The 72,089-nt window shown below is 44.8% G+C and overlaps 1 protein-coding gene, 1 long non-coding RNA gene, 1 other non-coding gene and 1 pseudogene across 3 annotated transcripts; 2 read left to right on the top strand and 2 right to left on the bottom strand.

Moving 5' to 3' along the window:
- Window positions 1-20,081: 20,081 nt before the first annotated feature.
- On the top strand, window positions 20,082-22,778 carry LOC127340630 (uncharacterized). The gene is made up of 3 exons (XR_007874614.1): window positions 20,082-20,336; window positions 21,373-21,587; window positions 22,463-22,778. It is a non-coding gene; the product is annotated as an uncharacterized lncRNA (long non-coding RNA).
- A 4,346-nt stretch (window positions 22,779-27,124) lies between these two features.
- Window positions 27,125-28,722, top strand: LOC139837456 (zinc finger BED domain-containing protein DAYSLEEPER-like; annotated as a pseudogene).
- Window positions 28,723-36,324: 7,602 nt separating this feature from the next.
- LOC127346263 (small nucleolar RNA R71) lies at window positions 36,325-36,431 on the bottom strand. The gene has a single exon (XR_007879433.1). It is a non-coding gene; the product is annotated as a small nucleolar RNA R71 (small nucleolar RNA).
- A 13,434-nt stretch (window positions 36,432-49,865) lies between these two features.
- LOC127337992 (uncharacterized) lies at window positions 49,866-52,290 on the bottom strand. The gene is made up of 4 exons (XM_071826900.1): window positions 51,879-52,290; window positions 51,578-51,792; window positions 50,176-50,682; window positions 49,866-50,066 (listed from the first exon to the last, which is right to left on the bottom strand). Exons 1-4 carry the CDS (start codon window positions 52,288-52,290, stop codon window positions 49,866-49,868), a joined length of 1,335 nt encoding a protein of 444 aa, XP_071683001.1.
- Between the last annotated feature and the right edge of the window lie 19,799 nt (window positions 52,291-72,089).

The following is a 72,089-nucleotide window of genomic DNA, read 5'->3' on the forward strand; positions in this document are numbered from 1 at the left end:
TAGTTTCCCAATTTTATTTACATCTTGCCACCTTTAAAACCTTTGGATCAACATCCAACCATCCAAATCGCCACCTCAATCCATATATAACTTACAAAATAAAAATTACACTAACTTTTTACTAAAGTTGCACACTCTCAATACTACAATGTTTGGCATGTGGCACCTCCTTCACGATCACTTCGGTTTACGGCCCTAGCTTGGATTAAGATAAGTAGCACTTCCTTTCTAAAATCCCTGTTTCAACCTCATCAATCAGGATGCCGACAAGAACAACTCAAACCTCAACCTCCATCTCATGGGTCAATTTTGGAATGCACTCTCCACCTGCCAGCTCAAAGAAATCAAGTTGCAGAACAGAAAGTTCACGTGGAGTAATGAGCACGAAAACCCTACTTGGTTAAGCTGGATCGCGCTTTGTGCTATGCTAGCTGGCACCTCGCCTTTGACAACCATGTGTTGCTCGCCCTATCGTCCTCACTCTCCAACCAATGTCCACTTCTACTATCCAACTAGAGTGGCACACACAAGCATCCTTCTTTCAAATTTGAGAAATTTTGGACAAAGATGTCGGGTTTTGCTGAGGTTATCCAACTGGCCTGGGCCGAACCTACCACCCATACCTAGCCAGTCCATGTTTTCAACCATAAGCTTCACATCACTGCTAAGCGTCTTCACACATGGAGTAATGGTCTGTTTTCCAACTCGAAGCTGCATCTCATCATGGCCCTCGATGACATCCTTCAGCTGGACAAAGCACAAAATATTCACAACTTATCCATGGAAGAGCGGAACTTAAGTGGTCGGTCATGGGTTTAGCGGTCCTTGAGCGGTCACGCAAATGTCAGGCCTCATGCATCATTTATCTGCATGAGCATAATGCTAACACAAAACTCTACCATCTCTGGCTCAACTCCTGTAGGTGCAAGAATCACATCCATAGGCTTTGGTGTGGGGGAGGGGGGGGAGGGGTGTGGAAGTGTGGTTGGGCCACCTCCCATGAGGACAAGGGGTTGCTCATTGTGGAACATTTCTTGTAGGCCCTCGGAAGACCGCCTACCAGACTTCTCGACTTCAATTGGGCCGCTACAAAACTTTCTTCGGAGGATCTCTACGATTTCGCTTTGCCCTTCTCCTGTTGGAAATCATGAACACCCTTGCGGATATGCCTCTTGATAAGGCTCCTAGGTCGTTGGATTTTTGGTTGTCTTTTTCTGCTCCTGCGGGGACATCGGCAAGGCGGACTGCTTGAAGGTCATTAATGCCTTCTCAGAGCTTGTCGTGACAAACTTCCACATCATTAACATGGCCAACATTGCTCTCTTACCAAAGAAGGAGGGGGACAATTCCATCTCTGACTTCTGGCCTATTAGCTTGATTCACATGGTGCCAAAGGTCATCGCCAAGGCCCCAAGATGAATGACATCATTTCCAGCTGCCAAAGTGCCTTCATCAAATCCAGCAGCATCCACGACAATTTCATGTACGTGCGCAATGTGGCCCGCCGGCTGCATTGTAACCGATCCCTAGCCCTACTCATTAAGCTGGACGTCGCCAAAGCTTCCTACACCGTGAGATGGGACTATATTCTGGACATCATGCATCATCGTGTAATTCTGCCCCGCTGGCATGGTAGGGCTTCTGCCCTCTTCAAGTCCTCCTCCTCTCGGGTTATGCTGGCATGGGCATTCTTCATGGTAGAGGTCTCCGCCAGGGGGACCCTCTTTTGCCGCTGCTTTTCGTCATTGACATTGATCCTTTGCAGTGGCTTCTTGAGCTCGCCATTGACTTCGCCCTTCTCCGTGCCCTTCCTGGCAGGTTTGCTGGGCTTTGTATCTCCATGTATGCTGACGATGCCGCCATCTTCCTAGCCCCTGATTCCTAGGAGTTGTCTAACCTCGCCACAATCCTCCATAACTTCGGTGATGTCACCGGCATCATCACTAGTATCGCCAATAGATCTATTGCCCCAATTCGTTGCGCCTATCTGGATCTCCATGGGATTCTTACGGACTTTCCTACGACCATTTCTCCGTTCCCTATCAAGTACCTTGGACTTCCTCTCTAGGTAGACTTCGCCGGGCTGACATCCAGCCTTGCATCAACAAAACCGCTAATCATCTTAATCCTTGGAAAGGTAAATTCATCTCGCACGTGGGCTGCATCTCCCTGATCATGTCCATCCTCACGACTCTACCGGTCTTCGTACTCACTGCCAGCAAGGTCGACAAGTATACCTTGTGTACTTTTGACAAGCTTAGGAGAAGTATGTTGTGGGCTGGAAGTGACACTATCAGCAGAGGCAAATGCGAAGATCGACCAAAGGAAAAAGGTGTGCAGACCTGTTGACGTCAGAAACCCACCGACGGGCAGCGACGGGTCAACACCGTAGAGCCGGGAACAACCTAGAGCTGCGGCTGGCTGAGGTCCCTCCGAACGACGGCCCGCAAAGCACTTCTGGTCACACGTCCGATGCTGGTTGCAAGGGCGTGCCACCTGACCTATACCTGGTCAGGAAGGTGATGGAGATGCCTCGCTTAGTTTCCTGCATGGCATACACGTAAACATTAAATACGAGCCTCGATCGGCTCTCAGGTTATCCTGTGAATCGGCTCAAGGAGCCGATCCACCCATGATTCGTACGGGGTGCACGAATATATGGTGGTCCTGCTTGATCAAGATAAAGCTAATTAGATCTACGACGATTTAGGGTTTTCACCGCATAATCGGATCATCCTACTCCAGGTTGGGCCTCGCGGCCACGCACGGTGATCGTAAGCCGATCCTAAACAAGGCCTAAAAACCAACACGAAGTCGATCCCCGGAACATCCTGTTTAGGACTTGCGAACGACACCCTACGTGCCGCTGGATCCTCCCCCCCTTTGTAAGGCCTAACTATTGCAGATATTAAACTAATCCTTGTAGAACAAGGAGCAATCGTAACGGATCAGATCTACTAAATGATGATCAAGCGGGGTGCCGCCCCCACACCTAAGATAGGCGTGAGGGCGGCTAGATATGCAAGGGTTGCACTACGCTAGCATGTTACGCGAAGAACTATGCTAACCCTAACACATCTATGATAACTACGTTGCTCGCCATCAACAAGGCTTCAGTACGAGCAACGCATGAACAACGTGGGGCTTGTGCTGCCTAGATCGCAAGATGCGATCTAGGCAGCATGTCGCTTACCGGATAGAAACCCTCGAGACGAAGGAGTTGGCGATGCGCCGAGATTGGTTTGTTTGGTTGAACGTTGTGTTGTTGTTTATTCCATAAACCCTAGATACATATTTATAGTCCAGGGGACTTTCTAACGTGGGAATAATCCCCATCGTGCACGATACAAACTCTAACTTTTAATCTAAGATACAATCTACCATAACTAAAGATACACGGGCAATTCAGCCCAAACTCCTCATACAAGGCCGCTTCAGAGATCTTCCACGTGTAATCTTCCAAACCCATCTCTCTTACGGCCCACTTCCTGATTTGGCCAAAATCTGGTGATAACACATGCCCCCCTGGTTTTGGCAATGATAATTCCAAAACCACTCTGTTTTTTCTCTGAAGGGTCATGTCGTGGCAGAGCAGAGCTGTTGCAGTATCCGTTATCATTATGCCCTGTCTTCTCAGCTTCTCTGCAAAATTCGATAGCTCTGGCGTCATCTCCTTGGAAACTATAATGGCATTAAATTTCCACCAGGCTTCTCATTATTTAACTGTGCCGATTGATTAGCTCTCTTCATCCCCTTCCTCTGTCCCAGCCATCGGCACCCAAAAAACCCTCTTCTCCCTCAGCCATGTCTTCCTCTTCCTCCTCTGCCTCAGGCCTCTCCCTCCAATCGTCGCCGAAGAACAAGAAAGAGGGCAACCTCCACTCCGGGGCAAACCCCATCTCCTCTGACCAGGGGAAGACAGAAGAAGAAGCAGAGAAGACCAAGGCCTCCCCCTCTGCCAAGCTCCCGTCGAAGAAGCGCTCCCGCATGTGGGCGGACAGCGAAGACGACGACGATGACGAGGAAGGAGAAGAGGAGGAGGAGGAAGATGACTCCTCCTCCTCTGCTGGATACCCGCCAACGAAACGCTTCCGCTCTTGGGCGGACAGCGAGGATGATGATGATGACGAGGAAGACGAGGCTCCGGTCAAGGGCTGGGGCAGCAGCGACGAGGAGCTCCCGGGAAGCAGCGCCGACGACATCGACGGCGGTGATGACGAGGACAGCGACGACTAGTAGAATAGGGCTAGTAGTAGCAGTGCACTAGGCACCAGATCCCTCTTTTGAGAGCCATCGGCTCTTTCTTGTAAAGCCGCTCCTTTGAATTAATGAAATTGTTCTTCCAAATCATCTTTCAATTAATCCAATTTCATTCCTTCCGCCTGTCTCGCCAAGACCGATAGCAACGTATCGGATTTCTTTTCTTTTGGACGCCCATGAAGCCGGACTCTCATGTCGATTAGCCCGTCGGTCAAGCACTTCTCAATTTCAGACTGCGATTTGATATCTGACCATAATTTTTCGCAATCCCTTAGCCGATGAACTACTCATCGGCTATTTTGAGAATCCAGTCCCTTTCCTTCTCTTGCATCGACTGGACGGTCCAAAACCTGTCAAAGCTGACGGCCTCCTTTCCCGACTCCTCTCCATAGCTTCAGCAATCTTCTTTCGCAACTTGAACTGCTTCGGAGAAGATCATAATGCAGGGCCAATAGATGTGACTCCAATCGGTTTCTTAAGAACCAAATATCTATGTAGTCAGTTGCCCCCCGAGCCTTCATCAAGGCGAGAACCAGTAGTGAACCAACCACATGTGCCACTATCGGCTTCCGAATCGTAATGCAGAACCAGCCGATTTCATCAAAATCGGCTCTCTAAAGATATTTTGGGGCGAGCTGCCCCCCGAGCGTCAATCAAGGCAAGAATACCGGCGAGGGTGCATAGGTCGCTGATCAGCTCTCTTCTACTGAACGTCGACATTGATGTAAACCTTGAGCACATAGCCAGTAGGTCTTGGTCTTGTGTAACTGTACTAGAGTCGATGGCTGCGCATCGGTTTCGCTTCTTGCGAATTTTTTTTTATTTGGCCGATTTTTCTTAATCGGCCCCCAATGTTTCACTGCACGCATGTCTACACACATTTATTTGGCCGATTTTTCTTAATCGGCCCCCAATGTTTCACTGCACGCATGTCTACACACATTTATCTGCACATGTTCATCTGACTGTATGCCCCCCGAGCCGAATCTGCCAAATGACTGCAGATATCGGCTTCTATGGTTAGTCAGGGCACTGCACTTGCACGTCGGCTCCGTAAGGATTCATGCTGACTTTCATCAGCCGACGTGGCCGCTGCCCAGTGGATCGTTGCTGAACACAAGCAGAATATGTGCTGAATATGGGGTGAACATAATTTTGGCCGATTGCTGGAATCGGCCTCCATATCCATTGGAGTGCTGACTGAAGGTTCTGTAATGCTCCTTCATAATTTATGGGGCCGATCACAAGGATCAGCCTCGCCTTGTTTGCTCATTGGGGTGTTCTTGCTACTCGGTCAGGCTGGATAAAACCAACCCAACCTCTGACTTGATGCGCCTGCTGTCGCCCACCTTGAGTGCATCGTAGACTCGTGGAGCACTAAGCTCCGTCGGAAGGACGAGCACCATATTTGTGCCAGCCGATGTTTCATCATCGGCTTTCCTTTGCTTGGGACGCCACTCCATTTTCCGTGGACGACCCTCTTCATCCAGGGTTCGCTGAACTTTCGCAGCCAGATCAGGCCGTGCCTTCCTTAGCGTATGCAGGTATAACCTTTCGGCTTCCTCCAGGCCGCGCAATCGCTGAACCTTGCGCTTTTGTGAATGGCTGAGTCCGTCAGGGCACCACCTCGGACGGTGGCACCTGTCTTCTTCTTCTTCTTGTCCCTCGTCTTCGGAATCCTCGAGATCTGCCCACCGAGGGGACTCAGCACGTTTGCTTTGTGGCGGGAGAGGCCCTAGGCTTTTGAACACAGACACGTTGGCTGCCTCCTTCTTCTTCTGGTTGCATTCTGGGCAATTGCCGATTGTGGGCAATCGGCTCATTCCTGAATCCCAGCAGTGTCTGAAGAAGGGGCAGTCCCAGTGTCTGGCGTTGTCATCTTGCTCCCTTGATCCTTCCGTGGCACGGCGCTCGTGCTCCTCCTCATCGCGATCGTGCCGACGATGTCTTCTGGCTTCTCTAGCCAGACGATCTCCTTCATCATCATAGCTGGACCGTCGGCGTTGGTCATACTGACTCACATATTTGTTGAGGAGGTGATCAGAGAGGGGTCGCTGATATCTCATGTTCTTCACCTCTCCCTCTGTGACGTAGCGCTTGCCATCATGACGGAGCCGATCGCGTGGAGCGGCCTCCTCTGTGTCCTTGCTACGAGAGCAGCTGCCCTCGTCTCCATCTTTGCCAGAGTGGTTCCCAGGTCCTACCATGTTGATGCTGAACGAGGATCCTGGCTGGCAACCTTCAGGGTAAGTGCACTCCACCATGTTAACGGCGGGAAAGGGCTGGGTGTCGACCTTCATGGCGTACTGGTTGAAAATTAGTCGCCCTTTTTCTATCACCGCTTGGACGTGCTGACGCCATACCCTGCAGTCGTTGGTGGCATGGGAGAGCGAGTTGTGCCATTTGCAGTATGGCTTTCCGTTCAGCTCTTGCACCGTGGGGAATTTGAGACCTTCAGGAATCGTCAACTGTTTCTCCTTGAGCAGGAGGTCGAAGATTTGCTCAGTCTTGGTCACGTCAAAATCATATCCCCTGGGTGGGCCTGGTGGCTTTACCCATTTGCAGGGCACGGGGGTTCCTCCCCGAGTCCATTCAGCCACTGCTACCTCTTGGTCTCCCGCAGGAACTTCGTCTTCCTCTGCATCGACCAGGACTACTGCACGTTTGAACTTGTCTTGGTACAGGTCCGGGTGGCGCTGTTCATATGCTGACAGTTTCTGAACCATATGCGCCAGTGAGGGATAATCTGCTTGGGAGGCCATGTCCTTGAGCTGCGTTGCAAGGCCTGCTACTGCCAACTCGACTGCTTCTTTTTCAGTTATACGAACCGAATAACATCGGTTCCTAAGATTCCTGAAGCGCTGGATGTATTCTGCCACAGTTTCTCCACGCTTCTGACGTAGTTGTGCTAGATCGGCAATGCCAGACTTGGAAGCCTCTGAATGGTACTGCATATGGAACTGCTCTTCCAACTGCTTCCAAGTCTGGATGGAGTTTGGTGGCAAAGAGGTATACCATTGATGTCTACGTTCCCCCTCCTTTCCTGTAGACAGTGTTGGGCCTCCAAGAGCAGAGGTTTGTAGAACAGCAGCAAGTTTTCCCTTAAGTGGATCACCCAAGGTTTATCGAACTCAGGGAGGAAGAGGTCAAAGATATCCCTCTCATGCAACCCTGCAACCACAAAGCAAGAAGTCTCTTGTGTCCCCAACACACCTAATAGGTGCACTAGTTCGGCGAAGAGATAGTGAAATACAGGTGGTATGAATAAGTATGAGCAGTAGCAACGGTGCCAGAAAATAGCTTGTTGGCGTGTAGTTGATGGTGGTAGTATTGCAGCAGTAGTAACACAGTAAAACAGTAAACAAGCAGCGATAGCAGTATTTAGGAACAAGGCCTAGGGATTACACTTTCACTAGTGGACACTCTCAACATTGATCACATAACAGAATAGATAAATGCATACTCTACACTTTTGTTGGATGATGAACGCATTGCGTAGGATTACACGAACCCTCAATGCCGGAGTTAACAAGCTCCACAATTTGTTCATATTTAGTAACCTTATAGTGTAAGATAGATCAAAAGACTAAACCAAGTACTAACATAGCATGCACACTATCGCCTTCATGCATATGTAGGAGGAATAGATCACATCAATACCATCATAGTAATAATTAACTCCACAATCTACAAGAGATCATGATCATAGCCTACGACAAGAACCACACGGTGCACACACTAGTCACCTTTACACACGTGCAGGAGGAATAGAACTACTTTAATAACATCACTAGAGTAGCACATAGATGAATTGTGATACAAAACTCATATGAATCTCAATCATGTAAAGCAGCTCATGAGATCATTGTATTGAAGTACATGGAGAGAGATTAACCACATAGCTACCGGTACAGCCCCGAGCCTCGATGGAGAACTACTCCCTCCTCATGGGAGCAGCAGCGGTGATGAAGATGGCGGTGGAGATGGCAGCGGTGTCGATGGAGAAGCCTTCCGGGGGCACTTCCCCGTTCCGGCAGCGTGCCGGAACAGAGATCCTGTCCCCCAGATCTTGGCCTCGCGATGGCGGCGGCTCTGGAAGGTTTCTGTGGTTTTCGTCGAACGCATCAGGGTTTCTGATCCAGGGGCTTTATATAGGCGAAGAGGCGGCGCAGGAGGGCTTCTGGGGGGCCCACACCATAGGGCGGCGCGGCCCCCCCTCTGGCCGCGCCAGGGTGTGGTGTGGGGCCCCCAGGGCTCCCCTCTGGCGGCTCTCGGGTGTTCTGGATGGTTCCGGGAAAAATAGGAACCTGGGCGTTGATTTCGTCCGATTCCGAGAATATTTCGTTACTAGGATTTCTGAAACCAAAAACAGCAAAACAGGAACTGGCACTTCGGCATCTTGTTAATAGGTTAGTTCCAGAAAATGCACGAATATGACATAAAGTGTGCATAAAACATGTAGATAAGATCAACAATGTGGCATGGAACATAAGAAATTATCGATACGTTGGAGACGTATCAGCATCCCCAAGCTTAGTTCTGCTCGTCCCGAGCAGGTAAAACGATAACACAGATAATTTCTGGAGTGACATGCCATCATAACCTTGATCATACTATTTGTAAAGCATATGTAGTGAATGCAGCGATCAAAACAATGTATATGACATGAGTAAACAAGTAAATCATATAGCAAAGACTTTTCATGAATAGCACTTCAAGACAAGCATCAATAAGTCTTGCATAAGAGTTAACTCATAAAGCAATAATTCAAAGTAAAGGTATTGAAGCAACACAAAAGAAGATTAAGTTTCAGCGGTTGCTTTCAACTTGTAACATGTATATCTCATGGATAGTTGTCAACATAGAGTAATATAACAAATGCAATAAGCAAGTATATAAGAATCAATGCACAGTTCACACAAATGTTTGCTTCTTGAGGTGGAGAAAGATAGGTGAACTGACTCAACAATAAAAGTAAAAGAATGGTCCTTCAAAGAGGAAAGCATCGATTGCTATATTTGTGCTAGAGCTTTTATTTTGAAAACATGAAACAATTTTGTCAACGGTAGTAATAAAGCATATGTATCATGTAAATTATATCTTACAAGTTGCAAGCCTCATGCATAGTATACTAATAGTGCCCGCACCTTGTCCTAATTAGCTTGGACTACCGGATCATCACAATGCACTGTTTTTACCAAGTGTCACAAAGGGGTACCTCTATGCCGCCTGTACAAAGGTCTAAGGAGAAAGCTCGCATTGGATTTCTCGCTATTGATTATTCTTCAACTTAGACATCCATACCGGGACAACATAGACAACAGATAATGGACTCCTCTTTTATGCATAAGCATGTAACAACAATTAATAATTTTCTCATTTGAGATTGAGGATATATGTCCAAAACTGAAACTTCCACCATGGATCATGGCTTTAGTTAGCGGCCCAATGTTCTTCTCTAACATATGCATGCTTAACCATAAGGTGGTAGATCGCTCTTACTTCAGACAAGACGAACATGCATAGCAACTCACATGATATTCAACAAAGAGTAGTTGATGGCGTCCCCAGTAAACATGGTTATCGCACAACAAGCAACTTAATAAGAGATAAAGTGCATAATTACATATTCAATACCACAATAGTTTTTAAGCTATTTGTCCCATGAGCTATACATTGTAAAGGCGAATGATGGAATTTTAAAGGTAGCACTCAAGCAATTTACTTTGGAATGGCGGAGAAATACCATGTAGTAGGTAGGTATGGTGGACACAAATGGCATAGTGGTTGGCTCAAGTATTTTGGATGCATGAGAAGTATTCCCTCTCGATACAAGGTTTAGGCTAGCAAGGTTTATTTGAAACAAACACAAGGATGAACCGGTGCAGCAAAACTCACATAAAAGACATATTGAAAACATTATAAGACTCTACACCGTCTTCCTTGTTGTTCAAACTCAATACTAGAAATTATCTAGACCTTAGAGAAACCAAATATGCAAACCAAATTTTAGCATGCTCTATGTATTTCTTCATTAATGGGTGCAAAGCATATGATGCAAGAGCTTAATCATGAGCACAACAATTGCCAAGTATCACATTACCCAAAACATTTATAGCAATTACTACATGTATCATTTTCCAATTCCAACCATATAACAATTTAACGAAGGAGAAACTTCGCCATGAATACTACGAGTAGAAACCAAGGACATACTTGTCCATATGCTACAGCGGAGCGTGTCTCTCTCCCACACAAGCATGATGTAATCCAATTTATTCAAACACAAATAAAAACAAAAACAAACAGACGCTCCAAGTAAAGTACATAAGATGTGACGGAATAAAAATATAGTTTCAGGGGAGGAACCTGATAATGTTTTCGATGAAGAAGGGGATGCCTTGGGCATCCCCAAGCTTAGACGCTTGAGTCTTCTTGATATATGCAGGGGTGAACCACCGGGTGCATCCCCAAGCTTAGAGCTTTCACTCTCCTTGATCATGTTGCATCATACTCCTCTCTTGATCCTTGAAAACTTCCTCCACACCAAACTCGAAACAACTCATTAGAGGGTTAGTGCACAATATAAATTGACATATTCAGAGGTGACACAATCATTCTTAACACTTCTGGACATTGCATAATGCTACTGGACATTAATGGATCAAAGAAATTCATCCAACATAGCGAAAGAGGCAATGCGAAATAAAAGGCAGAATCTGTCAAAACAGAACAGTTCGTATTGACGAATTTTAAAATGGCACCAGACTTGCTCAAATGAAAATGCTCAAATTGAATGAAAGTTGCGTACATATCTGAGGATCATGCACGTAAATTGGCTTAATTTTCTGAGCTACCTACAGGGAGGTAGACCCAGATTCGTGACAGCAAAGAAATCTGGAACTGCGCAGTAATCCAAATCTAGTACTTACTTTACTATCAAAGACTTTACTTGGCACAACAAAACACAAAACTAAGATAAGGAGAGGTTGCTACAGTAGTAAACAACTTCCAAGACACAAATATAAAACAAAGTACTGTAGCAAAATAACACATGGGTTATCTCCCAAGAAGTTCTTTCTTTATAGCCATTAAGATGGGCTCAGCAGTTTTAATGATGCACTCATAAGAAATAGTATTTGAAGCAAAAGAGAGCATCAAGAGGCAAATTCAAAACACATTTAAGTCTAACATGCTTCCTATGCAAAGGAATCTTGTAAATAAACAAGTTCATGAAGAGCAAAGTAACAAGCATAGGAAGATAAAACAAGTGTAGCTTCAAAAATTTCAGCACATAGAGAGGTATTTTAGTAACATGAAAATTTCTACAACCATATTTTCCTCTCTCATAATAACTTTCAGTAGCAACATGAGCAAACTCAACAATATAACTATCACATAAAGCATTCTTATCATGAGTCTCATGCATAAAATTATTACTCTCCACATAAGCATAATCAATTTTATTAGTAATAGTGGGAGCAAATTCAACAAAGTAGCTATCATTATTATTCTCATCAAGTGTTGGAGGCATAGTATAATCACAACAAAATTTACTCTCCATAGTAGGTGGTACCAAAAGACTGCTATCATTATAATCATCATAAATAGGAGGCAAAGTATCATCAAAGAAAATTTTCTCCTCAATGCTTGGGGGACTAAAAATATCATGCTCATCAAAGCCAGCTTCCCCAAGCTTAGAATTTTCCATATCATTAGCAACAATGGTGTTCAAAGCGTTCATACTAATATCATTGCTACTAGCATGCAAATAAGATTCCATGGGTTTTTTAATTTTCGCATTAAACCATTCATGTCTTGACTCAGGAAATAGAATAAAAAGCTCACAGATGTTGTCCATTATGCCTTACTAGTGTAAACAAGAAACAAAAAGATGCAATTGCAGGATCTAAAGGAAATAGCTTCGAGCACAAACACAATGGCGCCAGAAAAGTACTTTACCTGGAACCGGAGTATGAGTGCCTTTTACCTTTCCTCCCCGGCAACGGCGCCAGAAAAGTGCTTGATGTCTACGTTCCCCCTCCTTTCCTGTAGACAGTGTTGGGCCTCCAAGAGCAGAGGTTTGTAGAACAGCAGCAAGTTTTCCCTTAAGTGGATCACCCAAGGTTTATCGAACTCAGGGAGGAAGAGGTCAAAGATATCCCTCTAATGCAACCCTGCAACCACAAAGCAAGAAGTCTCTTGTGTCCCCAACACACCTAATAGGTGCACTAGTTCGGCGAAGAGATAGTGAAATACAGGTGGTATGAATAAGTATGAGCAGTAGCAACGGTGCCAGAAAATAGCTTGTTGGCGTGTAGTTGATGGTGGTAGTATTGCAGCAGTAGTAACACAGTAAAACAGTAAACAAGCAGCGATAGCAGTATTTAGGAACAAGGCCTAGGGATTACACTTTCACTAGTGGACACTCTCAACATTGATCACATAACAGAATAGATAAATGCATACTCTACACTTTTGTTGGATGATAAACGCATTGCGTAGGATTACACGAACCCTCAATGCCGGAGTTAACAAGCTCCACAATTTGTTCATATTTAGTAACCTTATAGTGTAAGATAGATCAAAAGACTAAACCAAGTACTAACATAGCATGCACACTATCGCCTTCATGCATATGTAGGAGGAATAGATCACATCAATACCATCATAGTAATAATTAACTCCACAATCTACAAGAGATCATGATCATAGCCTACGACAAGAACCACACGGTGCACACACTAGTCACCTTTACACACGTGCAGGAGGAATAGAACTACTTTAATAACATCACTAGAGTAGCACATAGATGAATTGTGATACAAAACTCATATGAATCTCAATCATGTAAAGCAGCTCATGAGATCATTGTATTGAAGTACATGGAGAGAGATTAACCACATAGCTACCGGTACAGCCCCGAGCCTCGATGGAGAACTACTCCCTCCTCATGGGAGCAGCAGCGGTGATGAAGATGGCGGTGGAGATGGCAGCGGTGTCGATGGAGAAGCCTTCCGGGGGCACTTCCCCGTTCCGGCAGCGTGCCGGAACAGAGATCCTGTCCCCCAGATCTTGGCCTCGCGATGGCGGCGGCTCTGGAAGGTTTCTGTGGTTTTCGTCGAACGCATCAGGGTTTCTGATCCAGGGGCTTTATATAGGCGAAGAGGCGGCGCAGGAGGGCTTCTGGGGGGCCCACACCATAGGGCGGCGCGGCCCCCCCTCTGGCCGCGCCAGGGTGTGGTGTGGGGCCCCCAGGGCTCCCCTCTGGCGGCTCTCGGGTGTTCTGGATGGTTCCGGGAAAAATAGGAACCTGGGCGTTGATTTCGTCCGATTCCGAGAATATTTCGTTACTAGGATTTCTGAAACCAAAAACAGCAGAAAACAGGAACTGGCACTTCGGCATCTTGTTAATAGGTTAGTTCCAGAAAATGCACAAATATGACATAAAGTGTGCATAAAACATGTAGATAACATCAACAATGTGGCATGGAACATAAGAAATTATCGATACGTTGGAGACGTATCAACCATCCGAAAGCCGATCCCGTGAGGGACTGTGAGAAGAGCCTCACGCGTAGCTGATCCGACACTGAAGCCGGTCCTAGTTGTGCCAAATATCGGCCGACGTGCTCGATGGAGCTGGAACCATCTGATCCACTGAATTTGGAGAAGTCGGGGAGTCGATATTTAGGTGGCAGCGGGATCATCTCGTAGTCGTCGGGGTACGGCTTGGAATAGCCGATTGCCCTCCTTTTCGGCACCATGCCAAACTGGTCTCTCAATATGGTACTGATCTGATCCGCTGTGCTGGCTGCAGGAGTTGAATTCTGAAGATTCGCCGGGGTGGCGTACTTAGCCAGCCATGCTTGCTTTTCCAGCTCTGAGCCAACTGCAGGAGCTGAGCTCTGGAGGTTCGTCGGGGTGGCGTACTTAGTTAGCCACGTCTGCTTCTCAAGCTACGTCGGCGACGTTCCTCCTGTTTTCCCAGAAGTCCCTGATGTTGTGGCCTGGTTTGTGAGTGCCCAGTTACCACAATCTGGCACATACGTGCACGCGTATCCGTGAGGGATCTCCTTAGGCGCCTCGGTCAAGAACTGGTAGTCACTAGGGTCACCACCGATCTTGTAGACGACGAATGCCGGTGTAGCCGGCACTTCTGGTGCTGCCAACGCATATGGCAGCGGTGGACGGGACTGGAGTGGCAACTCTCCTTGATGTGTCCCGAGAGCTGGTCCTGACGGCGAGTACTGGTGCCTCATGATCTCCTGGATCACGCGAAGAGCGATACGCTCCAACGTGTTGACCTGGTTCTCAGAGTGGCGGTGTAGCGAGTGAGCCACCAAGTAGTTGATCTCCTGCCGTAGGCCCCTGGTGCGTTCCTCCGACGGGGCAGAGAGGTCTATCCCATCGAGTGCACCTTCCGGTGAGAACCCCTTCCATCTGATGCCATGGGAACGGGTTCTCTGAAAAGAGCCGATGAGGTCGGCTTCGAGGGTGACTTTGATCTCGTCATACCTCTTCTTGAGCTCGTCGGGCAGCTCCTCGTAGGTGACTGGCGTGCCGTCCGCCATCTCAGATGTAGATGGCGATGTGGTTGATGTAGAAGATCGTCCCACCGGGCGTGCCAGAATGTGTTGACGTCAGAAACCCACCGACGGGCAGCGACGGGTCAACACCGTAGAGCCGGGAACAACCTAGAGCTGCGGCTGGCTGAGGTCCCTCCGAGCGACGGCCCGCAAAGCACTTCTGGTCACATGTCCGATGCTGGTTGCAAGGGCGTGCCACCTGACCTATACCTGGTCAGGAAGGTGATGGAGATGCCTCGCTTAGTTTCCTGCATGGCATACACGTAAACATTAAATACGAGCCTCGATCGGCTCTCAGGTTATCCTGTGAATCGGCTCAAGGAGCCGATCCACCCATGATTCGTACGGGGTGCACGAATATATGGTGGTCCTGCTTGATCAAGATAAAGCTAATTAGATCTACGACGATTTAGGGTTTTCACCGCATAATCGGATCATCCTACTCCAGGTTGGGCCTTGCGGCCACGCACGGTGATCGTAAGCCGATCCTAAACAAGGCCTAAAAACCAACACGAAGTCGATCCCCGGAACATCCTGTTTAGGACTTGCGAACGACACCCTACGTGCCGCTGGATCCTCCCCCCCTTTGTAAGGCCTAACTATTGCAGATATTAAACTAATCCTTGTAGAACAATGAGCAATCGTAACGGATCAGATCTACTAAATGATGATCAAGCGGGGTGCCGCCCCCACACCTAAGATAGGCGTGAGGGCGGCTAGATATGCAAGGGTTGCACTACGCTAGCATGTTACGCGAAGAACTATGCTAACCCTAACACATCTATGATAACTACGTTGCTCGCCATCAACAAGGCTTCAGTACGAGCAACGCATGAACAACGTGGGGCTTGTGCTGCCTAGATCGCAAGATGCGATCTAGGCAGCATGTCGCTTACCGGATAGAAACCCTCGAGACGAAGGAGTTGGCGATGCGCCGAGATTGGTTTGTTTGGTTGAACGTTGTGTTGTTGTTTATTCCATAAACCCTAGATACATATTTATAGTCCAGGGGACTTTCTAACGTGGGAATAATCCCCATCGTGCACGATACAAACTCTAACTTTTAATCTAAGATACAATCTACCATAACTAAAGATACACGGGCAATTCAGCCCAAACTCCTCATACAAGGCCGCTTCAGAGATCTTCCACGTGTAATCTTCCAAACCCATCTCTCTTACGGCCCACTTCCTGATTTGGCCAAAATCTGGTGATAACAAGACCAAAGGCTCTTGCAGCCTCGAAATCCTAGACTTGGACAAGTTTGTGTGGGCGCTTCGGCTGCGGTAGTTATGGATGGCGTGGACGGCCCTGACAAAGCCCTGGGTTTGCATGGAAACCCCGAACAACGAGACGGACCATCAACTATTCAACATTGTGACTAAGCTTTCTATGGGAAATGGTAAGAAGGCCTCCTTCTGTTCGTCCTCGTGGCATCAGGGCAGTCAACCCTAGGGGATTTCTCCTGTGCTCTTCGAGTTCTCCAAGAGAAAGAAGAAATATGTTCATGAGACGCTCACCGATCATAGTTGGATCACTGACCTTAAGTGGAGGCATTCTCCGCGGTGCACATTGCTCAGTTCGTCCATCTTTGGGGTCTTCTTCAAGACATTCATTTATCCCCTGAAGTCGATGACTCAATCTTCTGGACTCTCTTAGCCAACGGCTCTTACTCGGTGTCTTCGACCTATAAGGCTCAAGTCTTGGGGTCCTCATCTTGCTCCTTCGAGAAGATCGTTTGGAAGGTCCTCCCAAATGTCGTTTTTTCACATTGCTAACAGTTTAGAACAGGCTTTGGACATCCAATCGCCTTGCCATTCGTGGGTGGCCCCATCAACCGGTGTGTTAACATTGCAAGTGCCACCCCAAAACAGCTAGGCATATCATTTTGAATGTGGTTACTCCAAACGCATCTGGACGACCGTGGCCGACTGGCTCTCCTGCCCATCCCTCGTTCAGGACCTTGGCTCGGGACTATCTATGATCCTGCAATACTGGCAAGCCATTTCCAAACACCCCAACGGCACACCCGAGAGGGCTTCGCTCAGCCATCACTCTCATTGCGTGGCAAATCTAGAAGGAGAGGAATGCGTGGGTGTTCAATAATAATTCTTCCCTGCTTATTCAGAAAATTAAGGACGAGGGGAGGGAGTGGATTCTGGCCGGTGCGAAGCACCATGCGGAGACTATCTCTTAGCTGTTTACCAGCCTTGCCAGGTCTTTTTTTCTTTTTGGCCTCAACCTTGCTCTGTTTTGCTCCTCCTATATCAATATAAAAGGCAAAACTTTTGCCTCATTTAAAAATAAAAGTAATGTGCAATTTTAGTTGACTGAGATTTACAAGAATTTCAGGCAACTGAGAATAAAAAATATGAAATAAAAAACATAAAGAAAACGAAGTCTAATCCGATTAACATCTAAGCACTTGACTATCCTAGCGACAGTGTAAAGAACAAAAGAAACAGATATGCAGATGACGGAGAGAAGAGAAAAGCCACACCAGTTTATCTCTTTTGAAATAAAGATAGATTTGGCTTTTCTTAGAGAGGGAGGCAATCTACATGGACTTGTACTAGGATTGATGGACCTCGAAAACAAAGAACGAACATGCATGCACTACGATGCCACTTTGACAAAGAAAAGAGTTACTTTAACAAAGGCGAGGTAGGTAGTAATTCAGCTTTGCACAAAGTTGTACAGAGAAAATAGTACTTGGTGAAAGTACAGCCCTTTCATCACATTCTAACTAGAAGTAAATTTTCAAACTTACGAATTAAGCACAACTCATATGTGATAAGTTTTGCCAGTACGGGATACATAAGTTGAAAACACGGTGTTGAAGACGGTGTGACTCATATCCTAAAACTATTACGATTCAAACATGTGTGCTACAAGGAAACTAGAGGAAACCTACTAGGATTCGAAGTCCTTATAGCATCTCCACCGGCGACCCCTAAATAGTCGCCGGCAGGGGCGCCGGCACTGCCGTGTGGGGGGCGCCGGCAGAGCATCCTCTATTTAGGGATGCTGCTCCCACACCGGCGTCCCCCATACGCCAGCCCCGATAGAATTTGAAACATAAAATGAAAATTTTAAAACGATATTCATACGAAATTCGAACGAAATTTATACTAACGTAACTCAAATTTAAACTAAAAAACTATAAAAAAAAATCTAGTGGCGCGCCGTGAGTCAAAGGCGCTGAAGTCCAGGTTGTTGCCGTCGTCGCCGCCGTCGCTGGATGGCCCGAAGGACCAGTCGTCATCGTCGTCGGCCTTCTCCTCCTTTGGCGCCGGCAGCTTGGAAGGCCCGGTGAGGTCGACGAAGTTGGCGCCGTGGTCCCTGGCGGACCACACCGCCACCTGCCGCGGGTCCATCGTGATCTGCCGGTAGTCCTTGTCGACGGAGCGGCCGGCGATGAAGTTCTGGCCGGGGAACTCCTCCGGGTCGTCGCCGCCACGGATGGCCGCCTGTGCCTCTGCCTCCATCTCCCACCATTACTTCTTCTTCGCCGGCGGAAGTGGTGGCGAGGCCGCGGCGTCCTCCTCCTTGAGGCGGCGGCGGTGGCCCGACCCCGTCGTCCGACGGGCCGGAGCAGAGGACGCGCGCCTCGCCCCTTCGCGGATGACGATGCCTCCGGAAGGAGGCGCGGGCGCGGCCGAGAGCGTGCGGTCGCCGGATGCTGACAATCCGGTGCGTGAGCTCCCGGACGCCGCGGTCCTTTCCGGTGCACTCTGCAGAGTCAGCGCCGCCGGTGCCATGCCCGCCTCCTGCGGGAAGTCGTGTGCCGCAGCGTGGCGTCGACGTCGCGGCCGTGCTACCAGGCACGGCGGCCGACGGTGTTGAAGCGGCCGCTCGCGCGTCCGGCCGCCCGCGTGAGCTCGATGGCGCGCTCATCTTCAAATCGCCGCGCCCAAGCCGGGCTGTCGAGCGCGTTGGCCGGCAGGTTCCTCTCCACCGGCGTCATCAGGTTCCGCCGTTCCCTAGCGAGGGCCCGCGTCTGTGGTCCTGCCGGTGGCGACGGTGGCACGGCGAAGCCGGCGTTGGAGACGTGCCAGCCGTACGGCAGCTTGTACTGTACTGGCATGGGGATGCGCTGCCAGTACAGTACATCGGCCTCGTCGAGGCTAAGCTGCAATGAGCGGAGCACGCCGCCGCTGCCGCCAGCCTCGTCATTGTGCGCCATCGTCGGTGGGTGCGTGGGAGGTTTGCACGGCGGTTGCGACGGTGGCGTCTAGGGTTGGAAGGCGGGGAAGAAGAGAAGTGCGCGCCGGTGGGGTTTTGAGGCGGCGGACGCGCATTGAAGGCGCGTGGGGAAGGTGGATGGACGCCGCGTGGCTAGTCACCGCCCTCCTCGCCGCTTGGGTTTCCGCGCGGGAGGCCATTAACGCCGATGACCAACCTTCCCGCGTCGCTTCCGATGTGAACCGTCGCGTCCTCTCGCTGACAAGGCGCCCCCACCCGCGAAAACCGTCGTGGCGCGAGGCGCCGGCGTGCCCGATTCGCGCCCTTCGCGAAGGGGCCGGCACGGGGTTGCCGGCGCTTCTATTGGGCTCGAAAAAGCGCCGGTGCCATTTGGGGCGCGCCGGTGCGAGCCCATTTTCAACACCGGCCCCCCAAACTCTATCGGGGCCGCTATCGGGGCCGCCGGTGGAGATGCTGTTACTTTGGAAGAGGCTACGTGGGAACCTATACAAATATATCAGGCGGTGCAAGGAAGAGAGGTAGAGGTAAGCACTATATTCTTGTATCCAAATGTTCCAAAAGGTCGTGCTTAAAAAAATCGTGCCCTGTTTGTGCCCATTATTTTGGTACCCTCTATGGGGTTCATCGACTTCGTCATGATACCCTCCTGCTATATCTCACAAACTCTGATCGGATCCAGTGACTGCTGTGCATAAGGAGGGGTATCAGAGCCAATGCCAAATTAATCAGATTTGTGAAAAGGTCGGCAAGGCATCGTAATCAGGAACGATGTGGAATCAAGTAGAGAAATTTGATGGCAGTGGAAATTTCAGATCAAGGGCTAATTGACACTCTTGAGGCCTCGTTTGGTACGAGGGTATTTGCAGGGATGGGAGAGTATTATACCGGCCCTTTCCCGAAACCCCGCTAATCCCCGGAAGCCCATTTGGTAGAGGAGTTTTGGGCCAAAAAATCCCCACCCATCCCCGATTATCCCCGTCCCCGACCCATTTTTTGACTTGGGCCGAATCCCGGACCTGGACCTCGCGTATTATCCCCGTCCTCGCTCGTCCCCTTCCGAAACCCTACCGCAAGCGACGGCGGCGAGCGAGCAAAGCGGCAGCGAGCAGCGAGCGGAGCGGCGGCTAGAACTGCAGGAGGGGCGGGAGAGGCGGAGAACCTTGCCGGCGCACACAAGGATGGATCCCGCCTAGCGCTCCACATCAGATGGCCACCGTTCTTGGTATCTGACCGGCGACGCCACCTCCCACCGGTCTTGTACTCGAGTCTGCATCCTCTCAGGTAACCCCCTTCTCTTTCTCCCTCTCCGGTGCTAGGTCTGGACGAGCTCTGGGAGGCAGTAGAAATCGCGCTAGGATCGCAGCGTCCGACTGATCGGAGGCGGGAGAGGAATAGGGGCGGGCGGTCGGGCTGTTGCGCTCCATTTCACCATCTACGGCCCGTATCTCCCTTTCCTGGACTCTTTTGAGATGCATGTGCACCATCTACAGCCCATTGCGCACGTAATCCCCATCCATAGCTTCACCTGATATGGGCAATGTATGGCCTTGGTTGAATAAATGTGGTACCTTGCTGCACAGTTGTGAGGAATTCATGCTATGATTTATCTCTTTTTGTATGATTGCGTGAGAATTTGGTTCTGAAATTTGGTCCTTTGTAACTGACTTGGGACTGGGGATTCGTTGTGTTGAAATGGATTTTGATATTTTGAGATTAGGAAGTGTTTAAGTTAATAGAGTATCTAGATAGCTGTTGTATGGGAGTTACTGGTGTGTTAAGCTGTTATTATGGGCCAGATGTGGGTTTTGAATTCAGTGCACTTGCATCTCGAAAGAAACTGAGATAGTTAAGCTAGACAGTAGGTTTTGGGACAGCACCCATTGCGCACGTAATCCTCATCCATGCTTACTGCCCCAAGAATAATTAAGTCATGGTGCCAAATAAGTTTGTCCTTATGGTGATAATGATATTATAATGAATCCGTCTGTGAAATTTGGGAATTGTCATGTTATTAGAATTGATTTTAGCTACCAGAATTCAGTTATAAACTACATATGCAGATGTTTGCATTTGTACCTTCATGCTCTTGTGTTGACTGCTATGTGAGTAGTATTTCCTCGCTGGTTCCGGCGGCAACTAATTATCATCATCATGGTTAATATGTATAAACTCTTGTTTTGCATGTTCTGTATATATACTCTCATGGTTAATTAACCTGGTACTAGTTGTATAACAGATAAGAGTTCAAACCTCATTTTTCTACCAAAGCTTTTCTCTTATCTATTTCTTATGTTTTTCTCAAACTTCCCATATGCAGAATTGCATTGGTGCTATCGATGGGTCCCATGTGCCAGTTACAAGAACACCTAGCCGTGCTTCTCCATGGAGAAATAGAAAAGGCACCCTCAGCCAGAATGTAATGTTCACATGTGACTTTGACCTCAATGTAACCTACATTTCTCAGCTCCGTCGAGGACAATGATGGCAGTGCACTAGCTTGGCTTCGCAGCGAGATGTCCAAGTTACCATGAGGTAATATTTTGTCTTTTGCTTTCCTGGAAGCTATAGTACAACCACTAGTACTAGACCATTGAATATACGTTCCAGTACAAGTTACAACCTTCCATTATGATTATCATTTTCTAGTAGTACCATTAGTCCAGCACCACTATTTCCTGACATCTAGTACCGTTACTACAACTTACAGCTAGCACACACAATGTACTCTTGGTTTTTTTAGTTGATAGTTATGCTCGCAGTTGCTTATGTGCAGGAAGAGTTAGTTTGCCAATTACAGTAGTAGCAGGCTGTGTGACCTGAGTTCTTTATCACCATGTTGCTTTCGCTGTCATTCCTGACATCAAGGATCAAAACTATGTATCTTATTGTATTTTCCACCTGCCGTTTCTAATCTTTCCTGATAGTTACCTCAGTTAGTAAATCTAGCTACAATATGTCAAGAAAATGAACTTGACTGGCAGGTGACCATGGTGCACAGCTTAGGTATAAATTGCTTTTGTTTCTTACCATGCTCAACTAGTCAAAGAAATTGTAAACTAAGGATATATGGTCACGGAAGAAGTGAGGTATTCTGAGCATCATCCTCACCAGCTTGAATAAATTCCACGAGTAGTACATTGGAGTGTGCATTTGTAGCCTGTAAGTTGCTATGTGTAAACAGCCACTGCCTGTAAACAGCCACTGCCCAGTATTTTCATGTAAAACAATACACGTGCTGCAATATATTATAGGACAATAGTATATAGACCCGAAGTGGTTTGTACCATGCTTTCATGAGTCATGGCTTTTTTTCTCAGTTGTTGCTTATTTTTGTACCATCTTCCAGCATTGCCTTCAGATAGAATATGATTATCCTTTATTTCTAATTTGTTAGTTGCATATTTCAGATCTGATGATGCATGTTCTACAGGCTGCTTCAGGCTATAATTTGACTTCAGATCTGCTGATGCCTGTTATACTGATCGGCTTCTATGAGTAATTTTGTAATTTAAGATTCAGGCAGCTTCAGAGTTTGTTAGTGTGTGACTTGTCAATTTTAATGTATGATGAACATCAAGTATGTTGCCATGTCGAGAGTTCAAGTCCAGAGTGGCCTATGATTTATTTGAAGACTGTTTATCACTTGATCTAGCTGATGTACTCCTTCAGGCCGTACTAGTGTTAATTTTAACATATACTGAAACTCAAGTATGTCTAAGTTTAGAGGTGCCGTGTGGGCCTATGACACAAAAACTGCATCCATCTTTCCTTATGTTTGTTTATTTAATTGACATTGCCGTTGTGCACAAATCCCTGCCAACAAAATCCAAATGGCAGTTTTTAGAAGTGGGGATTGGGGATCAGTGGAAATGGGGTTTTGTGGGGATAGGGTGATGGGTGGGGATTCACCCAATCCGCTAGCGGATTATCCCCACTAATCCCCACTAATACTCCACTACCAAACAAGCCCTGAAGGGGACAAACCGTCTAATACATCTGATGAAGCCTGCAAGGTGATGTTGAAGGCTGCCAGTACAATCCGTCTATGTCTATCTCATGAGGTAAAGTAGTACTCGGTGAACAAGGAGAATTCGCCGAAGAAATCATGGAATGACCTAAACAAAATTGGGCATATCTATACCAATCACGCTGCTAGTCTCTCTGAAAAGAACTCGCGCCAACAGTTTCCTAATATCTAAATCGACGGAAAAACATAGCGCCGCCTCTGCCATCCCCCGCCATCGCGCTGCCCATTGTCACACGCTACATTCCGTCCCCGCAAACCGCCCTCGCCGCTCGCGCAGTCTCGACTCTTGCCAATGCGGCTGCCGCAGTGTGACGACTCGATCTAGTAGGGAACTAGGAATCGAAATCGCACAAAGAGGAGAGCCACCCCCGCTGAGGCGATCCTTGCCCCATCGTCCGCGACCCTGCCCATCATCTACCGCGTCCTCGCCTCGCCACCAGCAGCCCGCTTTGTCCGCTCGCGTAACTCTCATCGAGGATGACGACGGGGACCTTGGTCATGCCCACCTTTCTCACCCCGTCGTCGTGCGCCCCCACCCGTCATCCATCCCCCTCCGCCAGAGAGCCTCTCCGCCCGTCATCACAATTGTGCTTCTCCGCTGGCTGCATTCGTACAGACATCTTGCAGGTACGCGGCGTTCAATTCGATTACTGGGTTTTCAGTTGCTTTCTTACCATGGTATCTTGTACCGTATTGTTTCACAATTACAGATTAGTGTAATGCACAGTTACTTAGGCATGCGTCAGACACTCTAAATAAGAAACGTTCTTACAGGATATCATATTATAATATCCAGTGTATATGTCAAACAGGTCATGCACTTTATAACATAAAAATCTCAAATATTTTCATCAGCTGTGACTACAAGGCAGATAAGTTTTTACAGCAAGGGAGAACTGATAGCTAACAACATACATGCAAGCATCTGCCAGTTCGAGCCATATTCAACATCTCTAATTTTGATCCACTCAGTCAGGTAAGGATTTGCAGAGTGTCCAATGGAGGTTCGAGTTTGCTTGCATCCGACAGTTAAGTGCTCCAAGATTAGGCAACCAAAACTGAACTTACGACTATATTCATGTATGGAAAAACAATTTCACTTGTTTAACTAATCTCCGGATCGGCTGGAGATGTGATTCTCTTGTTTTGCGGATGGCTATACATTTTATAGGTTATTTTTTTGCGGAAGAGGTGGTGCCCAGGTGTTGCGGATGGAAGCGGACTCGGACATTGGCGTGTTGCGATTAGCCCTGGTGTGTATCTTCTACCAGCATCAGAAGGCCAGGTACTGCTACCTCCACATAAGGGGCACACAAACTGTAAAATTTTGAAATACAGTAAAATTAACCTGTAGTACCAAACATATGGTGATATTTCGATTGATTTTTTGGCAAACATGCAGAAGTCCTCATTTTGTAGTGACTGTAGGTTTGTGTGAATTTGTTCCAGCAGAGTGATTCAAGTTGCTAATTATGCAGGTTTTGTGTAGAACCCAGCGTGGGCTTAGTGGTGAGCATCAGTTAATTAGTCCTAACACATTCAGAAGTACTATTGAGTGGTAATGTACTCTAACTCAGTTCACATTCATATCTGAAAGTTTGATGCCATACAGATACAGGGATGACAAAGGCACACTTCCTCGAGCAAGTGTAACAACTATAGCATTGGAAATGAAGATTGTTGACGTATCTATCACCCTCTTTTGATTAGCCCTTTTGAATGCCAATGCCAACTTTACACAGTTACGATTTGTGGTTCGGTTGATCATGGCATTGGTGTCAGTCCAAGAGCACCATGGATTTTTTTACTTTTATTTGCTGACAAACTGCCTAATAAAATGAAGAGTTTGGTGCTTTTTCAGTCTTAACAATACAAATGATATTCTTTCGAGGCGAGGAATGCACATAGATTGAATTCCATCCTTGCTTCTATAGCCTTCCTCTGGCCAGAGTGCTAATAAAGTGAAGAATTTGGTGATTTTCAGTCCAAACAATACATATCATGTTCTTTCGGGTGAGGACAGAATCGCAAAGAGTTGGAGATGGGATTGTACGTGTTTATGGATAGAGCGGGAGGCTCTTTTGTAGAAGTATTTAGGTATGCAACAGCTTGAGAGCGCTAACTGTATACCACTTTGAGCATGTACCGGAAAGGGCCCGATCTAAAGTACATGGGTGGTGTGAGAAGAAATTGTCTTGTGCAGCAAACAATTTATTCTTAAATCAAGATATCAAGACTTGCTGACTTATTCTATGAGTTCTTTTTTAACTCGCAACAAGTGTGTTCAAGAAGATACCGACAATAAAGTCCAAGTATTGGTGGGTGGGATCACATATCGCAGAGAAATGCATTTACAGTCATATGGGAGAACCTTAGAGTTCCAAATGGCACTGGAGGGCTGGCTTTCTTGAGTTGCAGATGTTGGATGATGCTATATTGGCAAAATAAGCATGGAGATTATTGATCACTCCGGATAGCCTTTATGCGAGAGTACTGAGAGGATGGTACTACCCCAATGGCAACATTTTGTCGGCAGCCTATCCTCGAAGTGCATTGCGAACTTGGTGCCATTGTGAAAGGAAGGGATGTGCTAAATTTGGGTTTGATTCCTAAGGTTGGTAATGGTCAAACTACTGAAGTATAGAAGGCTAAATGGATGATTGAGATCTATGTCAGTCAGCTGTTCAGCTTTGACTGGATAGTCAGGAACAACTATCAGCGGGTGCTCGCTAATTCGTGAGTTCTAGAGCTATAGGTATTCATTTCTAGGTTTTTGGAGCTTCTCCTTGCAAAGCGAGAGGGGACTGAAGAAGCGTAAGAGAGGCATTTAGTATTTAGACTTTGATGTAATCCATTTTCTGGTCGACATTCTCGGAACTTGTTTCGTCTTAATAAAACCATAGACTTTATTTCAAAATGAATGTTAAATAATTAACTAAACAAGAGATATTACCAAAGTGAGCCATTACACTTTGTTACCAATGTCCTCAATTGTGACGAAAAGATCATGTTTTTTGTTTCCTAAAACAGGTCTAGCCAAATTCTATGATCAAGACGTGCATTGCACGTGCCACTTTACTAGTATAGCAAAGTTGCTGACAAACCGGTGGTATTAATTAGGCTACGCATGGAGGTAAGGTACACGGTTCGTCGACCGTGTTCAGCAAGCTTGTCATGCAGCTAACTAGTGTGGATGAGCAGATCAAGCAGAATTATGAGATTGTGTTATTGTATACCACCTTCATGGGTAAGCCTGGAGATTTGGACCGAGCTTTCTTGGGCTCGCACTGAGCTTGGCTTGGCCCGCTGGACCTCTGGACCGAGTCGAGTTCATTTTGTTGGACCGCAGCAAGCTCAGGCTGAGCCAGGCTTGGCTCGGTCCAGCTCGTTTGGCTCGCCTTTTTTTTTGGAATTGACTCAGTGCAGCTTGGGCCCGTTCGCCTGTGCATCCTGGCCCAGCCCATCCTAGAGCTGAACTCACGCACGATGACTCGAAGCAGAGCTAGGTCACGACTCACGACTAATGGGCGCAGGTATTTTTGGTGCACTTAGCCAGAGCTTTTTTCCTTTCTCCATTTCTCATGGCACAAACTAAACTAGGTTACAATGCTTTCAATAGGCAAACATGCACACACACGCACGGTCAAGCCAGACCTGCTTGATCCGATTTTCACTCTCCAACTAGCTGCATGCATACACGTTCAGCATTAACAGCTGAAGCTCACGCAACAGCCACATGACTTAGCCATCTTGATCCATGCATGTAGCCTGCCACTAACAAACACTAGACTAATCCCTAGCAACATGTGCATGCACAAACTCGACTATGGCTTGCAATCCGCTCGCTGCACTGCAGTCTCTCTATCGCTACGTGGTGTGCTCTCTCCTGATCTTGCCTCTGCCATAGTTACATGCATACAACTAGCTATAACTTAGACAACACTAATGCAACTCAAAACCTAGCAAAATAAGCATGAGGTAATCATCTACATCTAGCACTAATAATAAGATTAGTTCCAACAGTCGTCCCGCAAGCACCGCCATGGAGCCCAAGGTGCCGAAGAAGCACAAGCCGCTCTCCTCTCTTTATGGAGATCCGGCACCGGCTAAAGGGAAGAAGGCCAATGCGAGTGGCAAGCCCCGCTCGAAGGAAAACCCAAGCATCGTGCTAATCGACCCGAAGAACAAGGCAGAGCTACCAGCTCCCGTGAAACGACAACACCCTCCGCCGCGCTGTCTCCCTGCCCACATAGCCGCCGGCGGGAACGCGGTCGGCTGTGTTGCATCTGGTGTTGCCTCGTCCTCGGTGGCTTTTTCAAGGCCATCGACACCGGTGGAGAGTGGTTTTTTTGTATGCTTATTTTTTGGTGTACGCAAATGTGGTGAATCCAAATTTATGATTATGCAAATATAGTTGTATTATTTATTTGGTTTATGCAAATGTAGTGGTATTATTATTTTGGTCTATGCAATTGTAATGATATTAATTTTTATGGTGTATGCAAATGTAGTGATGTTCTTTTTTAATTGTTCGGATAGGAAGAGGAGATGGATGATGATGAGGAAGAGAACCATCAACTTGATGAGGAGGATAAATAAGAAATGTATGTGCCCAATGATGATGATGGCAATGGCGAAGATGACGACGACATCTCTTTTGACCATGATGATGACATGTCCGAGGATGATGTTCTAGGTCTTGCTCGAACCGATGAAGTAGAGCAACCACTGGATGTTAGTTCAGGAGAAGATGGAGGAGTCAAAGGAAGGAAAAAAGAAAGAAGGTTACAACTACAAGATGCTCCGAGAATTCAAAGGCTTGGAAATATCTTGAGAAGGTGATTCTAGTTGATGAAAATAATCCAGATGGGCCTAAGTTGTTGAAGGCAAAGTGTCTCCATTGCCCTAAGATATATGCATATGCTCAAGGTTCAAGCACCACAACTCTTAATAGGCATTGGAAAGGAAAATGCTAAAACCTCAACGCAAAGCTTGCTAGTGCATTGATCCAAAGCCGTCTCGGGTACAAGCCAGTCAATGCTAATGCAAATGTTCCTGGATCACCAACTCCGGGACATGTTGGGTTTGACCAAGCTGTCATTATGGAGCTCATTGCTAAGATGATAATGGCCCATGAGTACTCATTCAGAATGGTTGAACATGAGTGGTTCAACATTGTCTTGAAGTACTTGAATCCACTCTATCAGTCCATGGGCAGGAAGGCAATCCGAGCCGAGTGCATGAGGGTTTACAAGAAAAAAAGGAGAGGCCTAAAGTAGCACTCAAGGATGTGGACTACATTAGTCTCACTACAAATTTGTGAAGACCATAGCTTACATGTGTGTGGTGGCACACTATATAGATACAAATTGGAAGATACAGACTTGTGTGCTTGCTTTCATGGAGTTGGACCCGCCACACTCTGCACATGTGATTGCGGATGCTGTTTGGGATTGTGTGACTAAATGGAAGATACATAACAAGGTAATAGCCATCACACTCGACAATGCTTCAAACAATGACGTTGATGTAAAAGATTTGAAGGAAAAGTTCATTTCCCGCGATGCAAAAAAATTTAGGAGAAGGAGGAAGATGAGGAGGAAAATGTGGAGTCCATCAAGTTGCCTAAGAGTGGGGTGAATAACAACAATTGTTAAGTAGATATTTACTACATGTTCATTTGTCATATGTGCAAAAATTTAACTAACCTATTGTTACTTGTAGACTTTCATGTCATGTGGATGTAGTTATTTTCGTTCATGGAGAATGGAGTTGGTGATTGGAGATGGATGATGATCTTGCTACAATTTAAACTTGTGTTATTGAGTTGGAACTGCTTGTCAACCTTGCAAGACGATATTACTTTATTTTGATTTGTGTTGGAACTTGGAACCTAAGTTGTAACCATGTCAATGTCGACGTGTTGTGATTGTCGATTATGATCTATTAAACTATTATCTATCATTGTCAATGTGCATTGTGTATTTGTGGACTTTTTTTGTTGCTATTTTTAGGAATTTGAATTGAGAAAGAATGGACAAGATGTATGAGATTGCTTCCAATTTTGAGGTAAACCTCTATACTCTCTTATCATAAAAATGTGCTCTAATTATCTACCTTTTTCATGAAAATGGATTCATCCCTATTTGAATTGATATAGTGTGCATTTTTATGGGCAAATTTGAATGTCCAAAAGATCCAAAAAAATTCTACCGTAATAGGACAGACAGTGTCTTTCCTTGTACATGAGTTTTGCTCTATTTCTCGGTTCTGTCTGTCCTCCGAGTCCGTTTTCTCAGCTCGACAGCCCAGCGAGCCAGACCAAGCTGAGCCAAAAAAAGGGACGAGCTGAAGCGCGGCTCGGCCCAAGCCTGCACCGAGCCAGCTCGTTTCTAGGCTTGGTCATGGGAGCAATTGGTGATGAATATTCTCCTCGAAAAACCACTCTCAAATTCAATGAGGCAGTTGCATATCAATTGGAGGCGGAGTCCCTGAAAGGCTTCTTTTACGGTACCTTTTACCACTTCAAGAAAGAAGAGAGGTATTATTTGAGCAACGATCGGGATTAACCGATTTAGATTAGGCCCAACAGCCTAGCAAGATATAGATAATAGAAAAAACAATTAAAAATAGTAGTATTTGGCCCGGCCCAACAATTGGAAGAGAGAGCTCCAAGGACGAGCATGCGAGTCAGAAACGCAGTCTGCATCGAGGGCGACCGCCGCTGCCGCCACCTGATCGGCCCGATCCTGCATCGCCGGCCAGCGACGCAGCCACCAGGTCCGCCCCGTCCTGCATCGCGGGCGATCGCCGCCGCCAGTAGATTGGGATTGTCCTGCATCGCCGGCACCAGGTCGACGCTGCCGCAATATCGAGAGACGCCGAGTCTAGGTAGCGTATTGCTCTATTCCTTGGTGATCTGAAGTAAATAATCCACACTCTCTTCTCTAATCAGCCAGCCCATTGAATACGGTTTTGTTTTTTTAATCGATGTAGCACACTCGAGTCAGCCAAACTTTGAGTTCTTTAATTTATTCGGTTGCTCTGGTACGAGTACTACTAAGTGTATTTTTGTTGTTTGATGCAAGTATTAGAAAACATAGGTCTGATAATTTCCTAACTGAAAATATTAGTGGAGATGGTCTAGCTGCACCCCGAAGCATCCTAGGAGAAGGTATCTATTGCTGTGGGCTAATCTAGATCATAGTAGCCGGAAATGGGGAACGGTGCCACGTCCCCTGAATCGGGATCGCCGTCCCAAATCCGGAGTCGGGGACGAGGTGCGGAACGGCACGATTCGGTCATGGGAACGCGTCCCGGATTGTAGCAGGAACAGTTTCCAGGAGAGCTGGTTTCTTGAGGTAAGAGAATGGTAGGGAAGCGACGGCCTTTCCTACGACGGCCGGCAGTAGTTTGGGCGGCCGACGGCGAGCAGAGCATGGTCGCGAGGAAGTTTTGGATTAGGTGCGTGGGGCGGCGGCATCGGTAAGACTCTGTATTGGCAGTTTGGTCCAGGGTAGGAGACGACTAGATATGGGCTTTCTTTAGGTTTTTAGGTGAGGGAGTCACGCTAGCTGTGTGGGCAGGCAAAGGAATGAGTGGGCTTTCGATTACCATCGGTATTACAGTATAAGACGTGGCCCATCTGCCTCGATTATGTGTATCGTCCCGGGTTCACTGTACCCAAATTGTGCGATTCGCGTTCCCCTTGTCGAACCATACGTTCTACAGATGTATACCCTAGCCGTTTCCTACATTTTAGCAGCCACGAATCCCGTTCCTCGTTTCCGTCCCTCGACCCGGCCGTCCCAGAAACATGGCTACTATGATCCAGATAATCCAAAAAAATGTACTGATTGTTTTATTTGTTGTTATTGATCATGCCTAATTAACTTAGATTTCACTGATTGTTTTTGCGGCCGCTTGTTTAATGGTCTCTCAGCAATTTTCCAGTTCTGAGATTATCCTCAGGTACCAACATAGTTCGATCATATTTCTGCACTTTGTGAAGCTATCAGTAGAACTAAATTTTTTAGAATGTTGAGATAGAGAACAACAACAAATGAACTTGATCAGTTAGTACTCATGTTTCAGGAATTGACAGCATCATCAAGATGATCAATATAAACATACACAGTAAACGCAGATCATGAGAAAGGAAAAACGACAAAAGAGAAAACAAATCTGGTAGTTAACCAAGATGTGTGAAACAATAGCTTTTTTTTTCTTAAAAGTTGAGCTTTAGTGTGTCAGTGGTGTGTGCCCAGGATCAACCATAATGCTTTACAAAGGATCAGTAGTTGTTTATTTCTCAATTTACTCTGCTTACCAAGTTTGATGATTAACTTATTTTTACCTCGATCCTCCTTACTTGGTAAAGCAGTAACCTGACAAGTTCAGGCGTAGAAATAGTAAACTAAAAGGATTCATTGTGTACTCTTCATGTACACACCATTGGAACTATTTCGAAACATATATTTGTAACGGCTAATTAGACAGGAAGGTAAGTGCTTCTCCATTACATTCCAGATTTTTTATTTGGATGCCATGCCATCTTAACGATAATTGTACATACCATAGTATATGTTCTATCTCATGCTACCGGACTGCTTCATAGAGCAAACACAAAAGGTTGTAACGGTATCCAATGTTGTCTAATAGTGTTTCTAGTTTTAAAATCTTTCATATATGTTCTTGTTTTCTACAGGCATGTAAAAGGTACAAGCATATATGTTCTTATTTTCTACAGGCATGTTATAGGTGCCATGTTCTTCAATGCCATTGCTATTGCAATTGAAAGGTATGCGGATTTTTGGCTTGTTATTTGCCTTGATTATATGGTAGGTAAAAGTACAAGGCAGAGGTAAAAGTGATGGCGTCTTGGTTGGCTGGCATTTTGTGATCCTAATGGTGCACTCAACCAGTTCCATCAGAATGTTGTGAACTTGCTAGAGTCTGATGTAGATACTCTTTAAAGAAGAATGAACAAGATTGAAGTTCTTATAAGGAGAAGAAAGGACCAAAGAAGATTGTTGACGCTAGCTTGGAGATCTAGTCCTATTTTACAAATGTTTGATAAACTTCCATGGATTTTGACTTTTGTAATAGGCAGTACAATTTAAGTTCCGTATGGATATTTGCTAGTGTGAAAGTGTACACAAGCGACAAGCTTCTGCATTCTTAAGCAACAATCTGCATTACTTAAGCAATGGGTAGAAGGGATGGAAGAGTTCCTGCCTGCTTTACAGACCTCTTCCAGGTAAAATGAACATGTTATGTGAAGTAATTACAATAAAAAAAATTGGCACACTCTTATAATTGATCATTCATTACAGGTTTACTACAGAATCCAAACAATCTTCTAAAGTTCTCCTTTCTACACTTGTTTTTAGCAATTACACCCTCCGTTAGGGATTTTTTTTTGAGTACATCAGACAGTGTAATTACTCCCATGGGACGTCAGCAACCAGCATCCAATCTCCATCCTTGTCTAAGTATTTCCGCACATATTCACCATCGTTTTTGTTCTCAGATACACCATCCTCATTCCCTGGCACAACATTTGACCCAGTACATCATTTAAGGACAAATAAACAAACTGTCTAAGAAAGCACTCCTTCAAACATTTAGTGATCATGTGCAACATGATAACAAGGCATATAAATTGAGCAGTCCAAGTGAATATTCAGATAATGTGGATTTTGCTCGGTTGGGGAGATCATCACAGAGCCTTCCTATAGTTTGATCATGTGTTACCTGAATAGGATCAGCGAAGTAGAAAATAGTCAGCAAAAAAAGAGCTAATTACATCAAAAAGGGCACGAGGAAAAAGAGTGTCAATGTACAAAGCTACAACATGTGATTATTTTCCTAGTAATGAAACAAAACTATGCCAAACTGACAAGGGAAGCCACTCACCATAATAAGGGTTTCACTATTGCTAAGAACCCAGCCCGCCTATACGTTTTAAGAACATTATGGAAATTATTGTGAGCAGCTAAACCTAAACAGAAACATTATGTGACAAAGGGGTTGTACTGAGCACCAAGTGCTACAAAGAAAGAGCACCACAAAGACCTAAATATCTTCCACATAGAACTAACTGGAGGGGTTTTTTAACTGAAAGGTTTTGTTGTCTATACATACAAGCAAAATTATATTGATATCTTGTCAACATAGTATAAAGACCTGAATTAAGTTTGATAGATTTTGTTCAGCTCTGACAATAGCTTGCTGACTGAACAAGTCGTCATGAGCATAGTTAGTATAGGAAGTTCATATCATAAATCTAAGATTCAGGTCACTTTCTAGATGAGGTGAAACGTATGTAGTTTGCTAGATGACAATTGATTTTGGTAAGGAGTCAAGGTCTCAGGTGGTAAAATCATATGCATATGCAACCTACATTGCTTATTCAAACAGATAGCTCAATCACCTAACCTAAAAATCATGACAATATTTACAAATTTCTGATAGGAATGTGTTTGATGTCTTAAATGATGACTAAATTCCATTGTCAACAATTCAGCATGGAGGAAACTAACAGTGCTAAGAACTTATATCATAAGAATGAACATCACATCATCAAACATGTCAACGAGATAGTGCATCGCTAGAAACAATGCACGTAGTACATAGCATCATCTAGCACTGAACCTATAAACCAGTATTTCAATATTCTGCAACTTACATTCTTAATTAGTAGGTTTGATGAGCCATGGTCGTCACAAAGGAACTTACATGGAGCATGTCGGTGTCTTCTTCATGGACCTGGTACTCGCTCACTGATCCTGTGTTGGCCACCTTGGCGAGCGCCGGCCACCTGGCAACCCGGGTACCTCGCAGCTGATCGCCTGGGCGTCAACTCCCACCTCTCGCACGCTTCTGCAGATCGCAGTCGACCACGTGCAGCAGGCAGAGGAGACAGGGAAGGACCGACGACAAAGACGAGGAGAAGGCCACGCGCTGGCAAACACCGAAACACATGCCGGCGACGCCTCCCATCGACTCCTTCCATTTGGCCTGGAATGGAAGGAGTTCGTCGACCTCTTGCCAGCGCGCCGCGATGACAGCCACCTACCGCTCCCGGAACCACGTGATGGGCTTGGCCGCCTTGGCGAGCGACGATGACGGCGCCGTCAATCTTGGATCCAGGCGGAGGCCAAGGGCCAAGGCCCCCGCCACCGAGACGGTTTTTGGTAAGGGGGCGGCGGATGGGGATCAGGCCGTCATGCTTCCTGGAGCGGGCGAGGAGGCGGTGGCGCCGGAGTTGGTGAATCGAGAGAGATCGGCGGCGGCGGAACGTCTCGCAGCAGGAACTGAACGATGAGTACTCTATGCGATCGGCAGATGTTAGGCCTAGTCCAATCTATTGGGCTTGGCCTGTCTATTGGGCTCAATCCGTCTACTTATTTTTTTCTGAGGTGCGAAAATTCCTAGAGGTATGTAACATACCTGTCTAGTTTTAAGCTGTGGTATAAATTTATTTGGGCCATTAGATGGACGGAAATTAATGGCTGTCATTCATTTGAGGGTACCACAAAAGAACCCATAATTTAACGGCACAGACAACATAATCCCGAGACCTACATCGGTAAGCACTTATTGTTTAGCAAATCCGTGACCTCTAGGTGATAGGTATTGATATCAACAAGGAGCGAAGACAATAAGAGGAGCATGGGAAGCCACAAAGCGTAAAGCGTTGGTCTGGTTTTACAACCTCGATTGCTAAGCCGACCATTGAATATGGTAACGGAAGGCAGGACAATAGTGTTGAATTATTCCGTCGGGAGGAGTTTGATAATCCAAGGGTGACTCACCTACCGACCATTCAATATAAAGAGTATACATCACATATTTATTCCACCACTCACATTCACAAACTCCATGAACTGAATCTCTCCGCGTCTAACTTCTCTATTGCAGAAAACAACCATTTACTTTTTATGTTATTTACTTTCAGCTTTTACTCAATCAACCTTTCAAACTACAATTCACTCTTTTACTAATTTATCACAATTTCTGTAGTCAATTCACTCAAGACTAGTGACACCTTGAGTGCGACTGAAACACTCTCAAAGACACTCGCCTACGCTCTTCGTTGGGACGATATACAACAGAAATAATATTTCCACGAAAGTGTGCTTCAACGACCCTGTGCACGTGCAGGCATCAAGCTATTTTTTGGCGATGTTGCCAGGGAGGTAATTGCCAAGTTTTTGTTTCTTGACTAATTGTAGGTATTGTCGCCGTAGATGCTTCTTGTCTCTGACAAAGGTCCTACGCGCTCTAGCAGAAACTATTTGCCGAAATATCTCGATAGAGTTCCGAAGGAAAGACTCCCAGAATTCATTAATAAAATTAATAGGTTGCGTGATGTCGACCTAAACACTTTGTTTGCAAGTATGACTATCACACCAAAACCTTAAAAAAATCTGAGCGAGTTGTTGGTGCAGCCCGAGGCTGCACCCTCCCCTCGATCTCCTAGCTCACTCAGGAACGGAGGTGGAAGAAGACACAAGGTTTCCGGCCGGCGACGAACGCCGCCACGGGCGCACAGACACCCTACTTTGTTTATTTCAGCTGACTCATCCCAGCAGCTACACAAGGGGTATTTATACACAGCGCACACACGCACGCCACGCTCGTCCACTACACTGGCCACTAACAGCACGAGCCACACGACCTACATGCATGCTCGCTCAACTGCTTGATCCGCACACTCCGGCCGCGCACACGACGCGCTCCAACGCGCACAACGCTAGCCTTCAACAGATCGCCATACGATGGACACACTCTGGGCAGACCCGCCTCGGCCACGTACAACCAACACGCACAAACGCGCTGGTGGTCGACAGGCACCGCATGGCGTGGCTTATGGCTAACACGAGTTTGGTGCTCCATCAAAATATGTCATTAAAAGTTTAATTTATAGTTATTTTTTAGGCTAATGCTACTGAATTTGATATTGATGTTGACTTTATCTGTGTCGTGCAGGATAAATCTTTCTTAGGTCACGCCCATGAAGATCCTAAGGCGCACCTGATGACCTATGACACGCTCCGCGATACCTTCAGGCAGAAGGGAGTGTCAAAAGAATTTGTCCTATTAAAACTATTTCGCTGGCCGCTGAAAGAAAAAGCTAAGGAGTGGTTTAATTCGCTTCCTCACCACTGCATAATAAGCTGGGGAGAATGTATTGGTAGGTTTATGCAGAAATTTTCTCCATTCACCAAAATGATGCAACTTAGACAAGAAATGTCCGCCTTTGTCCAAAAGATTGGAGAAGGTTTAGCTCAAGCTTGGGGGAGATTTTCTAAACTTGTTAATCTTTGCCCAAATCATGACTTTGCTGATTATGTTTTATATCATATATTTTATTATGGTCTAAATGATAAATCTAGGCAAATCCTTGATAATAATGCAGGTGGAGTCTTCATGTCTTTGACACTAGAAGAGGCTAAACACCTTATCCAAACCATAGCAACTACAAGAGAGCAATGGTACACTGAGGCGCCTAATACTTTCCTAGGAAAAGTCTACCGCATTGAAGATAGGGAGAGCTTCAAGGAAGTAATGAATACTAAAGGTAAACAAGTAGAAACTCTGAAAAATGAAAATACAGATCTTTTTAGTCTCTATCAACAGGAAGACGAACTCTGTGAAGCTTTACAAAGATTCAAGTATCACCAGAAAGGAGTCGATAATGATCCCACAGTTGTTTTCATCATCATGATAGATGGTAGCTCAGATAGCAGAAGAGCAAGATGAGATGGGTCATGCTATGAAACATCTAGACAAGCATGGTCGCATGATCAAGACTAAGTGTGAACAAATAACTGAAACTCAATCTCTTATTCTTTATCAAACAAGTTTGAATAATATTATTCCTACTATTGTTGTTACTAGAGGTGGTAAGGAAACACAGGGACCTAAAGGACCAGATTTGTATGAAGAAGAACAATCTCAGAAGAGGAGAGAAATCCATGAGCAAAGTCAATAAGAAGCAGTACTAGTTGATCCACAAGATGATATTGATCAATATATTTCAAGAAGCACACGATAAAGATGGAGAAGAAGAAGAAACTGATAAAGGAGAACCATATGACTCTGACGCTGAAATAGTTGATGCGAGAGAAAAAGAGGACCCTAGTCAAGATCAGGAAGAGAACCTTATTATAGCAAAAGAGAAACATGCTAAAGTTCCTCCAAAAAGGCAGCAGACAAACCTAAAACCATTTTGAAAGGTAAAGAAAAACCGAAGGTAAAAAAAAACTCTCCCCTTTCCTAAACAAAATTATAGCACGGCTAATGATGAACTTTACACAACCTTTTCGGAAGCCTTGCGAAACCTTTGTATGCAAATACGTCTTGCTGATGCTATTAAGATTTCTCCTTATACTAAGTTTTTGAGAGATATTTTGAATAAGAAATAGAAAATAACTCAAAAAGAATCTGTAGCTATGATAATGAGTTATCCCCTTGAGAACAAAGTCCCTACAAAACTTGGAGATCTAGGTATACCCACAATATTTTGTTCCATTGGTAAGATGGATATTCATACTGCTCTTTCTGATTTAGGAGCAGTAGTAAGTGTCATGCCATTCTCTCTTTATGAAAAGTTAAATTTAGGTGATTACACTCCCACTTCAATAACCATGCAGATGGCTGACAAGTCTACCAAGCAACCGGTAAGTATGATCGAAGAAGTTTTACTGAGGCTCGACCAACATGTTATTCGTACTGATTTTATTATACTTGATATGCCTGAAGTCAAAAAGTATCTATTATCTCTAAAAGACCTTTCCTTAGTACTCCACGAACAGCTGTTTATTAAACGCAAGGGACAATTATTTTCAGAATTTATGATGAATAGATTATTAGGTACTTCCCTAAGAAATCCAAAGAAGCGGGCCAATATGTTCCACCTCCCAAGAGAATTAATTCGGCCAGTGTTCTAAAGGACAGACCTCATAGAGTCCATATGCCAATGTAAGTTAAAAAGATTGAGCTTAGCAACCTAAAAAATAGCACTTAATGGGAGGCAACCCATCATTCAAAAATCAAAAAAATATTCCATTATCATGGACTCGTTTTAAGCTTTGATGAGAAAGGGTGTTTAGACTGTGAATTGCAGGAGAGATAAAGCTTAGAAGATAATATGCAGTGTTTTATTAATGAAGAGAAGAAAGAAAGTCTTAACTGGAGTTAATAGAAGAGTTAATGATCCGTGGTACGGACACCAATGGCCGTACCGGTGGTTGTACCGAAGCAAAGAGCCAAAAGAGCACAGCCGGAAAAATTAACAGAGACTTTAACGACCCACGGTACGAACATCTATGGTCATACTCGTGGTCGTACCAGAAGCCCAGGGTTAATGTTCTGAAAACTGGAAAATAAGCAAAGACTTTAACGACTCATCGTACGACCGCATGTGGGAGTATGCATGGTCGTACCGAAGCTCAGCCGAAAACTCTCCAAAACACATAAAAATGGACAGAAGAGATAACGAGTGACCGTACGGACGCACGTCTCCATTCTGGTGCCCATACCCATGCTTCTACAAGGTTTTTCGAAACCCTAATCTACTATTTACACGAGTCCTCCTCGCGTTTCGACTAAATCGGGCTGGCGGTGGGGCAGGAGCTCAAAAAAGCAATTGCCATGTGCCTCTTTCTCTCTTTCTCTGTCAAACTCCAAACCCTAACCCCCTAGAACCTCCGATTATTCATCGATTTCGTACGTTTGAGTTGGAGAAACTTCATCTCGGTAAGTTTCTCTCCCCGATCCTTGGATTATTTCGCCCGGCCTGTGGGTATTTCTCTCGCATTGTGTATTTAGATGAGTTAATACTTTTTAAGATTCTCGTTGTTTCTAGATGTTAGGATTCAAAGTTTTCACATGGAATCATTTGTATATGTTGTAGGAACACTTCACCCATGAAAAATTCATGAAATTTGTCGGTTTTTGCGATGAAGATGGGCGGGCTTTTCAAGGGCAAGGGTGCCGCTTGTGCAAGTTCATCGAGCGCTCCTCGCAAGCCCATGCGCCAAAGGGAATGTGTCTCTCTCTAAACTTAGTTCAACGAGGTGTACGAAAATCTCACCAAGTGTGAGGTCGCCCCTACAAGGTGGGTGTGTGAGCAATTTCTCGTGGTCAATGGGTTGACCGCCGACTACCAGTGGATGGCTGACAATGCACGCATGCATGCCTTCACTGAGCTTAACACCGACACCTACAAGGAGCTCACTTGGGAATTCCCCTCGAGCTTCGAAGAAATGCTTGACACTATGGGGGCTGACCCCGTTTGTAGCTTCACAATTTGATGGCATCACGAGCAAATCTCCCTCGCTAGACTATGTGATATATTTGGTTTCGACCATGGCGGGGAGAAGCACCTAGGTGAATTCAAAGTAGCTAAGATTTAGTACCACTTGGGAGCCGATTCCTGTCCATAGGAATCCTGACTTCACATGAAGAAGATGTCCACCATCCAAAACCGGATGATACACTATGATACCTTCGATCCGGATTATCGGATTGTAGTACTCTTCTTTTAGGTTTATCGAATCCACGGTAAGAATGCTAATGGTGTAAGATCATTGCAAACGAGACTTCGTTTAGTCATTGTTTCATCGGACCAATGTTTTCTTTTGTTTCACCTGCAGCGGTGCAAAGATGGTTATGGGATTATAAAGATAATAATAAGCACACATGTGATGCATGTAATAGTTAGATACACAATGTAATGGGGTGATACGTCCAAAGGACACCATGGCCTGCGTACAGCACGCACCGTGGATCTATAATCCTACCCTTGACCCGATCATCGCTGGGCGACAAAGATATTTAAGTGAATGGAAGATAGCCTTAAGATCAGTGACGTCATCATGATTCCCTAGATAGCAACTACACATTCGACCCATTGTTACTCTCACCACGCACGCATCGAAGCATATGAATACTACATACCATTACCTTCATACCGTTATCAACCCCGTGAGACTTGGGGTACCTGACAAGCCCGGAGATTGGGATACGAAGACAACCGCAAGTACATGGATCCAAATAACATAACACACAATATCCCATAGATAAAGTAAGATGCACTTGTTGCTGCGAGGCTAGGCCTCAGGTCGTGAGGACTACTCACACATGATTAGATCAACAATCATAAACATTGTATAAATGATCTTGAATAGATTGAATAGTAATAGTCTTACAATGCCGCCAATTGCGATGGAATCAAGATTACAAAGTAGAGAGGAAGGGGATGGTGATGGAGATGATCATGGTGGCGGCAGAGCTTCGGTGGTACTGGAGATCTGACTTGTGGCGGCGGAAAGGGTGTCTTTCATGGTGCTCTGTTGCTCGGAAGACCTAGGTGTCTTCATGTTTTATATTGGGTTTGACGAGGCGAAGCCACCGACACACAGTACGGGCACCCGGTACGGGCGGGGGTGACCGTACCATAGGTCCTTAAACCTTTTGGGATTCGTCTTCGTGGCCTGGTTGACTTGGTGAAGTTTTCATCTCGAAATTCATCTTTATTAGCATCTGATTTCCTTCCTAAAATGGGCATTTATGCATATAAATAAATAAAGACAAGGATTTGCATATCTATGCAATTATTAGTGATTAGCATCAGGTCTAGAGAAATATTATCATCATTTCTAATGAAAAATATAAGGTTTAGACGGCGATAAAGATGAGTGTTTTACCACTCATCAGCATCCCCAAGCTTAAACCTTGATCGTCCTCGAGTAAGTTAGACAAAATCATAAGGAACTCGGCGTTTAAACCAAAATAACGAAAAAGTAAGTTCACTTACATTCGGTAGTCCTTGGTCTAACTTATTCACCTGAAAGCTTAGCATAGATAGAGTAGATGCAAAACATTACATAAGCTTTGCTATGCCAAGACAACTACAGGAAAGTTTTTATTAGTAAGGATGATTGGATGAGTAACAAATATTCTACCTTTCTCTAGACAACACTTGCTTCTCAAGGATTGATTAAACTTCGAACTTTAAACAATAAAACACCCACATTAATAAGTCAAGACTCTCAAACACTTCTCTTTCATTCATTGTCTTTCAAGAACTTCAACTCTTTAGTAACGAGACCATGCCAAAAGATGTAATGTGCTTTTTAACCGGTTTTGGAAAAAACTCTTGTGACCATACCCAAGATTTTTCATTGTTTGGTAGGCTCACGACTTTCAATATTTATTTGCAACACAAGGAAGTCGGTTTTTTACTCATCAAAACATTGCTGTTACAGATGCTTAATCAACTCATAGCCGAAATCTGAGAGTTATCTCATGGTTGATCGTTCAATGGCCAGCGGAGTTGTTGACCTCCCACATAAAAACTTTAGTGGTGTAAGACACACGTCTCACTTTTTGGTTTAAGCATGACGGTTTTTGGCATGCATCTCATTACCGCTAAGCATTATTTTCATCAAACAACTCTCTTCAAAAAGGGCTATCAAGTCTATCAAATATCTCTATGGGGTTGAGTATCTCTAAGGCTAAACTCTTAAGACAATTACTTCAATACCCAAGTCATCATTAAGAGACTCTTTATAGTGAAATTTAGTTGCATATATAATTTCCAAGGCAAGACTCGGTTCTCTAAAGAAATATAGAGTAGAAGCTACTTAACCAAGCGTACAAAATAATAAAAGCTCTACTCTAATTACCAAGACATACTCCCAATTAATGTAGCATCTTACAAATACTTCTAACTATCATAAGCATTTCAAATTTCAGAAATGGGAGGGCATAAGACATACCTCTTGTTTGCGAGCTCACTCCTTTCTTCCATATGATGTGTTCCTTAGAAACTCGTGAAGATCTCTCTCCCGCGAAAATATTGGGAAAACAGAAGCAAAGGAAAAATCTTTTTGGGTTTTTGTGAATGGGATATAAGAGAATAGAAAATTGGCGACAAAGACAAGGCTAGCAAAGTCGAAAATAAAAAAAACTCAAAGAAAAAACAAATAAAAGATAAAGAGAAATGTTGGGATGAAACCAACACGACTGTTTCAAAGCTCTGATGATCTGTAGTACAACCTCTAGATTATTACAAATAAAAATGATGCCATCTCTTGATGTAGAAATGTCAACAACCTCCCCAAGCTTGGGCTTTTGCAAGACGGCTTGGTTAGATCATTGTGGTGGCGGATAGTTCGTGGGGTCCCAAAGGAGCGGGGAACAAGCGCCCAGCTCCAGGAATATGAATAACATAAACTCCTTGTTTCTTAAAGACCATGCCAACAGCTCTAAGAATGTGAAGTGTGATAAGTCTCTCACCATCCAAAGGTTGAAGGTAACCTATGTTGAGACGAAGGGCGGTGGTGAGAACGGTTGCGATACCTCCGCAGGCGATATCCCCGCGGGTTTGATGAGCTTGGCGGTCGAGGTTGAAGAGAAGCATTGAACCCAAGTTTGGTGTCACATTACAAGTCGGGATAGAAGCTTTAGCAAGGATGATCATGTCGTCCTCATTGGCATTTGTCAATTCACCACGTGCCTACAAGATGTTAGCAACAACATAGTACAAATAGGGAATAGCAGGACTTTCAATATGTTTCCCCTTATAGTTAGGATTTGGAATGCTCATTTGCCTACAATAAGATCGAGGGGATGGTCTCAAACCAATATGACTTGACCGGAGGTAGGAGTCATTGTTGTAGAACCCGAAGAGGTCACACCACTCATTGAGTGAGATATCGAACATTCGGTTCATGAGTTGGAAAGATATGCAGTCATATCCCTCTCCTCCTGAACATGGCCTGACGGTGTGCTTCGACGTAGCCAACAGCTCCAAGGTCAAACAGCGATAGGTTGGGGCGTCACTGTAAACAAAATCTTGCGGCCCCGAGATGATTTAAATTGGTGGCGCACGCCCACTTTGTTGACTTCATTTCGCGGCGGCGTAGTTGCCTGAACTTGGTGAACTCCTCCTTCCCCTTGAAGTTGATACCGAGGACTTCATCCTCCTTGCCCTTCTTGGGCTGAGCGGGAAGGCTTCCGCGCGCTTGTCCTCTTGTGTTCATCTTCCAAGAAATAATAAACTTGCAAAATTTAACTAGGTGGTTCCAATAGATTTAATACAATAATGATCTTCTACACATTCACTAAGAAGAACTCGTCATAATAATACTACAAAACATGCTCAAGAAGATAAATGGTTCATACTAGGCCATGAACTTAGATTGATAAAGGAGAAGCATTGATCAAAGATTTGTAAAAAGGAATTGGAGGATCGGAGGAGAAACATACCGTAGATCAAAGATGTGCGAGGAATTGAACCAAGATTGAGTAGGGGAAAATATCCCCAAAGGTTTGTGGTGAGTTTGGAGGAAGAAGAAACACCAGATTGATTTTTATGAGTTAGGGTTACCTCTCCCGAGCTGTTTTGAGGGGTTGTGGCGACAATACGATCACGGGAACGGTCACAGACGACCGTACTGCTTGATGCGTCACACGGTCCAGCCAAGTTACCCTAGACATCCCCTTGGTACGGGCATTCGGTACAGTCGCACCCGACCGTACCAGTGGTCGTTAAAGTTTCAGTATCCTATTCATCATTCTTCGTCTTTTGGTACGGGCACTCGTACGGGTGTTGTGGGCATTGCCCTTCGGGTAACTAACATTGGTCTACCTCTTCTAGCCCAACAAGGAGCCCATGATGATCTCTGCAGCCCATAAAGGATCAGCACGTCGGTTGCGGAGAGGAGGATAAGGAAGGAGGCGGATTCTTGACGGACAAGACAAGAAGACGTCGAATAAGGAAAGAATAGTTAAGATCTTGTTGTAACTTAGTAGAATCCGGACAGGACTCTTGGGACCTGGCCTCCTATATAAAAGGCTAGGAGAGGGCCTGCCGGAGGACATCGAATCATCCAACACAACCTGGCACACGCAAAACCCTAGAAACCTTGCCTTCCGGCGAGTTCACCACAACGCAGTCTATCGGCTGCCCCATTGTAACCACTTTTTCATCGATAATCAAGATCAGATAAGCAGGAGTAAGGATTTTACCTCATCGAGGGCCCCGAACCAAGGTAAAATCTCGCCTTCTGTATGTTTGGTATCCGATGTCTAGCGCTAACCTGCAGGATTCCGTCAACCCTAAGCCCCTCATGGTGGGCATTGCCGAGGAGCTCCCTCGACACCTGTTGGTACAAGGCACTTCATCGGCTATTTCGATCGTGTCGGCTGCACCTTCGCCGGCATCATCGTTACCATCTGCACCGTCATCGCCGAACTCGGGGAACTCGATCTGCTTCGGGTCCTTCGAGTTCACTCCTCACACCGACGTGTCGCATTCCACCTTCTCAGACCTGCGCGACGGGATGGACCTGACGTTCGGGAGCGTTCACCTCTACGTCAACTCTGGTGGCATTCTTCGGCTCCTGGACCCGACAGTTGCGGGTGCTGTGACAGCCGCGACTTCATCGATTACTATGTCCACTTCTCCATCATCAACCGCGGCCAACTTATCGACTGCACTAGCATCGACTCCAACATCTTCATCATTGCCGTTGTCACGCCGTACCATGGCCACCATGTTTGTTGGGACTGATGACTCTGATTCATTGGATCTGACATCATACTACTGCCTCGACTGCGACACCAGACACCAGTCCGGTTTAGGCGCTCCTCCCTTCGTGTGCGGTACCGTGTACTCTTCCGACGAAGAAAGCATCAGCAAGTGCAACATCTCTCCAGCCAAGGCCCAACCGGTGCAGCGTCAGGTTTGCGTTACCTTTGGATCAAAGGAAGGAACCGGAACTTTTACGGCCGGCAGCACTGCACACGTCGGGAACGGCCATCAGGAGAACGGAAATACTACCAATAGCAATGTTAACACCTCCATCTTAGTCTCCCAAATGGAGTGGGATGCAGCGCAAAGATGTGTTCGACTAGTCAGGGAACAATCAGATCTCAACCGACGTCAACTGGCGGCTGATCTATCGAAGTCCATCGCCAAATTAGTGGAAACTACTAGCAGCTGGGCCGATGGTAAAGATCGCATGCAAAAATCGCACCCGCTTAGCAACAACAGTGAGAACAGTCAAAGGCACTCGAATAGCCTCGAGAGCAGGCAGGAGCGCCGGAAAAGAAGAAGAGATTTATACTACGAAGCGATTGATAATGCCAGCAGGACTACCATCAGTCGCGCAGATCGGCATAGTGATCGGTACGGTGAACAATATAATGAACGGTGGGCCGACAGCCGCGACAGACCCAGGGTTAGTCGACAACATCGCTTTCCTCAGATGCCAGACTTGCCGGCCATGGAGCAGTTAAACGCCCCTTGTTATTTGCATGCTTACATTGATCCAAAGGATAACATCAAGAAAGCACCTCACTTGCTCAAGGACTGCCGACAATTCCTCGAGATTCAGAAGTTGTGCGAAGCATTGAGATCCTCCCCCGATGCACAGGCGCACCCGACAATACAGGGTACAGCCGCCTCTAGTCAGCCACTCGAGCTGCAATCCTAGCAGAACCATCCTCTCCTCCCAGCCGAAGCTTTTCCTATACCACGAGGATAGGTGAACATGATCCACAAGGCCGGCGTCTCTAAAAGGGAGTCCAAAAAATTCACGCGGGAAGTAAAACTCGCAGAGGTAGCCATGACAAGCGCACCCTAATACATCGACTGGTCAGAACAGAGTATCCTATTCAGTAGGGCCGATCATCCGATTGCCGTTCCCAGGCCAGGTCACGCTGCCTTGGTACTCGAAGCACAGATTGGCGGATTCAACATGAGTAAGGTATTTATGGACGGCGGGAGCAGCTTAAACCTTTTGTTCGCAAGCACAATGAGAGCAATGGGCATTACAGTCAATATGCTAAAAGAATCCGACACGGGTTTTCACGGCATCATCCCGACCCTGCCCGCATACCCGCTCGGGAAAATCTCCTTAGATGTTGCCTTCGGCACGCCCGATAATTTCAGGAGGGAACGACTCGAATTCGAGGTAGTAGATTGGGAATCACAGTACCATGCTATTCTCGGAAGACCAGCATACCCTAAATTCAGGTTAATCCCTCATTATGCGTACCTGAAACTGAAGATGACAGGAAATAATGGGACCACAATAACAGTTCACGGAAGTTTCTCTCGGTCCGATAATTACGATAAGGAATTTCAGAAGATCGCCTCCAAGTTCGGGTTCAGAGAGGAGCTTAATGCATTGGACGTACTCACCGATCAAGAGCAGCCACCTACCGATAATTGGAAAACAAAACCGACGAGTTTGACGCTGCCAAAGAAGCAAAGAAGCATCAAGTACATCCCTCCGACCCGAAGAAAACAGTCAATGCATCGGCTGATCTCACTGTCGCATAGGAAGGCGCGCTCATCGAGTTCCTCCGTGAGCGCTGGGAAATATTTGCATGGGAGCCATCCGACATGCCATGTATTCCCAGGGAACTCGCTGAGCACGCCCTCAATGTTGACCCTAAAGCTAAACCTGTCCAGCAAACGCTACGCCGCTTTTCGGAACCAAAGCGTAAAGCCATCGGCGAAGAAGTTAATCGGCTCCGAAAAGCTGGGTTTATACGGGAACTCAAGGAAGCCAAATGGGTAGCTAACCCAGTGATGGTACTGAAGAAAGATACGACAGCTCTTCGGATGTGCATCGACTTCACCAGCCTCAACAAGCATTGTCCCAAGGATCACTTCCCATTACCATGTATCGACCAAATTGTCGACTCCACAGCGGGCTGCGATCGCCTTTCTTTCCCTTGATGCTTATTCTGGGTACAACCAAATCAAACTGAAGGAGGAAGACCAAGAGTTAACGACGTTCATTACACCACATGGTGTCTATTGTTACAACGTCATGACTTTCGGGTTAAAAAATGTAGGAGCAACCTATCAACGGTGTATGCAAGCCTGTCTCGGGGAACAGATCGGCAGAAATATCAAAGTCTACATTGACGACATCGTCGTCAAGACCAAGAATGCCTCTACTCTCATCGACGACCTCCGTGAAATGTTTGACAACCTCGACCATTACAAAATCAAGCTGAACCCGAAGAAATGCTTCTTCTGGGTGCCTGGAAGCCAAGTACTCGGGTACTTTATATCTGCTCGTGGGATCGAGGCCAATCCCCTCAAGATTAAGGCCGTCCTCGATATGGAACCGCCAAAAAACTTGCAGCAGGTGCAACAATTAGCAGGATGGGTGGCAGCTCTTAACAGATTCATCGCCAAGTTGGAGAAAAAACATTGCCCTTCTATCAACTAAAGAAGAAATCAGAAAAATTCGAGTGTACCTCAGAAGCACATGACGCCTTTGATAACCTCATGAAAGTTCTTTCGACTTCCCCGGTTCTCGTCACCCCACACGACAGGGAACCAATGCTACTCTACATCGCCGCCACAAGTCAGGTGGTCAGCACCGTACTAGTAGTCCAACGGAGTAAATTACATAAAACTGCCACATTTGAGGCGCATTTGACAGGTTAGTACCAACACTGGTAATTTTCCCACATAAATACCACTCATGGGGCAGCTCGTTACCGATTGCGCAGATAGTCCTCTGATAGCGTTTTAACACTGGAGGGCCCACTATCAGGTGCTGACTCGGACAAACGGCCGTCGCGAGCTGTTAACGCGCGTTAGGGTTTAGACCTGGGCGTGCGACCGGTCAGAACCAGTCATTCAGTTCTTCCCCTCACTCGGCCGCTCTCGCGCCGCCGCGCCGCCGCGTCGCTGCATCTCCGCGACACCGCGTCACCATGCCATCGTGGGATGATGGAGAGAGCAGCGACGACAGCCTGCTGTCGGAGTTCGCTAATGGCCACGACCCTAGTCCTCGTCCGCCGGTAAGTGCAGGGTTAGGGTTTCAGTTGTCCGATTTGGGTTTTTGTTCAGAGGAGCTTCGATTCATTGACGGTTTGTAACATTTTGCTTCCTATGCCCTTGTTTAGATCCCAGCAACCACCCTAGAGCCAAACTACACTGGTTATGATGACTCCGATTTTAGGTGCAAACATGACATGCCCATGTACAGATATGTTTGCTTCGAAGGAGAAAACACTGGGAGAAAATTCCTGGGATGTGGATGCAAGGTAGGTTAATTGATCTTTAGCTAGTGCTTACTGGTACTTGACATTGGTCCTTCACACTGCCTTTGCTTAGTGATATTAGTTGTACATATTTAGCTAGTGCTTTACAAATTTTGTATCAATGTTTTGGATGATGCAATGTGTGAGAAGATTCATTGGGTAGGTGGTCCATGGCCAGTTGAATTGAGGCAAGCTTTGTGCAAGCTTTGGCTGCAGTATGAGCATGAGAGGGACTCAAGAATCCATGGCAATGTGGAGTATGCAACTAAGAATTACCATTTGGTTTTGGCAAAGAGGGATTTAGAGAAGAGGAATTTGGAGCTGCATAAACAGCTGGGCAATGCTTTGGAGTATGTTGTAGAGGTTACCACTGATGACTTGGAGCTTGAAACAGCAAAGAGGCAGAAGGTAGAAAGGAAGAAAATGGAGTGCTCTATTACTACTTTGCTTGAAGAAAAGAAGAATCTGGAGTGCCATGTTGCTAGATTGAATGAAGAGAATAAGAAGCTGGAAGGCTCTGTTGCCACTGTGATGGATGAAAAGAGGAAGGTAGAGTTCTATGTGGCAGATCTTCTGAAGCTTGCCCATGACCATAGAGCCAAGATCAAGAAGATTGCTGAGCTCTGTGAAGAATGAATTGTTATCATGTAATAAATTGCCTCTATGTAATGGATCTATATGTGTTGTACTAGCCTTTCTGTTGCCTATGTCAGTGAACCATAATGTCAGTGGTGTACTAGCCTTTCTGTTGCCTCTATGTAATGGATCTAAATAATTACTTGGTCTGTATGGATCTATGTCTTGTGTAATGGATCAAAATTGATGTCAGTGATCTATATTTGTGTGCAGTTTGGTTGTATCTGTTATAATTGTTGTATCTGATAAGTCTGTGCACTTTTGTTGATTGAAAAGCAGTTCGGTTGTATCTGATAATTGTTTGGTTGTATCTGATAATTGTTGTATCTGGTAAGCACGGCGGTGCCACCCATTTATGGTCGCTGGAGCCAGGTCCTTGATGGTGGTGCCGCCCATTTATGGTCGCCGGAGGCACTAAATGGAGGCAGCAAATTGGACATAATATTGACAGCAATTCAGGAATTCAGAAGGAAATGCACCAGCTACTATATAACACAAAAGCAAATGCACCAGTTAATATATAGAAGGAAATGGACATAGTATTTGGCAGGAAATGCACAAGGCATAGTCATAAATAATATTTGTACCAGTTACTACATAACACATGACAGAAGCAACAAACATATTCCAAAAGAAACAACCATAACCGGTACTACATGTCCAAAAGCAACAACCATAACCAGTACTACATGCCCAGAAGCAACAACCATAACCATTAGTACATGTCCAGAAGCAACAACCATAACCATTACAGTACATCTAGATGGGCAAAAGAAACCAGGAATCACAAGCTAAATCAGTTGGAAGGACCTCCTTCCTGCTCATCCTCTTCAGCAGAGTAACCATAGTTGGGATAGGAGCATGTCCTTATCTTCTTGTATGCTGGATAACCTGCTTCATACTCAGACTCTGTAGGAGCCCTTCTACCCGCTGCTGCAGCAGTTCTTGGAGGAGAAAAAGCAGTTCTTGGACCTGGTGTAGGAACAGGAGTAGCAGTCCTTGGTGTAGCATATGATGCCTAGCTTGCAGCACTTGGAGGAGCCCTTGTGGCATTAGGAGCACTTGGTGGAGCCCTTGTGGTAGTAGGAGCACTTGGTGGAGCCCTTGTGGCAGTAGGAGCACTTGGTGGAGCACTTGGAGCAGTAGGAGCCCTTGGAGGAGCACTTGGTGCAGTAGGAGCCCTTGGAGGAGCACTTGGTGGAGCACTTGGAGCAGTAGGAGCACTTGGAGGAGCTGTTGGAGCAGTAGAAGAGCTTGTAGGAGGAGCATCCTCACCTCTGTTAGGCTGTTGTTACACAAAATGCAGGTTACTAAATAAAGATTGCAAATTTCAGTCAACAATGGAAGTGACAATGTACTTACCACATGTTTGTTCTTTCTATTAAGAAGATCTGGCCTCAGCTGCTGGGTGCAGCTTGTGTACTTATGTCCCTGTAGTTTACAGTTGGAGCAGGTAATTGTCCCCATCCTTGAAGTACTTTTAGGCTTTGGCATCTCAAACTTGCCCTTTCTTCTCTTCTCTTGCTTTCTTCCTTTGTTGATCTTGAAGTAAGGAGGTACAATGTCTGGAGTGTCAGTCTTTGTCCTATCATGTTGCCCAGGCACTAGATATATCATAGGCTTGTATGCTTCAACATACATTGGTTTCTTGAAAAAATGGCTCACATAATCCTCTGGTTTTTGCTTGGCCTTGATTATAGCACTGCAAGCATGATTGCAAGGCAGCCCTGTGACATCCCATCTCCTGCATCCACATGTTCTAGCCTCCAAGTTGACAGCATGTGTCTGATCACCTTTCCCATTTGTCACTTCCCACAGATTTGTGCCTGCAATCCTTGGGGTGCATGCTCTGGAGTACTTCTTGGCCAGCTATAGCTGCTCAGTGAAGTGAGGAGTTATTACCCAGCCAGCTCTACCAACACCAACCCTCTTCTCATGATTCCAGTCATCAATTTGTTTTTATGCCAATAAGCATTGTTCTTATTGGTTTCTTCCTTACATCCAAGATGTATCTGTTAAAGACCTCACTGATGTTGTTAACAACCAGGTCTATCTTGCAATTGGTGTCAAATGCATGCCTAGCCCAAGTGTGAGGAGGGATTTGACTCAGCCATTTCCATGCTTCTTCACTCTCAGCCTTCAAAGTTTCCATTGCAACCTCAAACGGTTTCACATGGTAGGCATGGCTGGCTGCATCCATGCATTTTTTCAAATCTTCACCTCTGAACCCAGCTGTTTGGAAATTTGCATAAATGTGTCGCAAACAATTTCTTTGATGTGCATTAGGAAAGACTTGGGTCACTGCTTTCAGAAGTCCCTGTACATTTAAAGACATTAGCATTTGTGTCGACGATGTCGTAAACTCTAAGTGTCTTAGAGTTTACGACATCTTAGAGTTTACGACATCGTCGACACAAATGCTTCCCTAAGCTAAATGGTAATGTCTTAGAGTTTACGACATCGTCGGCACAAATGGTATCCTAAGTCATTAGCTTAGGGTATCATTTGTGTCGACGATGTCATAAACTCTAAGTCACTACCATTTAACTTAGGATATCATTAGTGTCGACGATGTCGTAAACTCGAAGTCACTACCATTTAACTTAGGATATCATTCGTGTCGACGATATCGTAAACTCTAAGTCACTACCATTTAGCCTAGGGTATCATTTGTGTCGACGATGTCGTAAAATCTAAGTCACTACCATTTAGCATAGCATAGGATAGTTAGGTAATAGGAAATAGACAAGAGCTAGGTACACACCTTCTGTCTGTCAGACATAATTGTGTAATTCCCAAACTCCCCTTGGTCTCCACCTAAAGCATACTTGAGCTGAGTCAAAAACCAGCACCAATTTGTTGTGTCCTCTTTTGGAACTACTGCAAAGGCAATAGGGAACATGTTGTTATTCCCATCTCTACCTGTTGCTGCCAAAATTTGTGCTCCAGTGCATAGTTTGATGAAGCAACCATCCAAACCTGCATTGCAAACCTATGTTTAGAAACTGAAACTTATTGTAATGCTGACACACAATGTAGATACTCAAACAAATTGTAGTCATTACCTACGAATGGTCTGCAGCCTTTTAGAAATCCCTCTCTGGCTCCATTAATACAGAAGAATAGACCATGAAAAGTAGGGCCTGGGTGGGGATTCTCTTCAGAAGGAGGAGGAGTGACTGTTTGGACAATAACCCTGCTGCCAGGGTTTGTATCAATGACTGTTTGTGCCCAATCTCTAAGTCTGAAGTACTGCTCTCTGTGGTCACCTAAGACAGCATCAAGAGCATGATTTTTAGCCCTGTATGCCATCATCCTAGGCACATCAACACCATGGTGAAGCTTAGCACTATCAATCAATGTCTGGATGCATGTATTAGGATCTGATCTGAAGAGACCCTCATACTTTTTAGCTAGCCATCTTGCACTGACCCTTGTACTGTCAGTGCTAGTCTCACATGTGTGCACAAGGTTCATCTTCCTAATGACAAATGTCTTCTCTCCTTTTATTTCTGGTGCAGTGATGTAGAATTTACACCCTATGTCGTCTCTCTTTAGGCAGTCCACAAGAATTCTAACATTGGAGTTTCTATGATAGTGGAAATTCCTACTTTGTGCTATATGCAAATTAATCAATGCATCACTGAACTGCTCAACATCTGTAAAGCACATGTGCATAGCAAGTTTCTCATGTGCTTGCAGCCTTTTGTCATCATACCAGATCCTTAATGGCCATTTCTTTGCTCTACTCTTTCTGCCTTTAGGTGGGATCATTTACAAAGGTTCAAACCCATCATCATCATTCTCTGGTAGAAAACCAGGGCATTTCTCTTCATCATCAGATGGTATCTAGCCAATTCCATCATCAATAACAGAAGCTGAATGGGACCTGTTAGTGTATCCTTTCCTCTTAACAAGCTGCTTTGATTTCTTCTCTGGCACATGCACAGGTTCAGCTTCTTCTTCAACATCTTCTTCAACAAACAGATCTTCAATATCTGTATCCCCTTCACAATGTGTCAGTGGATCCTCTCTCTGCTTTCTCATTGCCTCCACAATTTCAGCAACTTCAGCCTGCTCCTCACTCCTAACTTGTGCAGAATTAGCAAAGTCTCCCATGTCATAATCATACTCTGCATCATCATCACTCTTTGACAGTGCTATAGAATTCTCCAAATTCTGGCTGGGTTGGCTCAAAGCAACTGGATTATTACTAGCAACTTGGCTAGTAAATACCTGACCATCATCATTCATGGAATACACAGGAAGAGGACTGAAATCATACACAATTGGAGCTGAATAATTAATAAGGCATGATGAATTATCCCCTGCTATGCTACCTTGTTCACCACTTTAATTTTCCTTAGACACTACATCTCTGCCCCTCTTGACAGTCAAGTCTAACACTTGTGTGTCATCGAAATGCAGTAACAGTTCATAGATTTTTTTATTGTTCTCAACCAAATGCATTTCCTCACCCATTCTGCAGTACACTGAATCACCAAATCGATAGCCTCGGGTTTCAATCATTGCAATGATATTCATGTAAGTAATATCATCACGGCCAATTGACCTCTCGAGATTATCCATTCCATAAAAATGAATCCTGATGTCCCAGACTTCAGGGTCCAAACTACAGAGTAAATTAAACAAGCCTATTCAGTTCAAATCGATAAGCCCTAGCCCTAATTCCGTGAGAATTTTTGCCCTACGGGTTACTAATCGAGAGAGGCGATGGAGAAAGAGGAGAAGTACTTACTCAACTCCGCCTAGGCCGCTTGTCCACCGCGCACTCGTCTCCGGGTTCTCCACCCACATCTCGGTGAGCCTCTACACCACCGACGATGGCCGCCTCGGCCACAGCTCATCCAAGCCATCGTCGAAGATGGCGGCCTCTCCTTCTCCAGCACTAGCACTACCTCTAGAGTTCCCTCCACCACCAGTGCCGCCACCACCGCCACCATGTGCCGGACTCGCCGCCTCCATCTCCGACAGCTCGAGGAAGAACTAGGGGGAAATGAAAGAGGAAAAGAAAACGGGTTCCGACCGGTCGCACGCCCAGGTCTAAACCCTAACGCGCGTTAACGGCTCGCGATGGCCATTTGTCCGAGTTAGCACCTGACAGTGGGCCCTCCAGTGTTAAAACACTATCAGAGGACTATCTGCGCAATCGGTAACGAGCTACCCCATGAGTGGTATTTATGTGGGAAAATTACCATTGTTGGTACTAGCCTGTGACTGTTACCCCAAATGTGGTAGTTTTATGTAATTTACTGAGTCGAACGGGAAGAAGAAGGGAAAGTCCACGGTGTACAACATCCCGTCTACTACCTCAGTGAAGTACTCACGCCAGCTAAACAGCGGTACCCACATTATCAGAAGCTGGCATATGCCGTATGGATGACAGCACGAAAGCTGCGGCACTATTTCGCGGAACACCCAATTATCGTCGTCACCGAGGCCCCACTAAAGAACATACTCACCAATCGGGATGCTACAGGGCGAGTATCTCAGTGGTCATCGAGTTGGCACTGTACGATTTCTTCGTTGATTGGATTCAGTCACAAACACCGGCTGCTCCTGACACATCGGGTTCCTGGACTATGTATTTTGATGGATCAAAGCGGAGTATGGGCGCTAGTGCTGGGGTAGTCCTCATATCACCTCACGGCGATAAGACGAAGTATGTACTAAGGATGAATTTCCCGCTACCAACAAACAATGAAGCAGAGTTTGAAGCATTGTTGCACGGCATGCGTATGGCCAAGGCCTGTGGCACCACACGCTTGGAAATTTATGGAGACTCAAACCTCGTTGTCCAGCAGTCGATGAATCTGTGTGACACAGTCAGCGACAATATGATTGCTTATTGAGAGCTGTACCGGTCGATGGAAGGGAAATTTGAAGGTTGCGAACTAAAACATATTGGCAGAGCAAGTAATGAAGAGGCCTATACTTTAGCAAACATCGGTTCCACATGTGCTGTGATTCTGGACGGAGTTTTCTGCGAAGTGATCAATCAGCTATCTATCAAGGTCAAAACCTCGGCACCCCCCACACAGTCGGCTACCGACTCAGGGACTCCGCCTCAAGCAACCGATACAAACACTGTTATTGGCCCAAGCCAGCAAGTTTTGCTCCTCGAGCCTGTTTGGACTCATCCTTTCCTTGCATATTTACTTCGGCAGGAACTGCTTGACGACCCGGTAGAAGCACGGCGTATCGTGCGCCGTTCTAAGGCATACACGGTGTAGCAGGCAAACTCTACAAATGAAGTATATCTGGTATATTCCAATGATGCATCGCGCTCGAAGATGGAAAAGCCTTGCTACGAGAAATACATGAGGGAATGTGTGGTCACCACGCGAGCAGCCGAGCGCTTGTCGCCAAAGCTTTTAGAGCTGGGTTTTATTGGCCAATGGCAGCAGCAGACGCTAGGGAGCTAGTCATGAAATGTGATCCCTGCCAACGCTTTGCGCCAAAACCACATGCCCAAGCCACAGACCTGATGACAATACCTCTCGCGTGGCCCTTCGCGCAATGGGGACTCGACCAAGTCGGACCAATGCCAAAATCTTCACCAGGAGGACATACTTATCTATTGGTCGCAGTTGACAACTTCACCAAATGGATAGAGGCTATACCAGTAACCAACCAAATAGCTGCAACAGCTGCCAAATTCTTCCATGGCATCACTTTTCGCTTCGGCGTACCGCACAGCATCATAACGGACAATGGAAGCAACTTTGCCTCTGATGAGTTTCATCAATTTTGCGAAAGGCTTGGCATCAAACTCAGCTTCGCTCCAGTGGCACATCCTCAAAGCAATGGTCAGGTGGAAAAGATTAACGGTCCAATTTGTGATGGCATAAAAAAGCATCTCACAAAGGTAGCTGGCGCGTGGGTCGAAGAATTACCATCGGTACTATGGAGCCTACGCACCACACCAAATAGATCAACGCAACACACCCCCTTCTTTCTGGTACATGGAGCCGAAGCTGTTTTGCCTACCGATGTCCGGATTGAGGCGCCTCAGGTTGTTACGTACAATGAGAGCGACTCTATTCAAGCACTCCAAGATGCCGTGGATCTCGTAGATGAAGCTCGAGACATCGCTTTGGCAAGAACAGTTGTATATCAGCAGGCGATACGAAACTATCACAGCCGAAGGGTACGCAATCGAAGTTTCAACGTCGGAGACCTAATATTACGGCTGAAACAAAAAGGACATCTAATGCTAGAATCTCCCTAGGAAGGACCTTACATCGTCACTGAAGTCTTTCCAGGAGGCGCCTACCGCATCAAGAATACTACAACTGGACTGGTCGAAAGCAACCCATGGAACGTTGCACAATTGCGACGATTCTATGTTTAGGACATTTTTGCCTCCCTTTTTATTCAAATAAGGCTTCTTAGCCATACTCGAGACAATGTATACCTCAGTTGCATATTATTCATGAAAGTACTACTTCGTTCATGCAACTATTATCTCGCCTAATACAGACGCACCAGATTATTATTCGGGAGCTCATTACCAGTCTTCGATTTCTGCGTTAACTCCCATCGGGAGCGTTTGAAACCAAGAGAAACATCGTATAAGCAATAACTACCTCAAACTTTTTATACTATCAATGAAGTAAGCATACTAGATAATATACTTCGGGGCTACAGCCGATAGTTTTTTGTCCCACGATTTCATCAAAGCCTCATGGAACATGCGAGTGCTGCAATTGATTAAAATCTATGGACTACAATCAAAATACGAGCGATTTCATCAAAGCCCCATGGAACATGCGAGTGCTGCAATTGATGAAAATCTATGGACTACAATCAAAATATGAACGATATCATCAAAGCCTTATGGAACATGCGAGTGTTGCGACTGATGAAAATCTATAGAAAAACAAATGTTTTCACAAAGCCTCATGGAACATGCGAGTGCTGCAATTGATGGAAATTACACAAAAATAAAAGGCCACGCCAGTACATCGTTCTTACGGTACTTGAGCTACGAAGCCAGTCGACCGCATAGTTCCCTCGTTGACACGGGGGCTGCTGCCGATACAAAATACACACGGCTCCGCAAAAACATATTGCGATTTCTAAGGGGTCATCGAGAGCGCAACATGAATTGATCACTCATAAAGTTGCCATCGACATCATACAAACTAAAAATATCGTTCTATGCCAAAAATCATTTTTTAAGATACTCGAGCCACGAATTTAACTGCACTCGATGTTATAAAAAGAACATCATCGGTATAGTTTGATGTTATAAAAGAACATCATCAATACACGGTGTTATAAAAAGAACATCGTCTTCAATTACAAAGTACAATTTGACTGACAAAGGTCAAAGGCATCAATATAATTACAAAATAAACATTGCATGGTCTTCATGCTCCTTGGTCAGTTCGGGTCCGCAAATCTGCTTCGGTACCTGCCTCCATTCTGGCAACCATAATCGAAGCAGGGCGCCTTACGACTGGATAATACTGGTGAAGCTCCACGTCGGCTTTAGCAATTGATTCTAAATCAAGTGTCGGATAAGGAGCTAGCACGAAAGCAAGTGCAGGTTCAGCTCTGGCCAAAAGTTCCTTGCGTATTAGAGCCTGAACTCTGATAGGATTCTTGAATTTTGCCATCAAAGCTAACAAAGTTGAAGGGGTTGGATCAAGAGGAAACATGGTTTGCCACACCATGGCTAGGTTTGCATGGCATTTATCGAAGAAACCATGCACCTGCTCCACCCGATATTTAAACTTAGCTACAATTGCAGCCTTCGACTTACTAGTCCAAGTTGTGCTCTGTGGGTGCAACAGATCAGTCATGGCTTCGATCTTCTCATGCACTTGTCTATTCTCTTCTAGTACATTCAAAGCAATGACTGTTGACAAAAAAGGAATATCAATCTATAAAAAGGCGAGAACATCAAGAAAACCCAAAGGACAGGAAAATATCGATTACTTACAATTCAGATTTTCAGTGGCCTTCTGCAGCTCGTCCAATGCACATTGCTCGACTTCGGTAGCTAATTCACCCTTGTTTTTCACCACTGCTGCCATGGCATGAATACCAACTAAGTCTTTTTCCATCTGGGATATTTTTCTGCGTAACTATCGCACAACCTCAGAGTCATTGCCAGTCGCAGAGCCTAGGGAACATTCGACATAAGAAACACTCGAAGTCACCTGCAACAAATCATCGGACATGCATATTCAGAAAATCAACAATAGATCATTGATTTCAACTCCCATCGGGAGCATCAAGTTGTTTCATTATGAAATGCATTCACAAAAGAAGGTACTGGCAACAAAGCCAGCGTGTCTCATTACAAGAAATTAGTCAAAAGGTATTCAAATTACAACTAAAAGGCATAAACAGAGTCAAGGTGCCCGAATTTGCGTAGATGTGCTTGGGACAGCTTCAGAAGCAGATTGTTTCTTCTGGGCTTCTATCAACTTGAGGAGCTGGCGTGCACATCTGTACGCTGGATTGCTATAAAGACCAAGGTCGACAGCCGAGCCATCCTCATTCTTCGGCAGCGCTTTTGTTAACCGCTCCATGTTGGCTTCAAAGCTGTACCCCATTAAAAGTTGGAACGCAAGAAGCGCTCCATAGAGATGTGAAGTGCGTTTCAGTACCTCAATAGTATCATTGGTATCGACAAAGAAGGCATTCGCCAGCTCCTCCGGGGTCTTCTGCTACTCCAGCTTCGGGAATATCAAGAAGAACAGCTTCGATAGAGCTCCCTTGGTTTTCTTCAGAAGTTCTTTAATTTGATCACTGGAGTCTACGGCGAACGAAATAGCATCCGACATAGAATCGACCCGAAGCCTATTCGTACGGTCAACAGGGATATCGGCAGAACCTAAAACATTATGGAGAATAAGTGTTGTAAAATAAAAAGCAGTTTTTGCAAGAAAAGAGGGATAAAGGAGTCGAAGCAACTTACCCAGCAAGGTCTCGATAGATTTGCAGAGATCGCCCTCCTTCTTATCTGATCGGGTTTGTGCCTCTATCTTCTGCTGCTCCTCCTCCTCCTCCATCTTCGCCTTCAGGAGATCCAGCTCTTTCCTCAAATTCGCTGCCTCTCCTCGAGCTTCGGCTGCCAGTTTGTTTGCTTTTTCCAGTTGCTCAGACGAAGATTTGGAAACTTCTTGAAGACGAACGTTTTCAGCTTCAAGGTGGATGAATTGAGCAGCAAAGTCCACCACCATATCTACTATGGCTTGAATGGGCTGCAGTAATGAAACAAAAAGTTTTGTTGAAACAATTAAAAGACCATCAAGCCAATACTCGGCAGGAGCAAGCCAACTATAGGCTTGGGGGCTACTCGGGTATGGGTTATCAGGAAGAAAAACGAAAAGATATAACGGCACTTACGTGTCCCTTCGAAGACGACGAAATAGGAGCATCTGCAGAAGGAACTGTTGGAAGAACATGCTCTTTTTGTTTCCTCAGTCTCCTTTTCGGCATTGGAGGAACAATTGGTGCTTCTTCAGTAGATATTGGCACTTCTATCCTTGTCGACACCATCCTCTCGGAGCTGATCTTCGCCTTCTTTGGAGGAGGAGGATCCATGTTTTCATCAGAACTAGTAAACAAGTGTTCATCCCATCAGCTATATGGACAAAGATTATTAAGAATTCCAACAAGACATGGAGGAAAATATGCTTACGAGACAGACATCAGAACATCTTCATCAGTGAAGAAACCTGATGGCCGCTTAGATGCTGGAGCAGTCGAAGTTTCGGGAGCTGCCACGGCAGGGAGGTTTCGATCAACTTCATCATCATTTTGCCCGCTAGGGCTTGACTCTGTCGTATCAATAAGTTCATCAGCAACTACCTTTCGACGCCTGGAAAAAATGGCGCATCGTCATCTTCTTCTTCTGCTTCCTTATTTTCTTTGGAGGCATCGCTATCCTCGACCACCTCAGCATCTTCTTCAATGTCCCTGGAGAGGTCATCGTCTTCGGGAGCTACTCCAGTCTCGGGTGCAGGAGGAAAACACCTTATGACAGTAGAAGCCTGGCAAAGCAAAGAAAAATCATCAGTATCGAGTACGACCAGTAAAATATGAAAAAAGTCAAATGACAAAACTACCTTAGCTGGAAGTCGATGAAGCTCGTATGGGACTTGAACTGATACCCGTGAAATAGGGTCTTCTTGGCTGAAGTGCGTCAAACGCCTAACTTCGGCACGAAGCTCTTCTTCCGAGAAATCTGCGGTGTTGATCCGCGTTACATCCGTGGAGCCAGTATACAACTACATTTGATGTTTCCTCAACATCACTGGCTGGATACGGCACTTCAGAAATAAAGCAACGACTTAGGTGCCGCACATTGTCTGGCCACCGGCATTCTTCAGATCCAGAATCTTTTCATATAATTCGTCAGCTATCACCTTTTCTTCGGCAGTCAAAGTATTCTGCCAAGATTTCTTCCGCACTGCCTCTAGAATATCTTCGAATGCTGGCAGATTGGAGAAGCGACCCGAAGTTGGGTGATCCCTGAGGTAGAACCACTTTGACCGCCAACCTTGAACGGATTCCCTCATCGGGATATTGAAGTAGTTAACTTCCTTTCGAATCACGAAGCCAACTCCTCCAATGACGTGAGGGCCGCCACCTCCGCTGTCGTGCGTGACAAAGAAAATCTTCTTCCACAAAACCCAGTGGGGGTCGGTGCCAACAAAAGCTTTGCAAATAGTAATGAAAATTGCCAGGTGAAGGATGGAGTTTGGCGTCAGCTGCCAGAGCTGAATGCCATAGGAGAAGAGCAGACAGCGGAGAAACTCGTGGGCTAGGAGATATAGCCCACGATGCAGGAAAGCAGGAAACATCATCGTGAAACCAGTGAGAGGATTGGGGCAAGAATCAGAACCTGGGAAGAAGATATCCTTCTCGTTAGCTGAAATCAACCCCAAACTCCTCAGCTTGTTCTCATCACGCTCGGTGATGCAAGAAGTGGAACCAGTCGCATTGCAGATCCTTGGCAGCAGTGCTAGACCTGGGTGCGGCGGACCAGTCGCACTAGCGGCGGTGCCGGAAGATGAGGAGATCCTTTTCTTCGTCATGGCGCTGAGGAGTTCTCTTCTTCGAGCTTCAAGAGCTTGAGTACAGTAGCAATGGTGAGTCGGAGGAGAGGAGGAAGACAAGCAATGGAACAGGAGCAGTAAAAGATTAATTTTTACAATCCCCCTCTTTATAAAGGAAAGGTCACTACAGATCGTGGCCGCCAAATCTGCATCGAAGAAAATGGGCGGGAGTCCAAGCCTACACGTGTCACAAGGGGAGAGAAACAGATGGCCCACTACTCCCACTACGCACGAGAATCAAGGAAACGCCTCGGTCAACGCGCAAGGACTGGTCATTTCCTAACTGACCGCGCAGAAGTAGGGTGGGCCCACTAGGTCACATCCTGTCAATCGAGCTGCGGCAGTTGCTACGTCACAACTGATGTCATCAAAGTCATCGGCTCCCCTGCGAACGGAGTACCTGAATATACAACAATCGAAGAAATCTACAATGTTCGTTTAAATGACTTACAAAGCCTACGTATGACAGATTCGTAGTCATTCATAGGCTCAGGGGCTACTCCCATCGGGAGCGCTGGACGCGCACCGGATAGAAACAATAAAGGCATCAACGACAGAAGAAATTCAAGGAAAAATGGACCCGAAGGTTCCAGCAATTCCAGGTTCGAGCCCGGGTGACAAGGGTTTAACTTGTCAATGCCTACAGATTGTAGACTTAGGGTTTCGTAAGAAGTAGAGGGCAAGTAGATCTCGAAGGTTCAGACGAACAAAGGCGTCCGGTAAAACAAATTACGGTGGCTAGAGTACACAATGATTTGATCCCTTCTTTCTGCCTCAGCTTCTCCTTTATTTAGGAGGAGAACCCGAGGCTCAAATCGTGTCGTACAAGGAGTTCTACCTCGGGTCGGTTTCGATCTTTCCTTATATTACATATATTTCCTATATTGACTAAAATTCCTCAAGCCGCACATTCTTGACTTCATGGGCCTTCAATTCCTCGAGTCCATGGGCCTCAAGCTCCTTAATAAGACCAAGGTACTTCGCCGTCGCCGTGCGGGAGAGAGGTGGAGGAGGGAGTGGTGCTAGGGTTTGGGAGAGAGGGAGGGGTGCGGCCAAGGGCAGCCTTGATGTGGCCAGCCAGCCCCCCTCTCCTCCTCTTTATATAGGTGGAACACCCAAGGGTTCAAACCTACTCCTCCTAGGGGTCCTAGTGCAAACCTTTTATAAAATCAAATAGTCAAACCTAGTCAAAGGTGGACTTGGGGTGGGACTTTTCCCCCCTTCCTTGTGGGTTGGCTGGCCAAGGAGGTGGAGTCCGCCATGGACTCCACCTTCCCCTCTTATGGGTCGGCTAGGGCTGGTGGAGTTCCTCCGGGACTCCACCTGCCTTAGTGAATATTTTGGACAGTTCTAGAACCTTCCAGAACCTTCCAAAAATACACCGGACTATCCCCAGACTTGGAATTTGACTTCCCATATATGAATCTTATTCTCCGGACCATTCCGGACCTCCTCGTGATGTCCTGGATCCCATCCGAGACTCCGAACAATATTTGAACTCCATTCCATATTCCATATCTACTTAAAACGACATCAAACCTTAAGTGTGTCACCCTACGGTTTGTGAACTATGCAGACATGGTCGAGACTCCTCTCCATCCAATAACCAATAGCGGGATCTGGAGATCCATAATGGCTCCCACACATTCAATGATAACTTAGTGATCGATTGAACCATTTACATACGATACCAATTCCCTTTGTCATGCGATACTTTACTTGTCCGAGGTTCGATCATCGGTATCTCCATACCTTGTTCAACCTCGTTTCCGACAAGTACTCTTTACTCGTACCGTGGTATGTCATCTCTTGTGAACTATTCACATGCTTGCAAGCTAATTAGATGACATTCCACCGAGAGGGCCCAGAGTATACCTATCCGTCATCGGGATGGACAAATCCCACTCTTGATCCATATGCTTCAACTCACACTTTCCGAATACTTAATCCCATCTTTATAACCACCCATTTACGCAGTGGCATTTGATGTAATCAAAGCATCCTTCCGGTGTAAGTGATTTACATGATCTCATGGTCGAAGGACTTAGGTAACTATGTATCAAAAGCTTATAGAAACTTGAACTTAATGATTTGATCTTATGCTACGCTTATTTGGGTGTGTGTCCATTATATCATTCAACCAATGACATAACCTTGTTATTAATAACATCCAATGTTCATGATCACGAAACCATGATCATCTATTAATCAACAAGCTAGTTATACAAGAGGCTTACTAGGGACTCCTTGTTGTTTACATAACACACATGTATCAATGTTTCGGTTAATACAATTATAGCATGGTATGCAAACATTTATCATAAACACAAAGATATTATAATAACCACTTTATTATTGCCTCTTGGGCATATCTCCAACAGTCTCCCACATACACTAGAGTCAATAATCTAGATTACATTGTATGGTACCTAACACCCATGGCATTCTGGTGTTGGTCATGCTTTGCCCTAGGGAGAGCTTTAGTCAATGGATCTGCCACATTCAGATCTGTGTGTACTTTGCAAATCTTTACTTCACCATCTTCGATGTACTCGCGAATCGAATGAAAACACAGCTTGATATGCTTCAGCTTCTTGTGTGACCTTGGTTCTTGTGCATTGGCGATGGCACCCATGTTGTCACAATAGATGACTAATGGGTCCAATGCACTAGGAAGCACACCAAGCTCAACAATGAACCTCTTCATCCATACCGCTTCCGATGAAGCCTCCGAAGCCGCTATGTATTCTGATTCAGTTGAAGACTTCGCCACCGTGCACTGCTTGGAACTCATCCAGCTTACTACAGCACCATTCAATATAAACACGTACCCAGACTGAGACTTAGAGTCATCAGGATCAGTGTTCCAACTTGCATCGGTGTAACTGGTTACAACGAGCTCTTGGTCACCGCCATAACAAAGAAACATATCCTTAGTCCTTTTCAAGTACTTCAGGATATTCTTGACCGCTGTCCAGTGTTCCATTCCTGGATCACTTTGATATCTGCTGGTCAAACTAACAGCATGTGTGATATCCGGTCTAGTACACAGCATGGCATACATGATAGAGCCTACTGCCGAGGCATAGGGGATCTTGTTCATCCTCTCTCTTTCTTCTGCCATAGCCGGACCTTGAGTTTTACTCAAGACCTTACCTGGCAACATAGGCAAGAACCCTTTCTTGCTTTCATCCATTCTAAACTTCTTTAGAATCTTGTCCAGGTATGTACTCTGTGAAAGCCCTATTAGGCGTCTTTATCTATCTCTATAAATCTTGATGCCTAAAATGTACGCTGCTTCACCAAGGTCTTTCATTGAAAAACATTTATTCAAATAACCTTTAACACTGCTTAGTAGTTCTATATCATTCCCAATCAATAATATGTCATCTACATATAATATCAGGAACGCTACAGAGCTCCCACTCACTTTCTTGTAAATACAGGCCTCACCATGAGTCTGTATAAACCCGAAGTCTTTGATCACCTTATCAAAGCGTCGGTTCCAACTCCGAGATGCTTGCTTCAGTCCATAAATGGAACGCTAAAGTTTACATACCTTGTCAGCATTTTTAGGATCGACAAAACCTTTGGGTTGTACCATATACAACTCTTCCTCAATGTCACCATTAAGGAACGCCGTTTTGACATCCATCTGCCAAATCTCATAATCAATAAATGCAACTATTGCTAACAAAATCCTCACAGACTTTAGCTTCGCTACAGGTGAGAAAGTCTCATCGTAGTCAACTCCTTGAATTTGTCGGAACCCCTTGATACGTCTCCAACGTATCTATAATTTCTGATGTTCCATGCTAGTTTTATGACAATACCTACATGTTTTGCTCACACTTTATAATGATTTTATGCATTTTCTGGAACTAACCTATTAACAAGATGCCGAAGTGCTAGTTCCTGTTTTCTGCTGTTTTTGGTTCCAGAAAGGCTGTTCGGGCAATATTCTCGGAATTCGATGAAACAAAAGCAAAATATCTTATTTCACCGAGACGGACCAGAACACCGAAGGGGAGCCGGATAGGAGGCCCAGGGCCTCCACACCATAGGCTCGCGTGGCCTAGAGGGGGGGGGGCCAGCCTATGGTGTGGGCCCCCCAGGCACCCCCTCGCGCCGCCTCTTCGCCTATAAAATCCTTCGCGACCTAAAAACCCGACACCAATTGACGAAACTCCAGAAAGACTCCAGGGACGCCGCCGCCATCGCGAAACTCCGTTTCGGGGGACAGAAGTCTCTGTTTCGGCACGCCGCCGGGACGGGGAATTGCCCCCGGAGTCATCTCCATCGACACTACCGTCTTCATCGCCATTGCTGTCTCCCATGATGAGGAGGGAGTAGTTCTCCCCCGAGACTGAGGGCTCTACCGGTAGCTATGTGGTTCATCTCTCTCTCCCATGTGATCTTTATGTGATCATGAGCTTTGTATCACTACTAATCTATGTGCTACTCTAGTGATGTTATTAAAGTAGTTTATTCCTCCTCCATGATGTAAAGTTGACAGTGTGTGCATCATGTAGTACTTGGTGTAGGTTATGATTGTAATCTCTTGTAGATTATGAAGTTAACTATTACTATGATAGTATTGATGCGATCTATTCCCCCTTTCATAGCTATTGTTGACAGTGTGTATGCTATGTTAGTACTCGGTCTAAATTGCAACGGTCTATTATGCACTCTAGAGGTTACTTTAATATGAACTCCGGATGTTGTGGAGCTTGTTTACTCCGGCTTGAGGTGTGCTTTTATAGCCCTACACAATGAATGGTGTTTGTTATCCAACAAGAGAGTGTTTGAAGTAGCACAAGTGAAGAGAAGTTATTTATTTATGTGATCATTGTTGAGAGTGTCCACTAGTGAAAGTATGATCCCTAGGCCTTGTTTCTAAGCATTGAAACACCGTTTCCAACAAGTTCTGCTACATGTTTGCTTGCTGCCATTTTTATTTCAGATTGCAATTACTACTTACAATCATCCATATTACTTGTATTTCACTATCTCTTCGCCGAACTAGTGCACCTATACATCTGACAAGTGTATTAGGTGTGTTGGGGACACAAGAGACTTCTTGTATCGTAATTGCAGGGTTGCTTGAGAGGGATATCTTTGACCTCTACCTCCCTGAGTTCGATAAACCTTGGGTGATTCACTTAAGGGAAACTTGCTGCTGTTCTACAAACCTCTGCTCTTGGAGGCCCAACACTGTCTACAGGAATAGAAGCGTGCGTAGACATCAAGCTATTTTCCTGCGCCGTTGTCGGGGAGGTAAGGTAAAAGGTATTCACATCCTCCGACTACTAAGCTATTTCCTAGCACTGTTGCCGATGTGTGAGTGCTCGAAGCTATTTCCTTTAGATCCTGCAATTGCATCTTTTTGTTTCTTGTTTTTATTTTTCACTAGTTAGGCTTAATGGAAAACAACAAAAAAATTAGAGATCTTTATGAAATTTATATTGAATTAGGACATGATACTTTTGAAGAGAAAATTAAAACACCTATGGAAGTTTGTCTGCATAATAGTGGTATTAATGTTATTAGTATAAATTCTTTGGACACCATTATTTTTAATGCTATGGAAAAACCCAAGCTTGGGGAAGCTAGTTTATCTAAAAATCCTTTTTGCTCCTCAGCTTTGGAAGAAGTATTTTGCCTTGATAATGCTTTGTCTCCAATATGTGGTAATTCGAATGATGCTTGTGATATTACAAATCCACCTATTGAAAGTATTCCATATAAAATACCTATGAAAATTATTGAACGTGTTGTGGATAACCGCTATGAAGGGGATGGAACTGTCCATCCTGGAGATCATTTACTATTTTACATGAATTATGCGGGTTATTGAAGTGTGCAGGTATTTCTATGGATGAAGTTAGGAAGAAACTATTCTCTATGTCGCTATCTGGTAAAGCGGAGCATTGGTATAAATTGCTGAAGAATAGGCATTCTCTTGATTGGAAGGATATTATGCCTCTATTTTATTCTAAATTTTATCCTCCAAGTGAAATTCACAAAGACCGAAACCACATATATAATTTCTGGCCTAATGATGGAGAGAGTATTGCCCAAGCATGGGGAAGATTGAAGTCTTTAATGCTCAAATGCTCCATTCATGAGCTTCCTGGTAATATCATAATTGATAATTTCTATGCAAGACTTTCTTTTGAAGATAAAACCTTGCTGGATACTACTTGTTCTGGATCATTCACGCGCAACAAAGAAGAGCTTAAATGGGACCTTCTTGATCGGATTCAGGAGAATACTGAAGATTGGGAGAACGACAAAGGTAAAGAATCAGGTATAAACTATGAATATGAATGCATTAAGTCTTTCGCTCAAACTGCTGATTTTCAAGAGCTTAGTGCTAAATATGGTCTTGATCCTCAAATTATGGTTGATTGCTATATAGCCTTTGCTTCTCATATTAATGTTCCTAAAGAAAATTGGTACATGTATCATGAACCTTTTAAAGACATCAGCATGAAGGATGAAACTGTTATTAATGATTGCAATGAACATGCTCAAACTTCTGAAACTGCTATTTCCTATAAGCATGTTAATTTCTGTGGAGTTCATAGACCTTGTGAAAAGAATAAAATTGAAGAAGAATATTGTATCCATCACAGGAATGAAAAAACTAGGAAGTGGTCTAGGGCTCTCGATGATCTTGGTGAAAAAGTTTGTGCCCTCTATCCTTTTATTTGTGAACTTTGCCATAGAGTGGGTCATTTTAATTTTCAATGCTCCTCCAATGATAATTCGAACCCCATGAGTGCTGCAAATTTGTATTGTGATGATGAAATCATTCCTAATCAGCATGATGAACCTACATTATTTTTGGAGTGTGAAGAGTTATTGAGAAAAACTTCTTTGGTGGATATGAGTGCTCTTGATATTAATAGTGTCCTGCATGGGTGTCTTTCTTATTGCATTGATGATTGCCATACAAATACTTACATACAAAATATTTTAGAAGATGACACTTTGCCAAAATATGATAGGACCGCTGTGTGTTTTGAACTTATTAATGAAAAGGAGGAATCCTCCCAAGTTTCTTCTATTGTTTCTGGAAATAAATCAGGTTATGTGGAGAAGCCTCCCTTCAAGCCTCTTCCTCCTAAAGAAGGGAACGAGGAGAAGGAAAAGAAGAAGAAGAAGGAAACGAAGAAGAAGAAGAAGAGGGGGAATAAAAAGAAAGAGGTAACGACATATCCCCGCGTGTATGAGATAACGATAGGTAACCGTAAGTATGTTGCTCCTAATGATTATTATGATAATGAATCTGAGTATAATGATCTTCCTATGCCCTTTACCTACATTAGTGATCATGATTTAGAAGAGCACACTACTTTTGATATTGAAAATCTCTGGGAAACTAATTTTGAAAATGATGATGTTAATAATTGCCATAGTATTAGTACTATCCATGCTTCTTCCCATAATGATATAGAAAGCTCTATGCTTGGGGATGAGGTGTTTGAAAATCCTTTTGCTACTGATGATTATATGTTTGATACATCTCCTTCTAGTAACAATGATGGTATGGTTACAGATGAACATACTGTGGAAGATAACTATTCTATTTCTTATGATGACACTATGCCTCCAATCTTTGACAATTATTATAAAGAATGCTATGACATAGGTTATAATTATCCTTATGAAACTTGTCATAGTTATGATGGGATTGCCAAAAACCATTCCCTTAGTATGCAACTTGTTTACCATGTTCAAATTCTTGATAATGATCCTGCTCCAATTACTATTAATGAGAAGAGTTTTTCTTATGCCAAAATTAATGATACTTTTATGCATATGAACCATGATAAGAATGTTTTAAGTGATGGGTATATTGTGGATTTCATCAATGATGCTACTGAAGGTTATTATGATAGAGGGAAACATGGTTATATGCATCTCAATAATATTAAGTTTCCCCTCTTTATGTTGAGAATCTTGAAGTTACTCGTGTTTTATCTTCCAATGCTTGTCACTTTGATCTTCATGAATTTATTTGTGTACAAGATTCCTATGCATAGGAAGTGGGTTAGGCTTAAATTTGTTTCATACTTGCTTTTTGATGTTCTCTTTTGCTTCAACTCTTATTTCTTGCGAGAGCATCATTAAAATTACTGAGCCCATCTTGAAGGCTATAAAGAAAGCACTTCTTGGGAGATAACCCATGTTTTATTTTGCTACTGTTTTGTTGTGTCTTGGAAGTTGTTACTACTGTAGCAACCTCTCCTTATCATGTTTATTGCATTGTTGTGCCAAGTAAAGTCTTTGATAGAGAGTTGATACTAGATTTGGATTTCTGCGCAGAAACAGATTTTTAGCTGTCACGAATTTGAGCTATTCTCTCTGTAGGGGAATCTAAAAATTCTGAAAAAATTCGTGAGTAATCCTCAGATATGTACGCAACTTTCATTCAATTTGAGATTCTTCATCTGAGCATGTTAAGTGCCTCGAAAAAATTCGTCTTTACGGACTGTTCTGTTTTGACAGATTCTGCCCTTTATTTCGCATTGCCTCTTTTGCTGTGTTTGAGTGGATTTCTTTGCTCCATTAAATTTCAGTAGCCTTGGGTAATGTCCAGAAGTGTTGGAAATGATTGTATCCTCTCTGAACATGTGAATTTTTGATTATGCACTAACCCTCTAATGAGATTGTTTTGAGTTTGGTGTGGAGGAAGTTTTCAAGGATCAAGAGAGGAGGATGATATAATATGATCAAGAAGAGTGAAAAGTTTAAGCTTGGGGATGCCCCCGTGGTTCATCCCTGCATATTTCAAGAAGACTCAAGCATCTAAGCTTGGGGATGCCCAAGGCATCCCCTTCTTCATCAACAACTTATCAGGTCACCTCTAGTGAAACTATATTTTTATTCGGTCACATCTTATGTGCTTTACTTGGAGCATCTGTGTGTTTTTATTTTCGTTTTGTTATCTTAGTTCTCTGAATAAATTGGATCCTATCATGCTTGTGTGGGAGAGAGACACGCTCCGCTTTTTCATTTGAACACTTGTGTTCTTCGTTTTACTTTTAATGTTCATGGCAAAAGTTGAAAGCTGCTGCATTTATTGCTATTTGGTTGGAAACAGAAAATACTTCATGTGGTAATTGGTATATTGTCTTGAATAATTTGATACTTGGCAATTGTTTTGAGCTCTCAAGTAGATCATGTTTAAGCTCTTGCATCATGTAGTTTAAACCTATTAGTGGAGAACTACCGTAGAGCTTGTTGAAATTTGGTTCGCATGATTGGTCTCTCTAAAGTCTAGATATTTTCTGGTAAAAGTGTTTGAACAACAAGGAAGACAGTGTAGAGTCTTATAATGCTTGCAATATGTTCTTATGTAAGTTTTGCTATACCGGTTCATACTTGTGTTTGCTTCAACAACCTTGCTAGCCAAAGCCTTGTACTGAGAGGGAATACTTCTCGTGCATCCAAAACCTTGAGCCAAAACCTATGCCATTTGTGTCCACCATAACTACCTACTATGTGGTATTTTTCTGCCATTCCAAAGTAAATTGCTTGCGTGCTACCTTTAAAAAAATTCATTCCTTGTCTTCGCAATACACAACTCATGGGAAAAGTAGCCTAAAAACTATTGTGGTAATGAATATGTCGCTTATGTATCTTATTTCTTATAAGTTGCTTGTTGAGTGGTAACCATGTTTCTGGGGACGCCATCAACTGTTACACTTTTGTTGAATATCATGTGAGTTGCTATGCATGTTCGTCTTGTCTGAAGTGAGGGTGATTTGCCATGAGTTGAATGGTTTGAGTATGCATATTGTTAGAGAAGAACTTTGGGCCGCTAACCAAAGCCATGTATCATGGTGGAAGTTTCAGTTTGGACATTAATCCTCAATCTCTTATGAGAATATTATCTGTTGTTGAATGCTTAAGCATTAAAGAGGAGTCCATTATCTGTTTTCTATGTTGTCCCGGTATGGATGTCCTCAAGTTGAGATCTATCAAAAACGAGAAATCAAATGCGATCTATCTCCTTGGACCTTTGTACAGGTGACATAGAGGTACCCCTTTGTGACACTTGGTTGAAACATATGTAATGCAATGAGAATCCATGGAAATCCAAGCTAATTATGACAAGGTGCGAGCACTATTGGTATTCGATGCATGAGGCTTGCAACTTATAGGATGTCTTATGCATAACACATATGAATTATTACTACCGTTGACAAAATTGTTTCTATGTTTTCAAAATAAAAGCTCTAGCACAAAAATAGTAATCCATGCTTCCCTCTGTGAAGGGCCTTTCTTTTACTTATGTTGAGTCAGTTTACCTACTTCTTTCCATCTTAGAAGCAAACACTTGTGTCAACTGTGTGCATTGATTCCTACATACTTGCTTATTTGCATTCATCATATTACTTTGTGTTGACAATTATCCATGAGATATACATGTTGGAAGTTGAAAGCAACTGCTGAAACTTATATCTTCCTTTGTATTGCTTCAAAACCTTCTATTAAGAATTTATTGCTTTATGAGTTAACTCTTATGCAAGACTTATTGATGCTTGTCTTGAAAGTACTATTCATGAAAAGTCTTTGCTATATGATTCAGTTGTTTAGTCATTATCTTTACCATTGCTTCGAATCACTTCATTCATCTCATATGCTTTACAATAGTATTGATCAAGATTATGATGGTAGCATGTCACTTCAGAAATTATCCTTGTTATCGTTTACCTACTCGAGGGCGAGTAGGAACTAAGCTTGGGGATGCTTGATACGTCTCCAACGTATCTATAATTTCTGATGTTCCATGCTAGTTTTATGACAATACCTACATGTTTTGCTCACACTTTATAATGATTTTATGCATTTTCTGGAACTAACCTATTAACAAGATGCCGAAGTGCCAGTTCCTGTTTTCTGCTGTTTTGGTTCCAGAAAGGCTGTTCAGGCAATATTCTCGGAATTCGACGAAACAAAAGCCAAATATCTTATTTCACCGAGACGGACCAGAACACCGAAGGGGAGCCGGAGAGGAGGCCCAGGGCCTCCACACCATAGGCTCGCGTGGCCTAGAGGAGGGTGCACGCCAGCCTATGGTGTGGGCCCCCCAGGCACCCCCTCGCGTCGCCTCTTCGCCTATAAAATCCTTCGCGACCTAAAAACCCGACACCAATTGAC

The sequence above is a fragment of the Lolium perenne genome, chromosome 3, assembly GCF_019359855.2.
Source record: "Lolium perenne isolate Kyuss_39 chromosome 3, Kyuss_2.0, whole genome shotgun sequence".
NCBI lineage: Eukaryota > Viridiplantae > Streptophyta > Magnoliopsida > Poales > Poaceae > Lolium > Lolium perenne.

Excerpts from the sequence above, each read along its gene's own strand:
- LOC127337992 (XM_071826900.1), bottom strand. The coding sequence starts at position 52,290 with ATGAACCTTGTGCACACATGTGAGACTAGCACTGACAGTACAAGGGTC. Across the intron at positions 50,683-51,577 it reads TTATGTCTGACAGACAGAAG|CTGGCCAAGAAGTACTCCAG; the intron begins GTGTGTACCTAG and ends GAGCAGCTATAG. Across the intron at positions 50,067-50,175 it reads ATAGAAAGAACAAACATGTG|CTCTTCTACTGCTCCAACAG; the intron begins GTAAGTACATTG and ends TCCTCCTACAAG.